Below are 72089 nucleotides of genomic sequence, written 5' to 3' on the forward strand. Positions count from 1 at the left end.
CGGCTTTGCAGAAAAGGGCCTGTGTTTCATGGTAGGTTGGTGGTTGCCGTGGTGCCCTCTAACGTGACCCGCGCGCATTAGCTAGGGACGAATTATCCGATGCGGAGTCTTTCCGATTTCGAACTATTCAACCTTTCCCCCCATAGAAATGTATGGGCGCTCGCCGGGACTTTTGAACACGATGTGCGCCGCCAAACCAACTGAAGCCCGAAGGTTTCGCAATGCTGTTGCGACCGAGGATATCCCCCGCTGACGACCAACGCCAGTGGCCACGAACCAGGCAGAGTCTAAGTTCACGTGCAGTGAACCTCTGCATCTGTGCCCTTCCCATGGGCATACGCGCAAAAATACACAAACGTCCCGATGATATCACTGACGCGCCGACACCAACTCTGCCACCGCGCATTCAAAAAGAGTCTAGCTGAACTGTCGCAATAATCCACCTTGATGCCGCCCAGAGTTGTGGATTCTCCAAATATTCTTCAAGGGGAGGCGTTGACGAGCCGTCATATTTAGGTCGTTGTTACGTTTTTAGACGTAAGGAAAGAAGCGCATGGAACTGTTAGGCTGAAGTCCGCTCGTGTTTCATTTATAAGAACTGTAGAGAATAGAGGCAGGACGCCTCAAGCCCAAGGGTACGGGGCGCTTATGTTACGGCGGAGCCAGTGGGGGTGTGTACGTTTGCCCCGCGGCAAACGTGAGCTCAAATATCTTACTAGCTCCTGACAGCGACAGAGATCGCGAATCACGTACACACGAACTCATCTTTGTTACGTCACAGCGCGGTGGTGGCGCGTCGGACGCGCTTTCGGTCCGGGGCTGTGGGCGGAAGTGCCCATGTGAGACGTGTATTCCTGCGTTGTTTTGAAAGGAACCAGACAAAAACCTGCCTTCTTGTCAAAATGCTGCGACTGGGGCTGTACCAAAAGGGTCGAGAAAGGTTTGAAGGTCAGTTTGCATGCGCTCGGTTCGTCCGAGAACGTGAATATCTGCCGTGAAAAGGGAAAAACAGACGCCGTCGGACCACGATTGCTTGGGCGGGAAGCATTTTGGGTTGAATTCACGGATACTTCTGGCCATCAGATTTATTTATTTTGTTCCAAAACGAACTCCGGAAAACCGTCAAGTTGTACGGACCACCTGCGGACTACGTTCAGTGCGTCTTCAAGTTCAAACGGTCGCCTGATCGTTCGAACTGTCTTCTGCTCTTTCAAACGTTTCTGCTTGTCGTCTGCTCTTTCAGAAAACACCGGCCCGTAGACCAAATGTGGGCCAGGTACTTGTGATAAAAAGTAGCTGCAGGTTTCAAAAGACTTAAGTTTGAAGGTTGGTAAGCAGGCTGGACGTAAACAGTAGATATAAGGTGATGTTGATCATTGTTACCAGTTACCATCACCAACTTGTTATGCCCGATTCACTTGGTCCGATTTTTCTTGCGATTTTCAGTATCGACGTCGACCATCTCAGCCACGGTTCACGCTTCTGCAGTCCGAGCGACGTCGCTACTGAAAATTGCGAGCCAAATCTTATCATGTGAATCAGGCTTTAGCGTACATTCTGCGGCGTCCACGCGGAATAAATCACGGCATGTCAGATTGTTCGCGCGAAGCTTTGCGGTGTAACGAGCCTCGTTAATTTCGCTGAGGCCGCTCAAGTAGTCAGACATCGTTAGGAGAACGTAGAATCAACAATTCGAACGCGAAAAAGAGCGCGGGGACTCACACCGACGCCGACAACATCGCATTTCAATGGTTTGTTTATGGGAGACTGCGAGCTTCTTGCCCACACCCCCATCGCGCATGCGCGGCGCCGGTGGCGTCCGCTAGGGGCGCTCCGGGCGCTCCGGTTTGTTTGTAAACATGAGTTGGTGTATACCGCGTGGCAAACGTAAATGAACCTCCTCCTTGGCTTCGCCGTAACATAAGCGCCCCGTAGCTTTGTACCCGAGGCGTCGTTTTTTATTCCCTACAGTTTTACTAAACGAGACATGCGAAGTCCAAGCGCGATTAAGGAGCGCGAATTTTCATAAACAACCACAAGAAAAAAAATCTGGAAATATGTTTTTATTACAGCAAGCTACAACACATAAATTTCTTATTTGTAACGAAAAAAAAATACTTCTTTAAAAAAAAAGAAAAAAGTCAAGGCGCCTCGCAACCGCCAGTTTGAACGCTCAGAACATTTGTACCAAGCAAATAATGCAACATGTTCTTAAACATTCTTTTTGCCCGGCTTAAGGAGAGTTGTACCCCAGAGTTTTAATAAAATCGAGGCCGGGTTTTTTTTTATTTTGTTTTTTCAATATAGGTATTTTTGTGAAAATTTTTTTTAAATATTTTTCCTGTGTTTCTCTTTTTATGGGAAGTTTATATTTTGCAGGTATAATTCAGATGCCCTGGCCTATAATATGTCGCTGATGCCATACATATTGAGGTAGAAGGCCTGAAAGTGTATTTGTTGCGCCTGGTCTAAAGATATGAATTTTTTATACATATTTTTTTATCCAAAAAGAACATAATAATTGCATGCAGTTGACTTAAACTTTGGTGTACTACATGAAACAGGAAACCGTTTTGGCCTACCACCCTTTGCCTGCCTTCCACAGGACCGCAAAGGTGGCAACTAATGCAGTCCGCGGTGCGAGCAGGGCCGTCGCGCAATCTTGAAACATTTTTTTTTTCTCGCAGTGAAAACTCGTTCTCGAAAATGAAAGCTCAGTTTCGCACGATTCATTTGTGTGTACATCACTTCTAAAAAAAAAGAGAAAAAATAAAAATGTTGAGTGGACCTGCAGGTTCGATTTCCCGTGGAATCACCCTATTTTCGTTACATATTTTTTTATTTAACGTTGATATACTATTATTGAGAGCGACAATCAGCGTAAAAATTAAAATAAAAGCTATCAAAAGACGTACTGAAAAAACGCCCAAATAATTCAAACGGATATTTTTACACGCACAATTTTTATATATATAATAAAGTATTGCGAGAGATAATCAGCGAAATATTCTAAGCTGCCAAACGAATATGAAAGATGGCCAGCACTGTTGGGAACAGTTTTGTATTTTTTCTTACATTTTTGTATTTGTTTCGAAACGTATGAGTGTGAACGGTGCAGCGAAACAGTATAAAACGTCCCCAGCTTCCTTGTCCATGATCGCTTTGCACCCTCCTTCGCCTCCTCTCCGTAAAACGCTGTAAATGATTAATTGAGATCGAAAAACTGCGTATATCGTAATATTCTACGGGATACAAATAGACAGCGCCTAAAATCTCCTGTAAATTCTGAGGAGTCTTGCATACTGTGGAACGAATGCGCGGGAAGAAGGGGGGGGGGGGCATATCAGAGGCACACGAAACTGACTTAATTAAAACATGTGCGTAACCCGGCATATTTTTCGCGTAACAAAGCCGACCAACAATATAGATTTCGAATAATATTCTCGTCAACAATTAATAATGTTTCTGAAACATTCGCTATTTTGTTCCACACGAAATAGACCATGGCTACTCACAATATAGTTTTAAAATCTCTGGAGTTGACAACTGAATAAATCTTCAATTAGGGAAATCCCAAAGTTTCTGATTACAAGATAGATCACTTATGAATGTGTTTTCACAAACATCAGAGCCTTTTAGAGGAGACTCAGACCACCCTTCAATATTGGCAGGGGTCGGAGACCCCCCAAAGTTCTCCTCACTGCCACAAGACATATAATCAAATATAATCAATATAAACATTACCATTAACATTAATACTTTCTTTCCTCAGGATCTTCTCCTGTATAAGCCCTTGGAAGGTTACCTTTTCCAGTCATACATGGTGGTCACATCGTTGATACCCATGTGGTGAAATTCAGAATATGACGATAGTTAAAGGCTCACACAAATTGGACGCGAAAACTGCGCGAGCACTTGATTTGGATTTGTGACAATCAAAGCCTCGGCGGACATTCGGATAATGATTGGCGTTATGACGCTTCAATAACGCAAACTGCCGAATCCAAACAATGTGCGATATCAGCACGTGCACTCTGCTTTGTGAACCCCAGCGCGAAGGACAGTGGGGGGGGGGGGGGGGGGGGGTATGATTGACGCCGGTGGCTTATAATCAGCATCAGGATATGGCCATGTTCCAAAATTTATTTATCTTAATCCGTGGTAAGGGTTTTTTACCCTTGCGTTCGAAACTCTACCCGTGTCAAGCGTTGCTCTATTTGTGTTTTCACGTGACACGATCCGCAAGATTCACACGGCTACATACTGGTAAGATTTAGAACACAGCCTGTGTGGTCGCTTGTTCTGGCTCTTAGTTAAGGGTGTGAAGCCTGTTGCTTTTTCTGTAATTCCTTCCGCGACTGCCATCTCGTAAAAAAAAAAAAAAAAATTGAATGCGCGCATACGATTTAGGCCAAAATTTGGCTTTTCTGTGGGAGTTTATGGCCTTGAACAGCCCGAAGAAGCCAAAGTAGAGCCAAACCTGATCTTCCGTGGAAAAGGGTCTCAGTCTTTTGCCCCGAATTCGCCAAACAACTGCCCAACTTAGGCTTCATTGCCTGGTAGTTCGGCTGTCATCTGGCATATTTGGGACTAAATAGCCCGACAAATACCAGAGCTAGGCTTACTGCCCTGTATTTCGGCTGATATTTGGCATTTTTAGGCCATAATCGCCAAATAAATTCCAAAGTTAGGCTTCACCTTTTGATAGTTCGTCTGTCATCTGGCACCTTCAGTCCAAAATCAGCACAGATGTGCCAGAGTTAGGCTTACTGCTTTCCAGTTCGCCTGACATCTCGCATCATCTGGCATCATCTAGCATCATCTGGCATCATCTGGCATCTGACATCCCAAGTCGCCAAACAAGTAACAAAATTAGGCTTCGCTTCCTGATAGCTCGGCTGTCATCTGGCCGCTCCGGGCCAAAGCCGCGAAACAAGTGCCAAAACTAGGCTTACTGTATTGCAGTTCACCTGATGAAGTATTGGATGTACGCGGGTGGTCTGCAACTTAATTAAAGAGAAATCAAATTTTATTCTGCTCCCAATTTGTGATTACATTTTCGGTGTTTCTTATTTCGTCAGGCAAAAGTTGGGCTGAATGTTTTGCCGCGGCTGGACCAGGCAATGCAAACGCGGATTTCGCCGGATTGTTGTGTTCGCGCGTACTTACGCACGCCAATATCGGGACGCGCAGTGAGATTGGTTTGACATCCCTATTGAAAATCGCTCTGAGGGGACTTCAGGAATTCTTTAAAGGGTGTGAAGGGAACTTCAGGAATTCCTGTGATGTTTAAAGGGTGTACCGATATTTCCTGGTGGGTTCGTTGGCCCCGTCAGAGGCTCTCCTGAAATGTCTGAAGTCCCCTTTACAATGCCTTGAAATGTCTGAAAGCCTGTCAAGAGCTTTTCTAATGGGGTCGGTAAAACCCTCAGGCTTCTTGAGATGTCGGTGGGCCACGGCCTAGGTGGAGAAAACACTATTCGCAACATTAGAACTTAGCTACGTATTTTTCGCAAAGGGAAAACAAATATTTTTTTGGAGAATTTCGATCGTATGTGTGTACGGTCAGTTTTTTATTACTGCTCTTCTATCAAACACAACTGGGCTCCTGGACCCGTCTGTCACTGGCCGGGTGTTCGGTCGCCAAGGAGGCTACGTGTTCGATCGCCCCGTCATGTAGAGAATTGACAAGGCGCGGGCCGAGTCTTGTTGGCTGAGCGGCGTTTTGAGGCGAACAAGCTTTACTTGTTCCACTAATAATAATAAAAAACGGCAAGCCGAGAGCAGCGCGTTTCCCAAATTCAGGGACGCTGGAAGGTTCCAAGGGCGAAGCGGCAGCGGCTCGTCCCGAGAACAGGTTCCCCGCGGGGGACAATCCCCAAAAAGGAAAAAAACAACAACAACAACAAACCATTTGGCTTTTCACCAGAGTCGGAAGTCCTCCCTTTTTCGTAGTCGTCAAAAACACGAACAGGCAACTAAGTACCCTCCCCCACCCCCTTTTACAACGCCTACACACACACACTGCGCTTCTCTCCGCCCGGCAATGGGGAGAGGGCGCAATACCGCCAGTTCCGGACAGCACGCTTCTCCAATAGTCGGCAGGAGCGAGTGGTGTGAGGAAGCCGAGGAAGTCAGGAGGCCGCTGTAGCCATTTTCTTTCCGCTCGTGGGCGGTTTGTTTCTCGCCGCCGTGGAGATCTGGAACGGGCCGGTTTCCTCCATCCAGAAAAATAAGCACAGCTTTGAGGGCTCGCCCCTTGGTCTGTTTTAATCCGTACCGTTTCTTCCTTGGTTCCGCAGGTGAACCCCAGTTAGGCGTTGGCCGCCTTCAGCACCGCTCGAGCGCCATCGTGCTTAGCGCATTCAAGGAGATGATGGCCGTTGTCGGCCTACTCGCAGCAAGCCTGGCAGTCGGGATCAGCGTCCCACCGCATGTAGTGCCTGCGCACCGCGATCATAGCACTGTGGGTCCTGGTACGGTGGATGGCGGCCGCTCTCCCGCCTTGTTCCTTGCGCCTCTTCGTCCGACCGGCTTCAGAAGCATCCAGCGAGCGAAAAATACGCCGAAGACGCCGCCCCGACGACATCATGGACGAAACCGTGACTATGCTCGGAATTTCTCAACGGTGACGGGATCTGCTTGCGAGTTCGTGGTTTTCGCTAAACGTGCTTACTGAGACTGTGTATCTGTACGTAAGGTGCACCTGCTTCGTTTTATAAGCTGAACTACCGCGTACATCAGGAATTTACCCCACGGCATTGTGAGTACTTTGAAAGATATTTTTCGTTGTGATAAAGAAGTCAGTTGTTCCTATTTGATATGATCTCTTTCGACGACAGCTGCTTGCGCCCGGGTTTGAACAAGCGTTGGTTTTTATTGTCTTTTTTCAGTTTTAATACGCATGTAAAACTCAATGTCCGTAATAAATTTTCAATACCTTTTTGAACTGAATTTTTGTGGATGGTTCACAGTCATTTGGGCGTCTAAAGGGTTGATGGGCTAAGGGGTTTGGGTTGAAGGGCTGGGGGGCTGGAGGGTTTTTCTGAGGGGTATACCTGAAGGGTATATTTGAAGGGTTTTGAAGGTCTGTGAGGTCCCATAATCCTTCAAGGCTGATGGGCCCTTTAGAAATATTTTCAATAGGGATTGCAGAAACTGCTGCCGTCGAGCAAGCGCTGCCCGAGATTGATGTGCGCACGTCTCCTCAACAGATATCATTATGAGGCGGGGCATTGCAAAAACGAGCGTCGCTCTCTGCGTGTCTTGCATTGTGAATGAACAGTGTCAAATCCTAGCGATATCAAAAAGCGAGAGCGACAGCGGCTCTGTGGTATTGCGCCCGCTTCACACTCCGGGGAACTAAGACAAAATCCTAAAGGTGGTGTTTTTTTTTTAGTTAATTTGAGGCATTTGACAGCTTCAACACAGTTACTCGTTTCCCTCGCAGTCTTTCACTCCTCTACGAGCGGTTAAAAACATTCGAAACGTAAAGAACATAGTATTTGGTGTTTGGAAAGTTTGTCTTTTTATTATTTTCTGTGTTGGGCAGTTTTTGTCTGGCCCCTTCCCCAGGCAGCACACCGCGTCGGTCAACATCGGGACTGCGCCGGCCGGTCCTTGTAACAGAATGGGGGCGCTCGGCCATTGGTACCGGTGAGCTACCGGCCCCGGCCGGCGTCGGGGTTTCGTCTTGCTCACGGGCCAGTTCAGCCGTAGAAGTTACAGTTACTGGCCAGCATAGGGTTTTTGCTGTCTTTGCTGGCCAGTCTTTCCATCGAGGTTCCAGTAACTGGCCGGCATCGGTATTTTGCTGTCTTTGATGGCCAGTATTTACAAGGAAGTTCAGCAACTGGCCAGCATCGGTACTTTGCTGTTTTTGATGGCCAGTATTTACATGGAAGTTCAGTGACTGGCCGGCATCGGCGCTTTTTTGTTCTGACTGGCGAGCCTCTCCTAGGGTTTACTGACCGACATCATTTTATTTATTTAGTTTTTGCCGTTTTTGCTATGCAGTCAAGTCATTGAGATTCTGACGAACTGCGGCAATTCACGAATAGCGAATGGAAATGTTTGCGTTGATCAATCCTTCGCCAATAACTGCCGAACCTGGTGTATTTGATCCCAGCATGGCAAGGCTGACGTGTTTTATCGCGAAAACGCGAGAAAAAATAATGCGGCGACGAACATTTGCAGTTCAGGATTCGAGAATCTGACCACCTACGCCGTGAAAAATAAATTACACAGCGCCGAACGATACTTTCTCAGGACGCTAGTTTAATAGTCCGATCTCACCGGCCAGTTTGACTACGCCACCACTGCCGCAATGTATCAAGGGAACTTTAGTCTTTCTGCACGTGCGACAACCTCGCAGAAGCTCTGCATGTGAAGAGCACGAGACAGCACGAGCCCTCTCGTGCTTTGCCGTTTGCCTCTTGCGGACTAAAGTTATGGTGGCGTCACGGTTGGGCCGAACGCTCGGTGAGATCGGTCTATTTGATGTACTATACTTAAGGCCCGGCGGTAATGGCGACGTGCGCGATCGAAAGCATCGCTGTGGTCAGCCTTCTACCATTGGCCGAATGCTGACTATGATGTCAGTAAAGAATTTCTCTTCGACGGAAATAAGAGGAATGGAACAACTTCAATTTCGACGGTGTTGGTAGTGTCTCTTTAAGAGCGCGATGGTTTTAAGCTTCCACCATGCTCCTTACAGACACCATCCAACTTGTCGTTCGCAAGGTAATGACGTCACGAAAGATAACCATGGGAGGGCGCCACTGAAACATCTCGCCGCTACTACGCACGTGTTTGGCTCTGATCAAAAAATAAAATAAAAACGGCATGGCGGAGCCTCCGAATGAAGAACAACAACAACAAACACGTGGCATGATTGAGCACGTGCTTTGAGGTACAAAAAAATAATACGCATTACTTTTCAGAATCTGGACAAGAAAGAGATGTGTGTATTCCTTATGACGCTACTAGAGGTACACAACTCTCCTGAGATCGTGTTATTGGTGATTTTGATTGAGTATGAAGATATGCTATTTCAGTCAAGAATCGACTGTTTTCTGTGGTAGTTACGATCATCTAACAGAAATATTTCAAATTTTGACATAGCCAGACGATCTGTCCCCCGATAGCTTATGTTATACGACATACCGCACCAAAAAAAACGCAAAAATAAAAACTTTTTTTTTTTAACACAATGAAGGCGTTGTGGATGTTTACACTGCCGGGTCCGTGAATGCCTTGACGCTACGAAACATATATGTTCTAATACCGAACGATGCCCTTTCTGAAAGCTAGTTTAATTGCGGAGCGCAACCTCGATAATTAAAAGCAGGCGGCAGGCGAGGGAAATATCACTGATGTACCAGAAGAAAATTAAGGCCACGGTCCCACTGAATGTGGCAGTTTAGGTACTTTTTGGCAGGTCATTACTCATCTCCTTTTACATACTGTTTTGTGGGATTGATGTCATTCGAAAGGCAATGCAATCCTCTTTTATTTGATATTACGTATGTGTTGGTTTTTACTGTTCATGCGCATTTGTAGCGTTGCGAATATGATGGCGCGGACCCTCACTTGCTCCGCTAGTTCATGTTTTATGAACGATCCATTAAAGATAGCACGGTTTCAATATAGCAGTTTTGTTAAGATGATGTCGGAGCAGAATGTAACGATACACTTTTTTGGTATTTGCACTACTTTGTTTTTTTCATCCCTCCGAATATGGCCCTAAAATTGACATTTTTCAGGACAAATATGTTTTTAATGACAAGCGCTAGGGCAATGAAATTAGCTACAGATGTAGTGCTTATAATCGATAATATGCAATGAAAAATTTAATGTTGTGTAATTTTTTTTTTGTTTAGATAATTTATATCAAGCGTATCACTTTTTTGTGCTTTCAGTCATGGTACTTCAAATGCCGCTGAGGAAATAATTAAACTATAATAAAATCTTTTATAACATTTAGAGCTACGATGGTTGCCCAAGAGGTGGACGATGGCTTTTTTTCATTTTCAAAGTCATAACGCTCAAGGGGCTCTTCAAACTTACCTGTTTTGGCGCATATCTTTTTTGGACATCAAACAGATTTATTTTTCTCTAATAACATTTATTGTTTGGAATAGATATACATTGCGATGTATTAAATTTTCACAACAATCTTGCTTTGGTTTCTTAATAGGTGTAGAGCTTAGCTAATTTTAAGAACAATTAAAAACTGTTTGGGTGTTTTGTTGCGCTACCTGGCGGATGGCAGACATACTGCTGATTTCTAGTGTTCAAAAAATTTCCGAGGGCGGCGTTGGCGTCTGTATCATCATCAATCTCGGTGTTTTTTTACCTTCACATTTAAAAAAATATATTGGAAGATTTGCTATCGATAAATGAATGGTTTAAGTACTGGGTCAGGTTAATGAATCTAACACAAATAATTACACACGCGTAGCGTGATATAATGTGCTAAGGGCCGGTTGCACCAACGCCGCTTACCTTAACCCAAAGCGGCACTTTCCTAAGCCGGCTTAGCGCCCTAAACCGAGCTTAGGTAAGCACGGGTTTAAATTCCGGTTGCACCAAGGTTAAGCCGACTTTACAGGCGCGCCCCTAGCTAAACGCTGGATTTGCGTAGGGAATCTAGGTACAAACAGAGCAAACTAGGGAACGCTCAGAGCGACGAATACGATTGGCGGAGAGGAATCACGTGATGTAAACAAAACAAAACAAAAAGAAGAAAAACTGCCGTAGTAGTCGTCGTCGGCGTCTGCTTTTCGCTGTATTTCTTCGGTGAGTAACAAATTAAAGGTCTCCAAATTCAATCATTTTGTCGTTTAACTTTCAATAACAGAAGTCAAGGCTTCAAATAAACACGAATGCTCTTTACATCTGTGATTGTGTGTTTAATATCGGTTGATAACAGGATATTTTGACAGTGGTAGTAGCTTTCGTGCTCACATTTTGAGGCGAAGGAGCCATCGGGGGCCCCAAATCTCACCGAACGCGAGAAGGACACTCTACTCGCTACATCACTGAAGACAAAACATCATGGATATAAGTAGGCAGGTAAGATGACTACTAAAACCAAGTCAAGCCTGAGACCGATGAAGTTCAAAACAGTGACGAACTCGCCACGGCAGCTGCGAAAATGCCCGGAAATTGTCGAATAGAAGTCGTCGAGAGGTCAGGTCACGAGACCTTGCATCGACGGTACTCGTTGCTATCAGCAAGGTGACAGAACTGCACTGTACCGTCGTTGAACATCCACTGCAGCCTCAAACGGACTTCAGTTTCACACTGTCGAGTTCAGAAAAAAAAAAAAAAACTCCCACTAGTACATCACATCGCGCCGATAAGAACGGTCGTCTCTTCGCATCACCTGCCCCAGCCTGCCCCGATACAGCAATGAACGAATCTAACATAGTAGTCGTTACGATTTGTCGTCGCCACGAATGAAAGGTATAAAGCAAAATATTCCTAAAAAAGCGCGATCACCAAAAAAGTTACGGAGGACACAACAAGGCGCAACTTTCAACTGAATTTTATTGAAAACGTGTTCCGGTATATAGTCTCAACCATCGTCACAATGACAACAAACGACTAAAGTAAAGGGAAAACACCATCACAGAGCACAACTCGGAAACAACAGTATCTCGTTCTCGGGAAACGAATGAAAGATATAAAGCAAAGTATATAAAAAAAAATGCGATCACCAAAAAAGTTACAGTTATGGAACGATACAGTTTTCTGAAGCCAAGATTCTACTCGCGAGATAAGGAAAATTCACTGAAGATTGTCTCAAAACTCTGAAAACGAAAGAAATTGAATTTTCGCTGTTTTATTACTTAAAAGCGCCGCAATCCAATGCAAACGGCAGAGGTGTCGACAATCAGCTGATCGCCGAGATCATGTACTGCCACTATTTAACGCGCTGATCAGATTGAAGGATACGCGCTGCAAGTGTAAATAAACAAGGTGGTAAATAACAATACGTTACAGCTATGCGAAAATTAGTAAGTACATACGAATAAGCTCGTTGACAGAAGAACCAACGGGAATACAGACATGAGCCCCACAGCTCCGTACGTTTCTCGGTTAGGGCTAACACGCCCTGAAAGTGGAGAGCCAACTTGAAAACAGGGGTCGATAAACACTTCACGCGACAATATCTTGCATCCTTGTCACAATCGAAAGTCATTTTGTCGAGACTTTCACGCTGATGTAGCCTAAAACACTTTGCACAACCAATTTCGTCCACCGCGTCGACCGTGACAAACCAGCCGCCATGTTTTTAATCCAGGATTAAGAAACAACCAAAAACTAAGCGCCCAATGTTGGGCGCTTAAGTTAAGCGTAGTTTAGTGCTAGGTTTAGCGATAAGCGAGTTTGGTGCAACCGAACGAAACCGAAACTAAGCTTAAGTTCCCGGCTAAGCTCCGCTTTGCGTTAAGCGACGTTGGTGCAACCGGCCCTAAGTATTCGATATGATTGAAAGGAATAAACAAAAAAGACGAAGAGGAAAATAATACAACCAAGTTCACTTCATGCCTAGAGTCACTAAATAAGTTTTAAAGTATCGGCACTTCGTTCCCAAAAATTGTTTTGGGCGCCGCCATTTTGGGTCTTGTACAGAGCAAACGCAACTACCGATCGTCATGATCCAAAAGTACGACTTCTTCAGCATTAGATGCGGTGCTAGGAAGCTGATGCAATATTGCAATGCTCTGTCGCGGGTTGTTTGAACATTTGTGGGGGACGGAAGAGCGTTTCCTGTGATCTTAGATAAAGCTTCAGGTAACTGGCAACCATGATTTTAAACCACAATATGGCCAAGTGTCGTTACTCTGAACCGTAGCTAATTTACTGGCACAAGCGGGAACAATGAGAAAGAGGCAGGTGTCAAAAGGCAGGGGCTCGTGGAATCCACGGGGCTTATGTCGTGTTCCCTCCAGGTATTACAAGCCTCTTGAACAAGAGCATGAATAGTGGCATTAAATAAGCTGCGCGTCAGAGTAGCGACAGTTGGCCATATTGTGGCTTAAAATCATGGTTGCCAGTTAATTGAAATCACAAGAAACGCTTTTCCGTCCTCCACTTTAAACAGTGTGCGACAAAGCAAAGCAACATTACGTGAGCTTCCTAATACCGAATCTAATGCTGAGGATGTCGCACTTTTGAATCATGACGATGGGCAGTTGCGCCTGCTCTGCACAAGCACCAGAATGGCGGCGTTCACAACACTGTCGGGGAAGAGAGTGCCGATACTCTAAGCGCAGCTAATTATTTGCTCTAGTTCCCGCGAAACTCCTTTTCCCTGACTGAAACTGAAAGTAAATATGAATAATACACCATTATTATAGCTTACTTAGTTATAACCAACTACACATAATGAGAGGAGGAACGGCCGGGTAGGAGAAACGCGGGTTTTATGTGCAACCGTTCTAACCGACTCAAAAGAGAGAACGCACGGGCTTGGGCTGGTTTGAAAAAAAAGGCATTCAAAGAAAAGAGGCGGCACGCTGTGCTCTTCGTTATTATGTGTCTAATTGCAAATTGTTGTGTGTATGTTTATACAGCCGGAAGTTAGTCCGCCTTAGTGGGCGTCTGACTCTCAGCTGTAGAGGAGCAATTTAGCCAATGTGGTACAACCGCAAACCTGGGGTCTTTAACGTGCACCACGCAGTAGTGATACACGACCGCACGCCGGTACGATGCTCATCCAGATCGAAACGGGCAGGGGCGGGGTGGCTTCTGCAGCGCGAGCTTTCGCTCCAAGTGCTCCGAGCTGGTGTGCGCTAGAACATGCACTCGGCCACCGACCCCTCCCCCCCCCCCCCCCTTCTTGTGCGTCTAATTTATATACAGGTATAAGTAGTTGAAGATCGACGGTGGACGTCGATAGTCTCGAGGTAATGTAACGTATAAATAATAGACTTGTTGAAGGACTGAACGACTCAGTTTTTCAATTCTCGGATTGTAATATGGCGGTAGCCTTTTGTACTTACTGTTGATGAAGAGCAATATGACGTGACGAGGTAATGATTAAATGATGAGGCTCTATAAGGACGACGACATTAGTGGGTGTCAAACCACAACATACAGTGCCAGACTTGTTTCAAGCATCGTGTACCCAAAGACTTTCTTCACCCGCAACAGAATATGGTAGAATCAATTAGGATGCTGCTTTACAACTGTACGTGGAACAGGAAAACTGCACTGTACAGAAGTGTGGCTTCTTCGTTAAGAGGAGGGACGGTATTCTAGCAGCATTCCCTGATTGACTACTTGGAACAAATGGCCTCGTTGACGTAAAGTGTCCCCGCTCCAAAAGATTCTTGAAGCATACTTAAATCGCAAAGGAGTATGAGGCGAAAAATAAGAAAAAGGTGCCTGGTGTGAAGGGTCCAAAACACCACCATAGCTTCTTCTATCAAATACAAGGGCAGTTACACAATACACAAAAAGAGTTTTGTGATTTAGTTATATTTACACTCAAGGGCATTGATATCCAACATATTCAGAGAGATGACACCTTCTAATCAACCAACATAGAGTCTTTTCTACTTTTTGTTTCGTTCACCATCTGTTCTGCATGCCCGTTAGTTGCAGGATGGTACGGTGCACTAATGTGATGCCTGATGCCGTTTTTTTTTGTTTTTTCTTCAAAAACTTGTTTATTTTGTTTGAAGCAAGATCTGGCGCGTGATCAGAGAAAAGTATTCTCGGTAGGGCAAAAGTTGGCAAAAGAGACCGTAGAACGTCAATGACGTGTTTGGACGTCGTGGCAGGCATCGTGTAAACTTCCAACCACTTAGAGTACGCGTCGCCCATGACTCCGCAGATGCGATACGTTTCGCCACTCACCGATTGAATAGTGGATCGTTTTAAGTTACTGTTCATGATGGCGTTGGACTCAAGGAAGACTTCGAGTCTTTCCAAAAAGTTAGCCCAGGTGCCAGGACTTTTGTCGAAAGCGGTAAGTGCTCGAAACGTCGACAACGTCGGTAGCCACGTGTTTTGCTTGACACTGGACACTTACCATCCGCTGAGAAGAAACTTGCTTTTTCGCATCCCACGAGTCGTCCGATAACAGGTCATCACCGCAACACCATTTCCCGACAAAAACGCATGTCCATAGTTAGCAATCACGTGAACTTATAAATTCCCGAACGCTCATAACTTGCCGTCGCTAAACGCCGTTCATTCATAGCATCATCATTGCAAATAAACGTCTTCCTATTTCTTCTGATGATTTTCATCATATTCTTCCTAAGCTGTACTTACAACACTATGTGTGTCGGTACTTCAGAAAATATTGCAACGGCGTTTGTTTTCTGGGAACTATAATGTAACAACCTTCACAACATCTTCCGGACCCCGTGAAACACAATATTTCGTGACGTTATTTTTGTCGTCATTAAAATTGTGAGGTAAGTACCGTAAATCGCGAAGCAGTTTACTTGACGTCCGCTTCCACTGGTGTCTTGGAAGATTGAGTCTACTGAGCGTGCATTCCTGCAGAAGAAATTTTCATTGATAGAATATTAACACGTCAATTAACATTTGATTCCTTCTTGGTAAGATTTATTGCGAAAGCCCGTTAGAACCGCCAAACCGCATCTCCTTATATCAAAGAACAATTTATACCCGGCCTGACATTCTCGCATACATCCGTTTGATGGGCCACGCTACTTGAGCTAGCTGGGGGGCTATATTGCGCTTTTTGGACTCCCAGGAGACAAGGGAGAGGGAAGTGACGTCAACGGCACAGCAAACGCAGATTGGGTGTTGATTTCGTTTTCTTCTGTCAACATCCAATCTGCGTTTGCTCTAGTCGTTGACGTCACTTCCCCCTTCCAAGTCTCCTGGGAGTCCAAAAAGCGCAACATAGCCCCACTGAGCACAGCTGGCAGCGGCGCGAGCAAGGCCACGAGGGTAACGTGATGGTGCTCGAGCCATCCCACTTGAACCAATGTTTCGGCCACCCTACGGGTGCGTGTCGCCATCTATTGGTTGAACTAACGCCTTGCTCAAGATGGCTGCTGTGAGACCGCAGCCTTAACGCACGAGAGCTTGTGCCGCCGAGATGTGCCCTAGAGCAAGGAGCTGGCGCTTGTAGCCTTTTCAGGGGTACATCATAAAGTGAAACAGAGTATAGTTGTGGGATATTTCTCGTGTGGGGACGTGGTGCACCGAACCAGAGTATATACCAAAAGAGCTTACGTGAGGAGGCTGCTGAGGAAGCTTTTGGAGGGAAAAGCAGTAGGTAAAAAGTGCGAATTAGGCTATCCTGTGGTCTTGTTGCCGGGAGCTATTCTCGGAAGGTTAAGAAATTGGAAGAAATTGCGTGAGCAGGTGAAATTCACACGTGCCACGTGATTGGGTATGCCTGAATGGTATCAATACACCGGGAGAGCTTTTTGATATTTATAATAATTATTAATGCGAAAGCATCAACTATCCCATGGAGTGGATCTGGCGGTGTTTGTAACCGTGAAAAAACGCGAAAGATATGCCCCTTCTCCCAATGGCTGAGCAAAACGACTCCTAGACAGCCATTGGCAGCCGCTTCACGAGAGCGCGCGCTCGGCAACCTAAGCAGTAGCGAATCGTGGCCGCCCACGCCAGTACACCGCAGATGAACTAAAGGCCCGTTCACACGATGCAATTTTCTCGCGCATATACACGTTTGCAAGAAAGGCTCCCGTGCGCTGCCATTTTCAGCAATGCTGGCGCCCCGTACCGTTTCCGCCATGCTGGGGTGCGCCAGGGGCACGTCACTGGGGTGCGCGATGACAAGATGGTGCTGTTTGCTGCATCGCCGATGGCTTACGTTAGCGGCACACTTACTGTCTCGGAACGCAGGAGGAGGTATCCCTACAGAATCGTAGCGTCCCATATTGTAGGACGGGGCATCTTTCAGGGTTGGAGCTGACTTTATAACGATCGCAGCCTCTGTTCCTGCATGTTGTGGAAGCCAGAGCTGTCGCGAGCGCAGCCGTCGTTGATGCAAAGGCCATGCGACTTTTGGCGCATTATGAAGAGAGCGCCTTGAGACTTTAGATCTTTTTGAAATTTTTCGATTTGTTACCGCTTTAGGAATTTTATTTAACATTCCTTGCTATTTCGCTGTCGAAGACGACACGTGTACGTTTTATAATTATTTTTTTTTTAAGTTTCTTTCTGCGCTCAGTGGTGTACGCTTCGGCGAGAGACGCTTGGCAACATTGTACGACAACCAGCGAACGTCCTGGCTGGAGAGTAGGTCCGCCTCACCTTGGCGCGCGGTTCGAGGTTAAGTCGGGATCCCACTTGCAAAGGTGTATAGTGTCGCGAAACGAGCTTCGCGAAATGGTTGCGCCGTCTGAACGAGTTCGAAAAGGACGCGCGCATTTAAAAAAAGTTGCGCGCACACCTCGCTTCTGGACCGAGCTTTCGCTGAAACTTTGCCGAGTCCTGTCAATCACTCTGAGGGCGCCGCCAATGGCCGCTCAGAAACCCTCTCACGTGGCCTTTGAGGGCGGAGCGAGCTGTTTGACAAGACCACTTCACTTCCGGTGTTGTAGCCGAGCCAAATCCGAAAGAAACCGAAACCACGAACGATGGATACTGCCGGCGCTTCCGCAAGCACGTCAAGCACTACTGAAGGAAAAGTGAGTAGCATATGGGAAAAAAATCCAGCGATGGACGAAGACAATTAGGCCTCATTCACAAAGCCGACGTCTCGCCCCGTCCCGGCGAAAGCGCCGTGGGCGTCGTGCCCAAAGCGGGACGGTGCGGGGACGGAGGAGTGCTCGAACCAGCGGCGGCGGAGCTGCCGGCTATGCTGGCGATGTGGCGAAAGATGGAGAACACGACGCTGAATGGCCTATGGTGATGATGATGATGTTGGCTTTCAACTGAAGCGCCACTTTATGGTCGACACCCAAACTATTTTCGCGAGTCTAAACGTCTTCGTTGTTGCACGTGAAGCGGTACGCGTGAACGTGCACATTTCGCGAAACTTGAGTGTCGCGAAACTCGCGCTCCTAAAAGATGCATCGTGTGAACAGACCTTAAGGGAACGGAAGAACGACATTCATGCTTTCGAATTCACAACTCATAGGGAAGCCACAGAAATCGCATGAGAAGATTCCATTTCCGTCTATCGCACAGCTCGGTATGTATAGCATCACATTCCAGGAGAAAATTTTGATGCTTATAATAATTATTTTTCTGTGATTTTTTTCAATCTCGTCCCTCGTACCACAAGTCACCTCTCTTCTCTGTGGCGACTAATCCGAACTTCTTTTTTTTTAGCGGGTACCCCTGGCTTAAAAAGCCACACAAATCACCTGAGGAGATTAAATTTTCTTCTATGACGTAGCTGGTTATGTCTAGTATCATATTTCAAGAGAGCAATTTTATGTTTATAATAATTACTTTCCTGTGGTTTTCTCAATCTCCTCTCTCATACCGCAAGTCGCCCGGGGCTGTTGCCCCTGTATCAGTAAGCCTCAAACATTGCCTAAGAGGGTTTAATATTCACCTCCAAACTTTTCTGTCCCTTTTTTATTGAACCAGTCAACAAATTTGAGGGTAATCGTCATCTTGCGGCTTGTTTAATAAACAAAATTATTAAGCCGCTGTGGAACACTTCTTTAACCATTTCGGCTAAAAAAAAAAAATAAGACGCTAGATATTTAAACAGTGTTTCCCTAGTACGTGGACAAATGTAGCCAGTGAAGTGTACGCCTGCTAACCTTGATTCGTTACGGGGTACACGACCGCACGCCAGTATGGGGACCTGATTCAGGACTAAACGGAAGAGGATTGAACACAGCATTCCTGGCTTCTACAGCAAAAGTTGTTCACGAGCTTTTTATTTATAACCATAAAAACGACGAAGAGCGGTCGCGTTGGGAAGCAAGAGGACCGGGCGAAAGCGCGGGACTGAACGTGCCTGGAACGATATTGTACAGCTGCCGTGGGGCAAGCAGCCCAACATCGCCTTTCACCAACATTGGCTTACAACATCGGCAACACCATTACTCGGGCCCTCCATTTGGACAAGAAGTGAGCCAAATTCCACAACCTTCGCATCCTGGCGTGGTTTCCGAACTCAAAACGCCCGCACAAACGTCGCCAGACATGCCGCCGCCTCAAAAGCGTAAACGTTCGTCGAGTCCACAAGATTCGCAAAGACCCACAAGCGTTCCCGACTTGCACTCATACTTCAGGAAACAGCTCCTGGACGTAAATGCTCCCTGCACAAATACTTACAGTTTTACGTCTGCATCGATCATGGAATTTCGGCAAGAGCGCTGCTGTATCGCCAAGAAACTTGGCATATGGAACAGACTCCTGCACCCTGTCGGCATTGAACTTCTAGAAACTGTTTCGGGGGGGCTGATGCTTCGAACGTTCGTCAACTGCAACCCAAGCGCGTTGGAGTATCGTGTCGTCTCCGTTTTCCTGATGAAGTGGTTGTTGAACAATCACCACTGTGTTCAGGAAGTTGAGCTCAGCTACTTGGGCGAACTGTTCGACGACGAGAGCCAACCGCTGAGTCAGATCCACCCCACCGCTGGCATCCGGCAAATCACACTCAATGGACATCGAATGAACAAGCCCCAACTTAGTCAGCTTGTTCGCGTCATGCTCCGAGGAGATCCCGCCCAAATGAAGCTCCAACAGGTTTGTTTCGGTGTCACCGAAATGTTCGCGTTGGTTCAGAGCATCGATCGATCGAACACGCGACTCACAGACCTCGATCTTTCCGACAATAGGCTGAGGGGCCGGGACTGCCTAGCTTTGCTCAAGGCCATCGAGACTTCCAATACCATCAGATGCCTGAAGCTCGATTCCAATATGGTCGGCGTACGAGGGGCGCAGCGCTTCGCCCAGTTGCTGAGAACCAACAAGACTTTGCTGAGTGTTAGCCTCTTCAAGACGAAGATAAACGACAAAGGCGCGGTTGAAATTGGCCAAGCCCTTGCGGCGAACAGCACACTCGAGTTCCTCGTGATAGGCGGGAACTCCGTCGGTCCCACAGGTGCTCAAGCCGTCGCCTCATCCCTTGACCTGAACACCTCCTTGACCTACCTCGATCTTCAGCGCAATGACCTGGATAACAGCGGTGCCGTTTTCCTCGCTCGGATGCTCCAATCCAACAACACGCTTCGGACACTTGACAAATGCAGCAGTTTCATCCGCAGTGACGATGTAGTTGCAATCGCTGATTCACTCATGAACAACAGGACGCTCCTGGACCTCTCCATTGACGGGAACATGTTCACTGAAAAAGCGGTTCTGGCGTTTGCGCGCCTCGTCGCCTCCAACAGGACGCTGAAGAACTTTCATGCCTCGCCGGGATTCTGTCTTAGGTCAGCAGCGCCATTCAACGAATTTGTCGAAGCCTTGGAGCTCAACCGATTGCTTGAAGGCATCAAATTGTCTGTGGTGCACCCCTGCTCGATGCAGACACTCTCACAAAGGCTGCGATGCGACGAAACGCCTCAAGACCTTTCCATTCAGACCGACGCACTGGACACAAGTCTTCTGCTCGGCGCCCTGGCCTCCAACCGATCGGTGCGAAAATTTGAAATATACAGCGTCCTGAGCTTGAGGAGTCACATGGCCTTGGCGAATCTTCTTCGCGTCACAAAAACCATCTGCTCGATAACTCTCTTGGACAAGGTTCGCAACACGTCCCTGATGTGGCTCGTGCGCGGACTGGCGTTCAACTCGAGCATCTGGACGTTCCGCGTTGGTTCTAACAAACTAGGTGTCAGCCTCTGCAGAACGATTGCCACAATGTTTGTGGAGAACACCACGCTCAGCGCTTTAATCCTGAACGATGCTCCCGTTGCCGAACTTGGCCTTGTAACCCTGGCGGGCGGCCTGTCCTCCAATCAAGTTCTTCAGAAGCTGTCCGTTGCCTATCCCTCGTCTAGCGTCGCTGGATTCAGTGTCAGCCAATGTCTGCGAAAGAACTGCGCCCTCCTCAACCGCGCGCTCCAGTTCGTGCTCAAGATTGCGACGGACAAGAGCTCTGCGGCAGCCTTCCAGGTATATCGGCGGAGCGAGTACTTCACTTGCGAACTTTTTCTGCTTCGGACGAGTGAACCAGCGTTGTCCGCTGATTCACTTGTCCGAGAAGCGAACAAGTACATCCAGGAGAACTACTTCGTGATCACCGGTGTGGTCGAGGTCGAGCTGGTTTGCCTGAGGCCGCATAGGAGGACAGCGCTCACCACGCAGCTTGACCAACTGAACATGTACTGCCTCTACGTGATCACCTCCTTTCTGAAGGTGTCCGACATTAAATACTGATGCGCCAGGCTGCGCTGGAGCACGCCTTACGCGCCAGGCTGCGCTGGAGCACGCCTTACGCGCGCGGAAGAAATGAAGCGGGATATTCCGTTTTCGCCAGCTATATTGTGTATTTGGTTCTTTTTAATTCTTGAACAATGAAAAAAAAAAATTCGGATGTAAATGTAATACTATAGTATATTTTTTAAATACTTTCTATTTAAAAATGCCACGAGTGTTTTTTTTGTTTTTTTTTTTTATTTGCTTTTTAGCTTACGTTATCAGCGAATATCCTTCTGTGTATCCTTTGGGTGTCTGCAATGGTAATTGGGCCAAAAATCTTTCCACTTTTGAAAGGCATATACTGGCACTATTAGGGGCGAGATGCTCTGGTGGCGCCCTCCTCTGGTTCCATCTGGTGACGTCATTACCTTGCGAAAAACAAGTAAAATTTTTGCGCCCTCAAAGCTACTCTGCCAACATCGTCAAAATTGAAGTCCTTACTTTTATTTAATCACAAAAACATATTCGGTTCGAATTTTTTTTTTATTCATCTGGTCTTTCTATTTATCTTTTACACGCTCTTTCTCCCTTTTTTCACTGCCAGTGCTTCATTGAATCCGTGAGCAGATAACGACTGTGCCTCTATTCATTTCCCTTTTATGAATCCTCGCTCATACGCGTTCATCGGACCGCACGCACTCCGCGTCTCGCAGCTAGAGGGCGGAGAAAGACAATACAGGGCGTGGAAGCCGTGGAGGGCGTCGAGCCCCGTCGGCAAGTCCTCCGCTCAAGTCAAGACGGACAGATGGGATAAAATTGAGAGGGTGAACAACGAAACGTTCGAGGAAAACCAGGCAACTGTTCGTTTAGAAAGCTCGTCTTTTTTCTATCCCTCCTAAATTAAACAGATGATGTAGTTATTTGGCACTGTGCCAAATACCTACAGACACTGTGCCAAATACCTACAAAGAAAAGTTGAAACTCTCCAAAAACAGATATTCAGAAGAATCGGTTGCCAAATGAAAAAGAGAAGCGATTTAATAGATGACATACATAGAGAAATAGGCGTATTTTATTTTAGTGATCAATCGATATATGACATAATCACAAAACTCTTTTTAATCAACAACCACAACATTGAAATTGTTAAAGAAAGAACCTTACGACCAAATAGGAAATATTTTGAGCCATTAATAAAGACGAAGTATGGAGAGTCTACAAGAAAATATTATGTGCCTAAACTTTTTAACGAACTACCTGAAAAGCTGATTGAGTGCAAAAATCCACATGCAATGAAAAAAATGGCAAGAATATGGATCAATGAACAGAAAAATTAAACAAAGTGCAAATTAATAAAAAGTGCCAACATACGACTGTAACCACTGTATGAATTATATGGATTATTGAAACAATGCTTTGAGATATATTACTAAATAGCAGTATGTGACTAATAGAGGCCTGTTCCGCCGGTTATAATGCACGTGTATATATGAGCTGCTTTTTTTCTTTTGATTTGTTTGGTTTGTTTAAACTCATAGAAAGAGTTAAAACTGTAAAAATCGTGGTTGTTAGTCACCTGCCGCGTCCCACACACAAGCCTTCTTGGCTTACGTGGGAACAGAGCGAAATGTATTCAAAAAAGAAAAATAAATTGTATTGTATTGTATGAGAACAAACAAGCGGTTTCATTTATGCACACGTTCATAGATTTACGGTAAGATGACCAATACCTCCGAGAAGACAAGGCCTGCCTCTTCGTGTCTACCGCTTGAGCGTGTTGGGGACCCACCAACAATTAATTCAGTCATGCTCAAGGACCCAATGATTACGAAAAATACGTTTGCTGCTTCATGATGTTAATTCGTTTTTGTTGCTCAAAGTAAAACTCTCGGTCAAGGACTAGAACCACTAAATATTCCAAGCTTAGAGTAGCGGCACTCCGTTCCCTGATTGTCTTGTGAACACCGCCGCTTTGGTAATTAGGGCAGAGCGAGCGCAATGGGAAATAGCTGAAGATTGGAAAAAGCGACTTCCTGACTTTTAGGTACAGCGACGGGAACCCCAGGCGACATAGTTTTGCTCTGTTTCTGTCTCTATTGAGCGTTTCGTAAGGACAAAAAACACCGCTTCTGCGATCTCAAAAGAAGCTTCAGATGAATGGTAACAATCATTTTAAGCTACAAGATGGGTCAAGTGTCGTGACCCTCAAGTAAAACTTGTGTAGTGATCTCTGTCAAGGACTGGCCGTCCAGTGTCTACCGATTTCTCAGGGATTTCCATCTTTCATTTTGTCTCCGGTCACCTTTGACGACGGCACAAGACTCGGAATATTGTCACGAATAAAAACACATGCGGCGAACGTGTGCCGAGAAACAGAAAGTAACGAAGCCGGTAAATAAAAAGTGTCTCTCCCCCCCCTCCCCCCCCTCCCCCCCCCCCCCCAAAAAAAGAAAAAAATATACAGTTTTTTTTTTTTGTTTTTTTTTTATTGCACAAAGAAACCACGCATCGCCGAACGCTCATTCTGCGCCCAAGGGTAGCGCTAGAAGTCCGAATCAGACGTTAAAGTTTCAGCGCGAACCGATATTTCATTAAAAAGTTTTAAATGATTTTATAAAAATTTCAACGGGAAAATGGGGCCAATTTTCGTCCATTTTAGGTTTCTGGGGCCATAGAACTTCATGTAATCAGAGCTCCGTCAATCACCATTTTGCCATTGAAATTAAAAAAAAAAATCACAAAACTTTTGAATAATATATCGGTTCGTGATAAATCTTTGGCATCTGGTTGGGACCTCTAGCGCTACTTTTGGGCGGAAAATGAGCGTTCGGCGATGCGTAGTTCGTTTTTGCGGTTAAAAAAAGATCAAGGTACACCTAAGCACTTTTTATGAGTTGTGAATGCGAAAGCATGTACATGATTCTTGCTCTACGCGTGTTGGTGCGCTGACTGGCGCTGATCTGGGGCTGACTAGAGTTCCTGTATAGGCTCCCCACTGGAAGCAGAGTTGCGCGTCTGTTTTCCACGTGCCGCCGCGCCGCTATTATGAACTCGAAGGCAGTTGGTAACCATGTGTGGCACCCCGAGGGTCTGCCTGCATTCTCCGCCGCTTGTGGCAGCCAGAATGCATAGGAAAATGGCGGACCTTTTCCTTTAGAGTTAGTATGTATGATCTCAATGGCGGCCACGGTCGGCCATCTTTTTGATGGAGTTATATTATCACTAGCCATCAAACTAATACGGCGGACAGCACTGTGGCGGCAGACTGACATAAAAATAGCCGTGGGTCTAGTACACTATACCGTGGGTGGTATTCCGTGCTTGATTAAAGTTGTTCGACGAAGTCTTAAAGTCCGGCGTGAACGGTAGCCCCATCTTTGAGGACCCGGCGAAAGTTTAACGAAATCGCCGCACCGGGGCAAAACGGCGCAGCTCGCATCGAAAGCAGACGCCGTACCCGGAATGGGCCTCTCCGCGGTTCGCCGTTGTTGACAGGTGGAGGTGTGATTTCGTTGGTGTTGCGCAAATGCGAAATTGCAAAAAAAAAAGATAAATAAATAAATAAAATAAAAAATAAAGATAAAAAAATGTCCGCGTCAGAGGAGGAGGGTAATCATGTCGCTATCTCCCTTTTTCAGGGGCCTTAGCTGCCGCTTACAACTTACGCCATCTCTCGGCAGTCACGTCTGCGCACCAGCATAACGCAACGGGCAAAAAAAGGTTTTACTTTTGTGATTCAATAAAAGACCCACATATCTTTTTGCACTGAAATTAATAAATATTGACCTAATAGCCCGCCTATTTCAAGAATTTTAATGCCACACGACCATAGATTTTTTCCAAAATCAATGAACCGGTTCCCATTGGCCCCCATTAAAAACGAGACCATGACACTCACCTCCCAGGAAGAAAATCTTAGCGCCACAGACACTTGAAATACGATTATTTTATTTATCTTAGCTTTAATTAATTCCAGGAAAGCATTTTGAAATTCACGTTTAATGTTCAGTTATCGAGGTCTGAAGTTCCGTAATAATCGAAAGTTTGCAATAGCGTGAAAACATGATTGGGCCAGCAGAGATTTCCCGCCCAAAACAATTCGTGAATATTTACAATTTAACGGATGAAATATGTATTAATGCGAAACAATTAACTGTCCAGTGAAGTGAAGCCGGCAAAAAACGCCACCTAAATTCCCATTGGGTGCGACGCATCATATGGCTCCATATCAACTGCGTCATCGTTGCTAAGGAGCCAGCCGAACTGCTGGCGGCGCAGCGGTAAAAAGAGGGGGAGGGGGGGGGGGGCGGGTATGCGCTGGCCTGACGTTAGGCCTAACGTCAGGCCTAACGTTACGTTTTGAGGTCTAACGTCGTCAACCGGTACTTTGAGGTCGTTCTAGATGTCGTCCTCTAGCGTCGTCCTTGAGCTCGTCCTAGACGTCGTCCTTTATGCGTCGTTCTCGACGTCGTCGTTGAGGTCGTCTTCCAAGCAGCACATAAACGTGAAGAAAACGTCGAAAGGACGTCGAAGACGTCTGTAACGTGACGTCGTAAAACGTCGAAGGTCCGGACGTTACCTTCTTTCGACGTCGATGAAACCTTTAAATGTCCGCGAGAAAAGGTGCACAGAAGGTCGAGGGGACGTTCCAAATGACGTTTGTTGCACGTCACATGCACGTCTCAGCAGTGGGCCGTTGCGTCCTCCCTCGACGTTTATGATACGTGTGTTTACGACATCCGGACTACCAACGACGTTCACAGAACGTCGAGAAACCTTTCCAAATTACGTTCCCTAGCCGTCGTGGGAAAACGTTGTGGTCCCCCCCCTTCCCCCCCCCCCCCCCCCCAAAAAAAAAAGAAGTAAATTTTCAGTATTATTGCGAAGGCAAGTTGCTATCAAGCAAGTACAAAGGAAGTAACTAAAACACAGGTTTGGCACGAACTGTTTATTTGAGCACGTTCAGACACGATATGCAATACGGAGCGCCTCCAAGAGACGTCCCTGGATGTGCCAGCCTCAAAGATATAAAAGAACAAACAAATTCACGTAATTAAATGAACAAGCGACGATGTCACGGGGCGCGGAATGTTCCACCGCTTACCTCGTTCGGCTTCTGATTAATGCGCTGACGCGCGTGGTTTAGCCGCCCCATTGCGCGTAGCGAAAAAGGACGACGAAGTGGCATGAGGAGCAGCAGCGTTCGCTTCAGCTCCGCTAACACCACTAAATTCCTGCCATCAACTGGGTCCCCCGACCCAAATCTTTTACCGAAGGACGGCGACCCATCGAAAGACTTCCAGCAGAACCAAATGTAGGCGAGTCTTTCTTTTAATTCTCACCTCGAGAGGCCGCCGTAGGCCCGGACCCGGGGTAGGCAGAACTAGGCCTGCCCATCACCCCGCATTCTGAACATGGCGAGTACTGAAACAACGCCGATCGAAAGGTGCACCGAGAACGACGAAAACAATAGCATGGAGCTAGAAACCAACAAGAACAACGCAAGAAAGGTGATAATTCCGGCGAAAAGATTCCGTAGTCAGGACCGGGACGATAATTTCGAGATCAGCGACGACGAGATTAACAGGATAGCTTACATCAACGATAGTTCTCCTCCTGAAACGACAAACAGTTGGACGCGAGTCGCATACAAAAAACAAAAACCACAATGGGGAACCCACCTTGAGCGCTTTGACGAACCAAAGATTGTGATTGTGGTGAAACCCACGACGCAAACCAGAATATCGAACATCTCATCGCGGATCCTCATGGACCAACTGAAACAGCTTTTTACAATTCCTTGCAACAGAGACCGACGTAGCTACGATCCCAATCACAGGAACAACACCATAGCCATTACTGTTTACAGTGAGGCGCACGCAGGAGACATCCTCCAGATGAGCACTCTTACGCTGGGTGACGGCACGGAGGTAGGGGTCCAAACATACAGATCCACCACGGGCCTCATGCCCAGAGGAGTAATACACGACGTGGATGCAGAGTTCACAGCACAAGACATTGTCGACTACTCAGACTCTGACTACTGCAATGTCCTACATGCAAGACCCATTGGGAGGGGAGGCACATTTCTTCTTACGTTCGATGGAAATAGAGTTCCTAGGAAGATCACGCATCGCGGAAGACTGTTCAGAGTATACACGTACAAACCAACAGCCGTCCTGTGCCTCAAATGCCACGGCATCGGGCATAAGGCAGCTGTCTGCACGAGAGAGCAGAGATGTAGGCGTTGTGGTGAACCTCACCCAGAAGGAGAACAATGTGAAGATACGTATTGCCCTAACTGCCATGTGTCGGGACATACAGCCTTCGACCCCAACTGCGAGACCAAAAAAAGCACGGACGCAAAGCTACAAAGAAGAGCACAGGCAATGACACAGGCAAAAAGCAAAGCAACAAATGTGGCAAGTGCGTCTCCATGAAAGAGGATGGCTACTGCCCTGCACAACATAGGCACAGTTAAAGGAAGAACATCCCTTTACCAAAACCGCTTCTCCACCCTACAAGACCTCGAAGAGTTTCCGCCGCTGGAAAACACCGGCAGTACCAAGAAGGGCCCCACCGGCACCAACTGCACGACATACAAACAGGATCTACCAAACGCCAATGCCAACATGGCCAAGAGAACGTCTTCAACGAACAAGACATCGATCGAAGCCAAAGAAAATCAATTAAAGGAACTTGAAAGACGTGTGGCCCAGCTCAAAGTGGAAATTGAAAACGACAAACAAGAAGAAGAACGTGCCAAGCAACGCAGACAAACAGAACTGGAAAAAAAGAAGCAAGATGCGATCAAGAAGAGTGTTGAACAAACGATGGTGCTAATTCCCTCCTTCACAAAGAACCCAACACCGTCAGAAAACCCGCCGATCTGTGCGGTTACCCAAGCTACCCAAAGCGGGAATTGGGAAGAGAAAGTGCTGCGCTTCGTAGAAACACAAGCTCAGCAAACGCAACAAACACAGCAAATGCTACACCAACAAATTCAGCAACAAATACAGCAGCAGCAACAGATGCAGCAGATGATGCAGCAATTTCAAATCATGTTTATGCAGTTCCAGAAATCGCAAGTACAACAATGCAGCGTAGAGGGTACCTCCCCTTAGCGAAAACTAGGTTACTTTAAGTATACTTTACGGTCTTTTAAGATACTCATTTTCAAGAAGTATACTAAAATTGTCATTAAAGGATGCTAGCCAGAAGTAGGCTTGTACTATTAGTGTCCTTTCTTAGTATGCTTGAAGTAAGTACTGTAATAGTATACTTTTAGTAAACTAGCTAAGACCTAAGTAGCTTCTAAGTTCATGCGAAGCGTCTTACTAGTAGCCTGTCCTGGGTATCTTTTAGTGCACTAGAAGAACGTTATGGAAGTAAGCTGGAAGGATCTTGTAAGTATTCGTGCAGTGACTTATCAGTTGCCTCTCTAAGGTTTCTTTTAGTGAACGAAAAGTTTACTATGGAAGTGCGCTGAAAGGATAATCAGAGCATGCACCGAGTATGCTTAGCTGCGCTCACCATGAAATGAGGACAACATTGTGCTTCGTCGCTGTGTCTGTGTCATGAAATGGCGTCAGCAGCTCGCGTTGTTTCGAGCGCTGTGGCGTTTCAGTGCTGTACGTGAGCCCCCTGATCAAGTTCTCAGCGTTCCGGTGGCAGGCGTGACCGACTACGTCTGCGATTGCACCGTCCCAGAATGAGTGTAGTGACCATTATAAGTTGCGCACACGCTGTGGACGCGTAGCTTCCCGGCGTGGCGATCAAGAAATGAGCCGCCTGGAAACGACAACAATAGTTGCGTTGACGCAGTGGTTACCCCTCACAAGAGCGCAAGAAAAACTGTGAAAGGTACGTTTAGTTGATATCTTCAGGAATATGAAAGGTAGCCGCTGCAGTCTCAGCGTAGTTGTTGTCGTTTCCAGTTCGTTCTGGTTACACGGACGCGGTGAGCAGCCTGCAACAGCGAGTGAGATACGCTATTACCGTTTGATCCACCAGCTTCGGGAGGCTGATATCACATCGCAACCCGCAAAAGTCAGGCGCTTGGCGGATGAATCCGAACACCGCGTACAAAGAAAGTGATTGCTTGGTGACAATCAACAAATATGCGAGCATGACCGACTACGTCTGTGATTCCATCGTTTAATCATCAGTGCTAAGTGTTATTTGCCCCACCAACATCGACGAGCAATCTTCTGTCGTCGATAGTTCTCAGTCGGATTATAAAGCAGTGCAGTTTGTGTAGTGGTGCACCGGGTCGCGAAATCGATGCTCCTGAGTTTCGTCGACGCAGAAAAAACAAGCTTCATCGTGTCTGCGTCTGAGAGCTCCGCGTGGTTTCATTGCAGTGTTAAAATTCGAATGATTTGGGGTCTGTTGCTGTCGTGACGCGTTTGAGTTCTTGGTATTTCTATCAGTCGCGAGCGTGACCGACCACGTTTGCAAATACGTCGCTTTTTAGACTTAAGCTAGGTGGCGCAAGCTACCGCCCGTTACAAAGTGCGTTGCAAGGTGCCGCAGTAGTATCCATACCCATACAATCATCCAGATGGTGCCGGATTGATCAGCCGTCAGTTTTGTTGTCTTTAAATAAACCAGTTTTTTTTATGAACGTTCGATGATGTTACTTCGAAAACTTTAGCATTCCGAAGTGGGATTACCGCTGAGCCTCCCCGGAACAGTGGTGGCTGCGACAGCCACGTTCACGCCGACGAACGTGAGTCTTCTTCGCGGGCGGTGGTGCGCGTCCATTGTTTCCGCCACCGACGAGAGGCCGTTCAGTGTTCCCGTTGACTCGACGAGAAAGCACAGCCATGGCCGCGGACCGTGAGCTCGTACGGACCCTGGCGTCGCAACCGGGCTTCGCATCGGTGACCGCGATGCCAGACTTGACGGCGTCCATTCCCGCCTTCTCTGACTCGTCGTCGGCAGCGAGCGCCATGAAGTGCGCGGGACTGGGAGGCGCATATCAACACGGTGGCGGCGCAACGCAGTCCGGGTGGAGCGATGAAATAACGCTCGCTGTTGCTTCATCGAAGGTGAGCGGGACGGCTTGAGTGGCATCCAACGACCGGGAAGCGACTGGAAACTTGGTCGAAATGGGCTGAAGAACTACAGATGGTGTTCCCCGATGATGACGATTCGCACTCTACGAGATGATGCTCCGGCGGACACAGACCGGGTGAGTCCGTCGCTGATTATTTTTTCGACAAGAGCTTCTTCTGCTCGAAGTGTGACGTCAAGGAAATGAGTTTACAATGGCGCAGCTTATAATCGCGGAACTTCGGAACATGAACCACGCTGTGATCCTGCGGCTTCAACAGCGACGTTCGCAACGTCTTTCGAAATTTTGCAAAAACTTGCTGATTTTTTTTTCTTGAAATCACTCGTTGCAGAACAAGCAGCCCACAAGAAAAAAAAAAAAGACACTGTGGAGGACAAGCTTCTCAAAAAGCTTCGCCAGGAGCTGAAAGGTCACAGGGTATGTATAACAACATTTTTGTTAGAAAGTGTTAGCTTTATGGAGAGCGCATCAGATTTATATAATGTTGCCATTTTGGTGCTTGGTTAGATATATTTTAATCAATGTCATTATTGCTTTTTCAAGTGTACTTATCAATTATTCATTCATGCAAACTGCAAGCTGTTCAGAATGCTGAAGTAATTGGAGACTAGATATACTGTTTCAGTAACCTTTGCACTGTGAGGGCAGATGACATATGATGTTATTTTCCTCAGCATTAGAAAAAGTTGGTGGCAACGGGAATGCAGCTTTGCGGGTCAGTCAGAGGTCACTTCTGGGAAGCAGTTGCTTAGGACTTCCAATGTTATACATACTTTGTTGTACAACTCTGATAATCTATCATTACTGCTTATATTTTCTGTTTATAGCTCCGTGCATCTTCTGGGGATCCTGAGGACGTTGCATCACAAGCTCGAGGACCTGTCTTCGCTGTACCTGCCCTGGCCTCTGCTGAAGAGGCCTCTGCTAGGTCCAAGGAGTCCCGGATAAAGGAGGGCGAGACCTGGGCCAACAATGTCGAGACCAGGGCCAGTGAGCCTCAGACCGGGGCCGAAGCCAGGGCTAATAAGGTCAAAGCCTGGGCCAACGAGGCCGAAACCAGGGCAGGGCCACCGAGGCTGAAGCCAGCATGGAGCAGGTTGAGACCAGGACCGACCTGACTGGGGGACGCTGAGGCTAGGGCGGCCGAGGCCAGAGCACAGGAGGTCGAGGTTGTAACGTAGCGTCCTCTGCATCCGGATGTAAGGTGAAACAGTATAACCTATTTGTCCAGGCCTAACTGCTCGATGTCGCAAATTTGCAACCTAAAAGATTTTTTGCTTAGAAGTTCATTTGCACCAAAAATAACTTTAGTGATCGATTACATATACACATTTGCAGGTACGTCCCCTGGGCGCCGCCATCTTCCTAGCTGGAGAGCGCGTGAGCTGCGCCATAACCTAATTACGATGCCTTGAGAAGAAGACGTAGTCAGATTATGGCGCGGCCCACAGTGTACCTAAAACCCCCCAGTAAGCAAGATGGCGGCGCCCATAGGCCATACTTACAAAGATGTATACAAAGCAAAAAAATAAAGTTTAAAACATTTTTCTTATCTACACTTTGCTTTAATTCCCTGCGTTAAATGGTCAACAAGCTTCTTCATATCCCAAAATGAGTACTACTGCTGCTACCATTCTTTGTGATTCTGTAAGTTTTTTTCGTTAAACTGAATGCTGATACAGGAGAGACTTTTTCAAAATCAGGGTAGGCGATATCTGTGATGGTAAAGCACTGAATCGTGATGCAAGAGCTGACCCTGCTTGGGTTTGGAGTTTGACTGTCTCTATGTTTACACACAGTGTCAATTTTCATGCCTCAATTTGCTGTTCTCCTTACAGGAATAGCTTGTGCATTTCTCTTTAAAGTTGCAACTGTACATAGGTGAAATGGGGCCACTCATAGTATGATATAGAGTGGCAGCAGCATTCTTACTCGATTTGGGAGCGGTTTGTGAAGCGGCGTGTTGACAGTGAGTGCCCGTGTCGAAAGCAGTGAAATATGCACAAAAATACTGAATGTGCACTAGGAGAGAAATTTTGAAAATAAAAGTGACAGCCACTGAACTGAGCTGACTAAGATCAGGGAATGAGATTTGAGGGGTATTGGGGTGGCGAAGCAGTCTGAAGGGAGAGCAATATTTCTAGTGCAAGTTAAAGGGCTCGGATAATTTCACAAATGGTTTCTTTATGGTGAGTATACACATGTCCAGCATGGGATTTCAGGCTTGGATTTCACAGCTTCATGCTTTCCCACCATTCATATTAAAAGTTTGAAGTCTAGGAGCAAGTTTGGTGCAGTGTTTGCTTTAATCGTGTGCACTTTTAATTTTCCTTAATGTTAAACCAGGTGTCACATGTGTGTAACTTCAAAGCGCCTGTGATTTCAGTGTTGACTGTTGAACCAATAATTTTCTTATAATTTGATGCTTCCTACCGGCAGGTGTGCCACCCCTTGTTGCGGCTATGGAGACTCGTGGAGTGGCAGGCCCTGTGGTTCAAGAGGATATTGTGTAGAATATGGTATGTAACAATTTTTTTTCTTCACATCGCAGTTAAAGGTGTGAATCTTTTATCTTGTCTTTTTCCTAACCGTAATGGCTCATTCACACGAAATTTTGACGCTGGGCGTCAAAATTTGATCAGATTATTTTGATGCTCGAACCACAATCGCAGACTTTTGACGCTGGGTGTCAGAACTCTGTGGAATATCCTGTGGCAAGCGGATCGATCAAAGACCTTTTTGATCTTTTTTTTTCTTTTTTGCTGGAGAAAACTTTTTAATTAGAACAAAAGGCAGGAATTCTATTGCCATATGTCACACCAGGAAATGTCAGCTTATGTGCAGCAAGAAAATGAATTTCGGCGGCGCGAGGATGTCTCGTGCAAGGCTCTGTCACATGCCTCCTCAGCTTGCAATGGCCTTGCCGCTTGCCTTCCTTGTCTTGCTCGGCCTTTTCTGTCCTCAGCTACAGTTGGTTTGCGACAGCACACTGCCTTTTGGTGCCAGGGTAGGTAGATGCAGCTTTTAAAAAAGGTCTATTGCATCCTTTGTGATATAGCAGACGTTCACAAATCATTTTAAATCTCGTTTAGCAGACGATACATCAATGTCTTTTTTGTTCTGTTTTCGTCGGTGATTGACACTTCATGGCAGGCGAAACCAACACAATTTAGACGAACTTGAGGTTTTAGCACCGATTTTCCATGTTACCTAAAAGGAGTCAGTGTGAAGCGCGGATTGAACACGAGTGTTATGTCAGCCTTGACTGCCCATTCGGTGAGAACACGAGTCGCACCTGATTGATGATGCTTCACTAATTATTAATCTTAAATCTGTGCTCTGCTCGGTCCCCCTTTTGGTCTCAGAAAATCCAGTGCGTTGACTTCCCAAACTCTTCTTTTTCTCGCACTGACAGGCAACATATTTGCAAACAGTCTTTTAGCTCCTTCACTCTCGCCAAGACGAAAATCAGACCCCGTGCTGTGGACAGCTTTCGTTCGGTGCTCGCATATTTCTTGGTTGTCACTGAGCAATGAGCATAGGTAACCTACTCAAAGTAATGCATGGTGTTTGTCAAAAGTTGACCTCCTAACTTCCTCCGCCGACGCACACTGGCACGGCAGGGTTGTACTAAGGAAACTGATTTCCCAGATACATCATATGGGAACGGCAGGGAGTAGTAAGCCTCAACATTATAACTTACAGTGCGACTAGGACAAAGACAGACAGAGGAGAAAACACAGGACAAGCGCTGAACTGGCAACTGATTCTATTGAAAAGAAAATACATATGATGCTGCTGCTGCTCAGGCAGGCATGCCCCTCCGTGGCCCTGGCGCTTCTTCTTTTACTCAACACGATACCAGCCGAGTTATCCGAGATCCGAAAAGCCGATCTCGCTCTTCATCAAAGTCACTGTGGGCTGGCTCACACACAGAGATCCGTTTTGTGTTATGTAGTATGTCTCCATCATTTCTCGGGGTAGTTTTTGGTTGTGTCGGAACATCACTGTCGTGTTGTTAAAAAAGGGTTGGCATCCGCAATCCCGGCAATGCATCGCGAGATGTGTGTGAGTGGTTCCTTTTGTAGAACTGTGGTGTTCTTGTAGTCTTATCTTGAGGCAACGCCCAGTTTGTCCTATGTAGGCACGCCCGCAGGAAAACGGGATCTTATAGACCACACCTTTTATGCAGGCGACAAACTGCATTCCGTGTTTGATGCTGCTGCGGCTGAGATGTCGGATCGTCATTTCTCTCACGTTTGTTGACTGTGGAGCACACAGAGCCGAGATTGTGACAGGCGGAAAAATCAACATTCACATTGTATCTCGAGGCAGCTTTCTTGAGTCCGTGGGAAAGGCGGTGGATGTATAGTATGACTGAAGTTTTCCTTTTCTCTTTCTGCTCGAGGTCACATTGCTCGATCTCTGGATCTGTTTTAAGGTATTTCACGATTTTTTCGCAAGTTGAAGTAATGACCGAATTAAGATACCCCAAATCCTTGAGCCGTTGAATTTTGGAAATGAAGTGGGAACTCAATTTGTGGATGCATGTGCTTGTTAAAGCTGTCCTCAGACAGGGAAATGCGATGCCTTGTTTGACGAGTTTAGAGTGGGCTGACTGAAAGTTTAGAAGAGCCTTTGCTGTTCTGGGACTGTAACACCAGCAAACATGATCATCCCCCTCTTTGATGCGGAGATCCAGGAACTCAATAAGGTTCTTTTTTGGGGCTTCATAGGTGAATCGAAGTCCTTGCCTTTTTTTCGTGAAGATCTTCAGCACATCGTCAAGCTTCTGATGGAAATTAGCCCTCTCAACGAAGACCAAATAATCGTCTACGTACCTAAACACTTTTTTGGTGTTTTTCTCCAAGCAAGGTTCCAGATCCCGATGGATCTTGCCTAGGAAGATGTTACTGAGCACAGAGGCTACCCTCGACCCTATGCATACTCCGGACTTCTGTAGGTACACCTTGTCCTGCCATCCGATGAATGTGGACTTCAGCCCACTCCAAACTCGTCACACAAGGCATCGCATTTTCCTGTCTGAGGACAGATTTAACAAGCACATGCATCCACAAATTGAGTTCCAGCTTCATGTCCCAAATTCAACGGTTCAAGGATTCGGGGTATCTTAATTCGGTCATTACTTCAGCTTGCGAAAAAATCATGAAATACCTTAAAACAGATCCAGAGATCGAGCAATGTGACCTCGAGCAGAAAGAGAAAAGGAAAACTTCAGTCATACCGTACATCCACCGTCTTTCCCACGGACTCAAGAAAGCTGCCACGAGATACAATGTGAATGTTGTTTTTTCCGCCCGCCACAAGCTTAGATCTGTGTGCTCCACAGTCAACAAACGTGCGAGAAATGACGATCCTACATCTCACAGCCGCTGCAGCATCAAACACGGAATGCAGTTTGTCGCCTGCATAAAAGGTGTGGTCTACAAGATCCCGTTTTCCTGCGGGCGTGCCTACATAGGACAAACTGGGAGTTGCCTCAACATAAGACTACGAAAACACCACAGTTCTATGAAAGGAACCGCTCACACACATCTCACAATGCATTGCCGGGATTGCGGATGCCAACCCCTTTTGAACAACACGACAGTGATGTTCCGACACAACCAGAAACTACCCCGAGAAATGATGCAGACGTACTACATAACACAAAACGGATCCTTGTGTGTGAGCCAGCCCACAGTGACTTTGATAAAGAGCGAGATCGGCTTTTTGTATCTCGGATAATTCGGCTGGTATCGTGTTAAGTGAAAGAAAAAGCGCCAGGACCACGGAGGGGCATGCCTGGACGAGCAGCAGCATCATCATATGTATTTCCTTTTCAATCGAATCAGTTGCTCGTTAAGCGCTTGGCCTGTGTTTTCTCCTCTGTCTCTCTTTGTCCTAGTCGCACTGTAAGTTATAATGATCTCTACCGTAAACTCGCCCAATTGTCCATTCTGCTAAGCCTGAACAGTTCGGTCTTTTTTTGGTGACCAAATTCGGTCGGCAGCAAGACTGCTTTTTAAAAGTGTGAACGAACCATATGTTCTAGCAAAAAATGTGCCTATTAGAGAGGTTCAACTATTAGAACCATAGCTATACTTACTGACCTTTTAATGTGAGGCCTAAGTTTCCACATTCCACCAGGATGTGCGAAGAGGTAAGCATTGGAATCTATGGAAGAAGCTTAGCAATGTTGAGGCATAGAAAGGTAATGGTTCTTCAAACAGTGCTAACCGTATTGTTCGTTTCATTTCTGAATTGTTTTGTGTTGTCTCTGTTTCTGTCGTGTCCTTAAATCTCAGTGATTTGCTTTGTTCGTGGTTTGCAAGGTTTCAGCAGACCCGTCCTCTTTTTTAAAAGGTTCTTTTTTTTAATTAGATGCTGTATATGGGGTGTCTGTTCATGCAGGCTTAGGCCATCCCAACAATGTCAGGACTGCTTTCTGCTGATCATTTTCATAACCTAAATATAATTCAGTTAGAACCCAGGGAACAATTTTTGCAACAGATATATCCCTCATTGCCTCTACGCACGCCTTCTAAATTCTGGGAACTGGATGGAAATAGTGTATTAGGTTCACCACTATCTTTCGATGATTTTCCGAGTGATGCTGCCACACTCCACGAATGCGGCCAGCGGAAGTTCTCATTCAGCCACTGTAGGGCGCGCAGCATTCAATCGGTTGAGGCGTTTTCAAAGCTGGAGGATATAGTGGTGCCTCGATTATGTGACTTTCAGGAGACTGCGCGACAACATTGGATAATCCAAAAAACAACAGTTACGGGTCAAAGACATACAGAACTTCCAAACAGCCTTTAAGCTGATAATCTGCTGGAATCTGAAGAAGCTAGAACCCTCATGCAACTATGAATGTAACCTAGAAATTGTGTAATAGAGGTGCCAATCAATCTTTATTATCACATTGGAACTTCAAAAGAAATCAGTGAGTTTCTGCTGACTCGTCCAGTTGTGCATAAACCGGGGACGCATAATTGGGGTTTTACTGTATCCACTGTGGGACACATTTCATTCTCGATCGCATAATGTGTAGAAGTTTCTTAAAAATTTCTGGGCGTTGCCTTTAAGGACTAGCATTTTCAAAATAAAAAAAAACAATCAGAAAACTGCTTTAATAAACGACGCAGATCAAGCCTGGAATGTGCTCGACAGCGCATGTTTTCTTCAGCTTCGATAACACTTCCCCAGTCGACTGCTGCATGCTGCAAGATTGCCAATTCAGAACTTCCGGAGGCTGCAATCACAGAGTGAAGCGTAATTATAGTTGGAGGCACTTACTACAGTCCATGTGCATGTTCTCTTAAAGGGACACTTGCATGGCTGTTAGGAATATAGCTAATAATAATCAATAATATTGATTACTATTAGCCTTGGCACACTCGCAACTGTTGTTTATTTGGAAAGACAATTTACTATGTAGGCCTCTTCGGCCAGCCTAGTCATCATCACTTCGCGCGAAGCATTTTTGTTTAATAGTGCAATTGATGCCCCACTTACACACTCTTTTCCTTTTTCCTAAATATCATATTCCTCATGCAGTTCTCTGCTTGTTTTGGCATTGTATCTGGCAAGAATCTTAACATCGTGCAACACCAAGGAACAGGGGCATTTGCTGCAGTGAATGGCGAGGTGGCCAGACAGGCTAGCTCACGTGGCAGCCACGTGCTCATGGGCACGTTCATTCATGCATCCAGAAATTTATTATTGTGTTTTATGCTGCAAGGCTCAGACGGCTGCTCTATGATGTTGATTCTGTGGCAGAGCCGAGCCATCTTATTGGATGCCAAGGACACCACGGGAATGCGGTGGCGCTGACCGACTTTCCTTAATTGTGTGAAACTGAGGGTATCGTATCGCAGCTGGTCTTACATTGGACCTCTCACGAGTGGGTTTGTTTATCCAGAAGCAAGCTACCTGCGGATGTGTATAATTCAGGTCGCCAAAAGCTTGTTAAATAAAGTTGAGGCATAAACAAGCCTGCTCGTGAGAGGCCCAATGTGAGACCAGATGTGGTACCATACTTACACTCATACCTGCCAACTCTTCCGAATTTTTCGTAAAATGTACAAATTGGGACTAATTTTACGATTTTACGAATCTTGCTTCAAATCTTACAAAAAAAATTTTTTATTTTTTTTGTTGTTGTTTTTGTAACTCCGTTGTTGGTGGTATCTTGTATTGCCACAAGAGGGCGATAGGTACCGTCCACAGCAGCGTCGTGGTTTTTACTATCCGTCTATCCGGTGGCCACGAATCGAAAACCAATCCAAAGCTCAAAGCCTTTGTTCGTGTGTTCGGCGGTGCAGAGGTGCAAGTTGGTTCGGCGTGTTCAGACGTTGCTGGGGCCTCGTTGTTTCGGCCAGTTTCGAGGCAAAAAGTATGGCGTCTGTGTTTGTTGCGCGTGTAACTGTAGCATTCTCCTTGTCACTGTGGCTTCGCGGCGCAATGCCGAACTCGAAACCTCAAAAGAGGTACTTTCAGGTGTTCCTGAAGTCCTACACGTCGAAATTTCCGTGCTTCATGCCGCCCAAAAAGCAAGAGAAGTTTGGATTGTGTAGCACGTACACGTGTGATGTAAGCGTTTCGCACGCTGGCCAGGCTGACATTAAGCTGCACATCGCTTCGCGTAACCCCCCCCCCCCCCGGCCGCAGCCGCGCGACTTTTATGAATTTGAAATTCCACAGGTTGGCAGGTATGTACACTCAGTGTCACACAATTCAAGGAAGTCGGTCAGCGGTACCGCACTACTGTGATGTCTTCGGCACACAATAGGATGGCTTGGCTCTGCCACAGAATCAACAGGCCCAAGCCCCGCCGTCTTAGCCTTGCAGCATAAAACACAAGGATAAAATTGCTGGGTGTGTTTTGGGCGTTGTGTATCAGATACCAATATTGTGAGGGGCAGTGTATATGGGCCAGATGTGGGAATGACCCTGCCCGTGAGCATGTGGCTGCCACGCCAGCCAGCCTGTCTGGCCACCTCGCCATTCACTGCAGCAGATGCCTCTGTTCCCCGGTATTGCATTATGTTAAGATTCTCGCAAATACAATGACAGAACAAGCAGAGAACTGCATGAAGCATATGACATTTGGGAAAAAGGAAAAAAGCGTGTGAGTGAGGCATCAATCGCCCTATTAAACAAAAATGCTTTGCGCCAATGTGATGGTGACTAGTCTGACCAGTGGACTTTATATAGTAAATGTTCAAACTAGCCTTATTACCCTCTTTACTATTAGCTAGCTCTCTTCATCAAACACTTCCTTACCACCAGCATGTCACGGCCATTCGTGCACATGCGCTCATCTAAAAGGCATTCATATGGATGTAATGACCGTATTTGGTTCTATTTTTATGTTTCAGATAACCTTTGGAGACATTGCGCTTCCTGAAGCGCAGTTGAAGCATGTCGACACGAAGCAGCCATCCATTTACGTTCAGGAACTCGCGGTTATGGTATTTGAAACTGAGGCCCTGACAAACTGCTGCCTTACGGGGTCGGCAATGAAGGGAAAGCTTCCTAAAAAGGGAGTTAAGGACTTGATAGGTGAGTAAATTGCCATAAAGAGGAAATGGCAAGGCACTATTGCAATCAAACTTAACAGGAACAAATACTAAGTTTACTCTTGACATATATTGGACTTAAATCTTGGACAAAAGCTCACCAGACAGAAGCTCACCGGTCAAAAGCTCACCTCGTGAAAATTTCATGTTGGTCTTAACATGAGTGCAGACAACTTAGGTGCATGCGTGCGACACTAAAACACAACAATTAATTAAATCTGATAGGCACATGGTTTGTTGATTAGACTGGAAACAAGTTTTTCGATTGGTTAGAAGGAAATGCAGTCCCGTACAGGCTGTTTCCAGCAGTCTTGGTAGATCTCGGTGTACCTGGAGCCCCTTGCAAATATTTTCCAGACGGTTGTGGCATACCTTGAGTCAACCCAGATTGATCTTATCAGCTTCAGCTCCACTCATTTTGGTGACCTAAATTTTTGTCCCAAATCGTTGCTTCTGTGCCTGTTATGGCTTACCTGTCGACACCGTTGCATGAGATGGGGTACCACTTCTTCTAAAAATAGTGCAATGTCCATTGCGTCCGCACTTTGGCCCAGCTCGTGACTCACCGGGTAGCCAAAAAAAAGGGGGTGAGCTATTGTGTGGGTCTAAGAAAAAAACGGGTGAGCTTCTGTCCGGTGAGCTTTTGTCTGGTCACCATTGGACTTGTGTCTCGGTACTCATGGATGGTTGTTTCTTTTTGGCTTATGTTGGGGGAGGTATTTGTCTTTTTGTGTCATTACGTCTTGCGCTACACCTCTGGTTTGCAATAATGTGCCCCAGTTCTAGCATACTTTAATTTTTGCCTAGATTATAATTCACTCTGATGTTCCTTCAGCTTAATTTTGATCGTCGATTTATATCAGCGATTAAACTTAACGAAACTTCAGTATTGTTTACTTTTGTGTACAATTTTCTGAAGATAGCTGACTGTTTACCCCAGCTTTAGGCTGCTGAATCTTTCAAAAACTTTCAGCTTGTTCAGTTGTTTTTAAAGTAATTGTTTGGTACAGTATGGCCTCAGTTGGTTTTATATCAGTAAACCCTGAATTATAATATAAAATAGATGTCAGAATCAAAATTAAAAAAATGTGGTCATCTGTGTGTTTAAAATTATTGTCTAGCTACGCTATCTCCGACTTTCTAGCCAAATATCCTGAGGCACTGGTTCTCGAACAGGGTTCCTAGTACAGTATACTGAGGGTTCTTTCAGCACCTGAACTTCCTCAATCGTTCCTATACCATTGTCATACACTCAATTGCAACAATGCCAAGAGTGGAAGGGGCTCCTCGGCTAACAATAACATTAGTAAATTTTTGTTCGCTGATGTCAGAAAGTTTGAGAGTTCCTGTCACAAAGAATGTTATGTTTGCAGGCTTTTAAAGGGGTTATGAAATAGTCCTCAGACTTCGGCCAAGTAAATGTGGCAGTATCTCACCATCGCATGTGCAGTGAAGATCAGAAAACAATTTTTTCCAAGGTGCACTAGTTTTATTAAAAAAATTAAATAGACTTAAGCTTGGGGGGCCCCTCAACCTTTAGAGTCCTTTCCAGGTCACGTGCGTGTGACATGAATTGGGGGCCAAATGAGTGAATGACAACTTTTATAAAAACCTTAGCTTCAAATTGGGCAGATACCTGCTCAACCCGCAAACTCAACCACTATTGGCGCCAAGCCAGTAGTTCCTGTGGCCACCATAAGCTGCATGATGAAAAATGGACCCTTTTTTCCTTTCTGATTACGCAGTGCACTCGCGACATTTTGAGGGATCACGGTGTGTTTTCTCGTACTTGTGATAAGGTAAAAGAAATAAAAGTAACGAGCTCCAGACTGTTTCCACAGTAAACTTGTTTCATGATCCCTTTAATGCATTGCAAATTGACGAAATGCCTTGTTTTACATTATTTCACAGTAGCAATATTTCACAGTTGCCAATAAACATAGTCATTGGTCCTCGTGCTCAATATATTTAGATGATTAACTTTTTGTTGTTAGTTTCTTTTTGTGAAATTTTCTAAAATTATGTGGACCTGAAGTATAATTTTAAGTAGTATTAAGTAAATATGGAGTCTTAAGGCAAGTTCCTTAATTGTCTATTGTCTTCTCTTTTCAGCTTTTGTTACTGCCAATTCCCTGGAGAAACTCGGAAGTCCGTGAAAGAATACCTGTAAAGGAAGTGCAGCAATGCTTCCTACACTCAAAACAAAGTCTCCAACACACAAAAGAAAACTGCAGAATGAAAAAAAAAAAAAAAAAAAAAATTAGCTTTCATTTTCATTTATTTTGCGCATTGGCTTTTTTTTTCTCTTAAATCTGATTAGCGATTAATTTAGATTTTATTTAACAAGTGCATTAACTTTTTTCATTCATTTTACTTCAGTCATGTAGGTGATGTTACTTCAGTCGTGGTAGATGATAAATATTGTAGGTTTTATATTAACAGGTGCAATACTATTTTTGCTCGTTTTTCTTCATCATGATAGTTTGTAATTATTTTTTTCTTCTAATAAGAGCTTGTTTATAAAGCTTTAAGTGCATCTGTGATATTTGTAAGCCACTAAAAGTATTACGTTTTTTGTTCCATCGTAAGTGTTTGTTTTAGGCAACATGTGTTCATTATATTGAAAAAAATATTTGTTTAATAAAAAGTTCTTACTTTAATTTGTCATCACTTTGAACTCGTCTACATTAAAGCCTGTAACATAATGCATTTCAGTTTCGATAACTGCAAACCACTGCAATTGCTAAATCAATATAATTTTCTACTTTTCTTATCTGGAATTGGTCAGGAATAAATTGGTGAAATGCTTTAAAAGTTCTATTAAGTGTACCCCCGATTATATTTGAAAGCCTGCTTCCAAATTTAATCCGGGGTACAATTTATAGTACTAAAGGCCTGCATAAAAGCATACTAAAATTCTGCTCAGAAGTGTACTAGAAGAAGTATCCTAAAAGGATGGCGAAATGTTACTTCTGAAGTGCGTAAGAAGTGTACTCAAATGCCTCTTACAGGCATGCTTAGAAGTATCCTAAAAGTATAGCGAAATGTTACTTTTGAAGTGCGTAAGAAGTATACTAAAATGCCTCTTACAGGTATGCTTAGAAGTATACTAAAAGTATGGCGAAATGCTACTTTGAAGTGCGTCAGAAGTATACTAAAAACCGGCCAATTTAGAGCAACAAGCATACTTCTGGAAGTGCAAATAAAGTATACTCTAAGAGCCCCGGTTTTTCGGTAAGGGTCCACCCCTACCAGCAATGCAGAACAAACCATCTAGGGATTCCCGGAAGACTAAGACACTCGATTTTCTCCAATGGAACTGCCGGGGCCTCCGAGTTCGCAGGGCGGAACTTAATTTACGACTGCAACAAGAACCTAAAGATGCACTACTATTACAAGAAATAAATGGGGACAACATCGGTCTTAGAGGATACAGAAGCTTCACATCACCCTCAATCATCCACAAAAAAGGCAAGAAAGAAACGGTCCGAGCCCAAGTAGCGGTGTACCTAAGAAAACCACTGCCATATGAGCAATTAGACACTACTCAATGGTGCAACCAAACCCAAGAAATAGTAGCAGTCCGCACAACAGATAACGACATCAAGATCATCCTCATATCGGTATACTACAGACCAGCACTTTTCACGAACGACGAGCACAGCTGGCTAACACACTTTGTTAACACGTATCCCAAGCACCACATCGTAATTGGGGGAGATTTCTACGGCTGGCACGCGGACTGGGGACAAGACCAACCCAATGAGAGAGGCGTCAAAATTCAAGATGAATATGAAAAAGCAGGGCTCAACCTACTGAATGACCCCGAAATTAAAACCAGGCTCGGACAAGGGCCCAAACAGAAAGACACAACACCCGATTTAACCCTTGCATCACAAAAGTTTATAATAACCTGGAAATGCGATAATAATGACCCATGGGGACGCGATCATTTCCCAATACACATAACACTAGAACTCGGAAGCAAACTTAAACTGAAAAGAAACAGCAAGACCATCATCTGGGATGATTTTAGAACAATCTTGAATCAAGAATACCACATAACTAACATAGACGAACTAACCCACGCTATGAAAGAAGCATCTGTAAAAGCGACAATTCAGAAAGCAGTAAACACGGATGGCCCAAATCCTGACACACACCTTCTCTCACTCTGGCGACACAGACAGGAACTCATTGACAAATATAGAACATCCAGAAATCGCAAAGACTTAACTGAGGCAAACAAGCTTGCAAAGGAAGCACAATCTTACGCCAATAAGCTATGTATCGACAATTGGAACGACTTATGCGAATCATTTAACGAGCATACGTCAATAAAACGAATGTGGAGTATTTGTAACTCTATGCTCGGAAAAAAGAAAGAGTGGGGTATCACATCCAATATAGCCCTACGAAGCAACAAAACGCTAGAAGAAGTACTTGAAGAAACGGGCCCACTTTTCTTCCCTCAACCTGCAATCAAGCCGAACGCAATAATCTACACCCCAACAGTAGTAGAAGACCAACACCACTACAACTGCGACTTCACCGTCTGGGAGCTTGAAGCAGCAATTGCAAACGGCAGGACTAGAAGTGCACCAGGCCCTGATCAAATAACCAACAGTATGTTAAAGAACCTACCCGAATGTGCGAGAGCTGCGCTATTGGAGCAGATCAACATCATCTGGAAGTTAGGTGAAATGCCAGAGGACTGGAAGATGTCGTGGGTCACACCCATACCAAAACCCGGAAAAGTCCCAGACAAACCTCAAAACACAAGACCAATATCCCTGACGTCGATACTGTGCAAGCTCGTCGAAAGGATGACACTTGCTAGGATCGATTGGTTTACGGATAAGAATGGTACATACCACCCGGCCCAAACTGGATTCAGAAAGAACTTGGGAACGCACGAGAGTCTAATACTACTTAGAGAAACAGTATTGAAATTCACCCCCGAAGCCCACAGTACGAGAATGTTGGTGGCTGTAGACATCAAGAAAGCGTTTGATTCGCTACCACACGACGTAATAGTCAAGACCATGGAGACACAAGGAATCCTAGGAGGACCCCTTAACTTAATCAAGACATTTCTCAAAAATAGAAGATACGTAATCAAAGTGGGCAAAGATCAAAGTAGCACAAAGAGCAATGACATTGGAGTGCCGCAGGGCTCTGTCCTTTCCCCCACGCTCTTTAATCTAGCGATGGCACCGCTAGCTTGGAAGTTGGACGAGGTAGAGACACTCCATTTTACTATATACGCAGATGACATCACAATCTGGACGACACAAGGCACGAAAGAGGAACAGGTCGAAACACTGCAGGCAGCACTTCACATAATAGAGAGCTTCCTAAACGAAGTAGGCATGAAACCATCAGCAGAGAAGACTAAACTCCTGATATTTGGTAGAGAAAGAGACAACACCAACCCCACTCTAAAATTCGACGAGCAGACAATAGAAAAGAGTGACGAACACACCATCCTCGGAATCCACGTCAACACCAAACTCAATCCCGACATATGGATCAAAAGAATGCGCGACACATGGAGGCACGGCACTTCGATTATCAGAAGAATAGCGAATAAACACGGCGGAGCAGGTGAGGGAATTGCCAGAACGATAGTTCAAGCGGCACTCATACCGAAAGTCATGTATGGCTGTCGCTTTTACAGATTGACACTGCATCATTGGGCCCGTCTCGAAACCCTGATGAACGACGCGAGAAGATGTATTTCGGGCCTTCCGAGACAAACAAGACTGATAGAACTACACAAATGCGTGCCATTTCCATCGCTGAAAGAATTGGCCTCCACGCAAGAACAAGCACAAAGAGTCAAGATGCAACACACCATGCAAGGCAGAGAAATCGCCAAACTACTTGGTTGGAAACTCGAGAACAATACACCCATACCAGACCAACTACCACCATGGGAGAGAATCAACATAGCCCAATCGGCCCCTATACCACGAAAAATGAACGGCGAAAAAAACAAAGAAAGACGGCGACACAAGGCAATGAAGCACGCCGAGGAAGTAAAAGCCATTATCGAATGTAACGACTCACATACCATCGTCTGCTACGCCGACGCAGCCTTCAGTGAACGAGGAAATGCTGCTCTTGCGTGGTACGTTCAAAACACGAAAACTACTTGCACAAAACATGCACCGTACTGCAGAACAGCGCAAGAGGCTGAGATCACGGCCATTGAAGAGGCCCTGAATGCACTAGGACAAGAAGCCCAATGCGGCACGAGCATTATCATGTTCACAGACTCCCAAGACGCCATCCGTTCACTGAAGACGCATCAAGAAACGTGCAAGGCGATTCGAAATATTACGACAACGGCCATCAAGCTAAGGATGCGCGACATCCGAGCCTCGGTACGCTGGATCCCGGGTCACGAAGGGATCGAGGGCAACGAGATAGCCAACGAGGCAGCAGGAGAGTTAACTCGTTCCTTCCTCCGCTGCCTTCAATGCCACTCCGAAGCCCCCGCGCCCTCTCGAACCCATCGAAATCCACCACAAATGTCACAACCAATCGAGTCTCCAAAGAGCGAACCTGACGGCTTTTACGACCCTTTTTGGGAAATTAAAGCAGCCAGGATCGCTCTGAAGAAAACTATCGACAAGCACAAAGACGTGGCACGGGAAAGCCTTCCCAAGGGATTCCGAAGACACGAATCCGTCCTGCTAAGAAGACTCCAAGCAGGAGCTGCAGTCACTCCATCAATAACGAAGAAATGGGCGGACGCTAAAAAGAAGAAGAAGAATCCGGACTTTGTACCAAAACCAGACCAGTGCAAGTACTGCCTAGAGAATCTCAGAGCAGACACTCAACACTTGGTCTGGGAATGTTCAAAGCTCGACCAAGAACGCAGTGACGCCCTGGGAGCGCTCAACCATGAAGACAAACCTTCAACACTCGACGAATGGGTAAACCCGGCAGGAGACTCAGAACGACGCAGCCTCATCCTCCGATCGCTGGTCGACTTTCTGAAGACGGCCAACCTCGGCAGAGACTTGTAGCTGCCACAATTACAACCCTACGCGCTTCCATCATCCTTATAACCCCCTCCCCTCTGGCCCTACCGTAGTGTAAACCGCCAGCTGAATTTCATTTTTAATAAACGTTGTCTGACCTGACCTGACCTTGCGCGTAGCTGGTACTCTCGCTGGGTGCACGGGAATGGTTTCAGAAGGGAGATCCCGTCCGCTGGGCGTTCTTGATTGGAATTGTCGGAGGCGTCTGAAGGGTCTTCATCGGAGACTGCACTCTAAGAAAAAAGGGAGGAGAAAGGTAGCAAAAGCGACTGTTCCTCCTTGTTGCGGACAAGTTGCCCAGAGAAGGGAGGAACGGCAGTTCAGATGAAAGGAGGAGGGCGAGTTCCTCCTTGTTCAGTTGGCGCAGGGGTAGAACATCGCGCTACTGATCAAGTGGTCAACGGTTCGATCCCCAGAAAAGTAAGTTTTTTTTTGTTTTTTGTTTTTTTTTGTAAAGTTTTTTTTGTTTTGTTTACCAAAACACATATAAACAAACCCAGACCGATGAAAGAAAAATTAAAGTCCTTATTATTCTCCGAGACGTTTTCCTCCTCCAGGCAGACCGGAGAAAGCTTTCGCCCTCCCGACCCATCTTCTTTCGGTTTCGTTTTTCGAGCACATCGCGCACGTTGTTTAATAAATTAATGTTGAGTTGATTGAGCTTCAGCGGCAGCGAAGGCCGCCTGTAATTCCGTCTTCTAGTCCAAACGTGCAGAACATTTCGGTTGCATTGACGTTTTTACCACTAATTTTATCAAACGAGCTAACGAAGCCGCTAGAAACAGCGAAGTTCCGGAGCAGTGCCAGCAGCGCTACATACACTGGGTAAGACGGCCGTCTCCAATTTGCGGGACACACGCGGAACTACAGCAGCGAAACCACGAGGAACTGTGTCGACGTTTTCGACGTTATGGAAATCGCGGGAACTGCGTCCAAGGAAGGCAGGTTTTCCTGCCGGCTGCCTGGGTGCCTTCCGCGCTGAGTTCGGTTCCGTCGTCCCGTGCCGAGTGCCAACCGGCGTTCAACGTGATTCTTCTGCGTGTCAGCAACATCGTCAACGTGGTTCTGTATTTCTTCGTGTCAGCGACATTGTGATGGCAGTGTTGTGGGTTGTGAACAGAAGACTGGAATTATCGCCGATGTGACCGTGTGTTCGCGTATCAGTGCTGTAACAACAAGATGAGATGACGTAAACTGTCGGGCATTGATGCCGCTGGTCGGGCCGTTATCGGAGGGGCCGGGGTGTCGCAGGATGACATTCCGCTTTACATTAAAGAGTTTAAAACCACTTGAGGGATTAGGTGCAGTCGATCGACGTGTGGATAGTCATGTTGGAACGCTGGTTTGAACGGTAAGCTCCTATCGTACAGTGGCCAATGTGACTCGGTCCCCGAGAGCGATTGTGCTCTGGGGAAAAGACAACACTATACGAAAGTATGACGGAAAGTACGTATATTTATAATGGAAGTTTAGCATAAAAAAAAGACAGGCAAAATCGAAAAAAAAAAACGCTATCCTTTAATTTACTGTTTAAATATATTACGGTTCCTGTAGAAACTGCCCTCTAAGTGGCGCGCTGGGATGAGCGCTAGAAGTTTTCGAGCTCGCAACGGCGCAGCTCCGTACACTTAACAGTTGTCGCAAGTCGCGGCTTTGACTGCACTCAAGTTGATCGAAAAGCGATTTCTGTGCGCGTGAAGCATCACTTCCAGCTGAGTGGATATCCGCTCTAGAGAGGTCAATTCAAGACGGCAGTTGCAGCTTTGCGCGAACAGCACAAATAGAAAAACGAACACCACAATATAAATACTGGCTACGAAGGGCCGTGCGGGAAAACGAACTCATGGCTTGGAACCACATTGGAGCGGCTCAATTTATTGGCTTTCAAATAATTATGGCATGATCGAGCGTCTTCTTTTTAATAAGAGATTCATCCCTTGAGCCATTAAAAATAGCCCCAGATGTATGACATTGCTGGAAAAAAATGAACATGTCCGGAATATTTTTTTTTGCTTAGGGAGTCACCGAAAAATTCTGTACGTTCAAAACGACCACTATAAAAGACGGAAACGCAGGGCTCGGTAGTAGTGATCGGGGTAGTGTGCTGTTGTATTGATGTTTGTATGTGCGATGCCTGTGTATGCGTTCAATATATGTTGACCTGATGTTTGTAGTGTGCGCAACGTGTCTACATGTGTCAGAGATTCCGTAGGAAAGGAAACGCAATTGTGGCGTAAGGAAATGGAAATATTTTTTTGTAAAACATGAATTGGGCGGTACCTAGCGCCACCTAGTCTAGCTACGTGCGATTACTCTGCTTGACCCTGCCATCTGGTGGCAAGCGATTTAACATCCTTTTACGCTACGCGGCTACGCGCTACGCCATAATTTCGTGTTACCGTGCTGAGATAAGCCAAGAGGTTGCTACGGATTTGCTTTTTTTTGAGAGCGGCTTTTGGTTTTGCGGGCGAATGGTTTTCACTCCTCCGTGATGTGCGGTTGACGCAACGGTTGACGAAGGAATTGTGGCTCGAGGAATAGCAAAGGTAGGACATAAAGTGCGCGAACTGAGTGCCGGTTGTCTCCGTTGAACATCGCAGTGCTGACGATGAGAAGACTGAGTGACTGCATGCTTTCGAAACGTAAGTTTCTTTACCTGCAGGGGTAAAGAAACTTCGGAAATAAATACAGTTCGCGGAAAGCTCGTGTTACGTTTTTATTTCCTGCTCCTCTCGCTTCGTGCAATAGACTTAGTGTTCTCGTTAAGCCTTACCGAGCTCGATTTGCTCGATTCGTGGCCGCCATAATGAGATGCAGTCGACGGAGGAACTTTTCCTCCCCTGCTTAAGGGACGAAAGTTTCTCCCTTTCTGAAGGAACATATGTGTCAAGAGCGTTCCTCCCTTTAGGGAGGACTATACTGACCCTTTTTTCTAAGAGTGTGGACTTGCCGCGCCGTTATGTGCACTGCCACTTGTTTTCTGGGGGGCGTCATTCATATCCTCACAGGCACCTTGTTCCGAGCAGTAGTACGATTCAACATGGGAAGCGTTATGGCCTTGAAAAAGATCCTCGAGCTGTGACTGAATACGACGGCGTTTTTGGCGATCACCGACTTCTTCATGGGGGCGACATGAATGATGAACGACACATCCAATCGCAGCACTTATACTGTATGCAGACTCAAAAAAAAAAAAATTCATGGCGACATAGCAGCCTGCCTCGTAGACCCGTAGACGTGACGGCCGGTGCTAGTGACTGGCTTTCGAAAAAAGCTGGACCGGGTTCGAAGAACAGAACATTCAGTGAAATATTTTGGGAACGACTGAGAAACTACGCGCGCCCGGAACTTAGGCCTGTCAATTGTTCGTCGTCGCTATCTTCCCCCACTTTTCTCTCTCGCCCTCTTCTTGCCGAGTTTCCCTACGCATCGCATGGGGCTCTATGGAGATGCACACTGGCCCCTCCTCTGCCTACCTTTCCCCCTCTCTCTCGCGCCGCGTTGACGCCGGGCCTGTTTTCTTTTTTTTTTTTTTTTTTGTTTCGTTTTTGTTTTTGTTGACACTTAGGTGCGGGCTGGACTTGAACGCTTCTTGGACCGTCATCTGGGCCATTCAACGGATGGCATTATGAGTGCCAATCTACACAAACTGTTGACAGTATCTACCGGATTTGGGGGGGATCGGTGGCCGAGTGGTCCAGCGCACACCAGCTCGGAGCACGTGGAGCGAAAGCTCGCGCTGCAGAACCCAGGGATCCTGGGTTTGAGCCCCACCCCTGCCCGTTTCGATCTGGATGAGCATCGTACCGGCGTGCGGTCGTGTATCACTACTGCGTGACGCACGTTAAAGACCCCAGGCCAGCGGTTTGTACCGTACCGCACTGGCTAAATTTCTCATCTACAGCTGGGAGACTCGTCGCCCCTGTGAGGCAGACCAAGTTCTAGGCTGTATAAACACACACACAACCCAATTTTTTATCTACCGGATTTCGTCATTGCCGGGCATTTTATTTTTTGAAGTAGTGTTCAAAAATGCACAAGTGTGCAGTAAAATTGTGCTCCGATTTAGTGTGTGCCGGCGTGCAATTTTCGTTTGGGTAGTCATCAGTGCCAAAGAAAGCAAGATCTGTTTTGTCAGCCACGTAACAAGACTGCGCACCGATCTACTGAAAGCGCTAATGTGCTGGAAGTTGGTGTTGGGGATGAACTGTGATGTTGATGCGAATTGTGTGGTTGCACGCAAGTGATCATGGGTAACAAAGCACGAAGAGAAATTTCCGAACCTTAAAACAATCCCAGGTGGTCGCGGAGCAATATGAATGCTCCTAGGAAATGATGCATGCCTGAAATCACCTGGAGAGGGGATAGTGTGGCGACGCTCCCGTGGCGCGTCCCAGGACCAAAGCAAGACGACAACGCGAGTGCAAAAGACAAGAATGGCACAATTCGTTCCGGACGCCATGGGGTTCACTTCCATAAGCTTGACTTCGCAAATTAAGACCGTAATAGTATTTTAAACAAACCAAAAATATAACAAGCACATGTAAAAGCAATGATATTCCCAGCATGCCTTCATATTATTTTTTTTTCATTCAGTGTACATTGAGTTTTGTATATGCTCTGCCTAGTGTAATCCCATGCGCAATTAATATTATCTTGAAATGAATCAATTAATGCTTAAATAATTTTCTCAAGCTCTCAAAAATTAAGTTTTGCTTACGGCTCTTGAGCAGTGTCACTTTGAACACAGCTGTAATTGACAGGAAGACGAAGACAAAGCTACGCATCGAATGTGTGTTCTAGTCTCCTCTATTTTCATTGAATATTTTGCTTACGTCGACTTTATATCAGCAAGTAGCTTCACAACGTCATCGGGAGGTCCCTATAGTCCCCTCCAGGGCCTTCTGACCCTTCGATCCGGTTTTTAAACCGGCGAGGTATGGACACCACGAACGCCCCTGCAACTGCCATGGATGAAACACCCGACCCGACCGCGCAGGATGACGCCGCAAGCCTGTCCGACTCGCTGATTGAAGACACTGAAGGTCCCTTCCAGGAAGTGACATGCAGGAAGAAGAGACGCTGCAGCACTCTCAACTCTGGCTCTAGCGACGCGACCATCGTCACCCTCCCAGAGCCGACAGTTGGTCTGGTGGTTCTGTTCACGCCACTGGATCCAGACGTGAGCATCGACTCCATTGATTCGGTCCGCGTCTCTAATACCCTAGAGACGCTGGTGCCCTCATGTGTCATTGAGGCTCGATTCAACAGGCGAAAAATTTTCTCGCGGTTGACACCCGGAATGGCCAGACAACGCGGGTGCTTCTAGGCTTGACCACGCTTTGCGGCATGAAAGTTCGAGCCTTTGAGCCCCGTGGAAAAGTTTCCAGTGTAGGCATCGTGCGCAACGTTGACATCGCTCTCTCAGACACCGAGATCGTCGGAGCGCTACGGTCAAGTGTAAGCATCCGTTGTGTTCGTCGGCTTGGAAAATCAAGCACAGTTCGCATTGAGTTTGCATCTGCCACACTTCCCCAACACATCTACGTTGGCTTGGTCCGGCATGAAGTCGACCTGTACGTTAACAACCCTCTGCAATGCCACCGATGCGGGCTCTTCGGTCACGTTGCGGCTGGCTGCAAGAGGAAGTTGGCTTGCCTCCGCTGTGCGCAGCCCCACGCAACTGCGCAGTGTGACGCCTCTGACCTCCGCTGCGTAAACTGCAACAAGTCGCATGAAGCAACGTCTCATATATGCCCGTTCTGGCAGGCCGAGCGCACCGTGTGCCGCTATCGCTGCGAGAACAACGTGCCGTTTGCGCAAGCACGAGCAGCATTTGACAAGCCTACTGATGCACAGACTGTGCCGGAAGCACAAGCTGCACCAGAAGTCGTCGGCTCTTCCCCGGAACATCCACAAAGGCGAAGACATTCGCGACGACGCCAGGTGCAACAAAATTGCGCTGATAAATCGACCTCTTCACCTCTCCCCGAGACATCAAGTGCAGTAAACATCGATCCAGGTACCACGTCGGTCCCCGTGTCCACCGTCAACGAAAACGAGAAACGAAGCTTCAAAGACGTACTGTGCAGCAGCTCTAGAACGTTGGCTCCTCAATTGCAAATGCGGCCTACACCAAAGCCTGCACAGAAACTCCCAGACACCGCACCGAAAATCGCAGATTCACGTCCGCCTCAAATTTTCTCCGGCTCCTCTTCGTTCTCTAGCATCGTTCGCCAGATATTCATTGCCGTACGAGAATTTTTGCCATTCATAAAGTACTCATGGGCAGACAAGTTACTGCATTTCATTGGACTGACAGAACCTTTAATCGAAAGCTTCCTGCGATGAAGGTCCTTATCATGCTTAGCATTATCATAATGGCAGTCTGTCCCTCAATTTTACAATCGAACGCCCGCAGCATCGCCTCTAAACTACCTGAGTTGCAATATTATCTTGCCTCTACGCCAGTGCCTATACTTGCAATCTCAGAAGGCCGGCTCCCACCTGCATCTCGAATTCAGCCAAATGTTCATTATGGAAGTGCCGTATCTGACCCAAACAGCCTGTCGCGAGCTTCGGTTTTTGTTCACTCCACCATTCAACAAGCTGCAGAAGATGTGTCACATCTGTGTACCGAAACAGCAGAGTTCGCGGCTTGCACTGTCATATTTGGTTCTTTTAGGATGACTATTGTATCCGTGCATATATCTCCTGCGGGTCGCTTCGATGCGAAGAGCATTCAAATTTTACGTCGACAGTTCCCCGGTTCTCTGCTTCTATGTGGAGAATTTAACGCGCATCACCCTTTGTGGGGTAGTGAACGCACGACGCCGCGGGGCACATCCCTTGCAGACGCCATTGAATCTACAGACTTGGTGCTCTTAAATGATGGCTCTCCAACATTTTTCGGCCATCGCGAAAAGCCTAGCGTCCTCGACCTTAGTTTCGCCTCGCCCGATCTTGACGTATATTGGTCGCTGGACATGAACACGCGCGGAAGCGATCATCTCCCAGTCTTGATGAGTATACCCAGGGTAGGCCGCTTGCCGCGTCGTCTGTACCATGTAACCAATTGGAACCTGTTTCGGAAAAGTCTTCTGTCTCTCGATCCGTCAGAGGATATCCTAAAAGCCATTCCAAGCTGCCTCGTCCAATCTACAACAAAAATCACACTCAGAGTATCGCAACCTAGCCCGGACTTGAAATTTCTTCGTCTTCGGGCAGCTCGCCGTCGCGCCCAGCGCCGTGCGCTCCGCTCTGGCAAGATCGCCGATTGGGTGGAGTGTCGCCGTATAACTTCAGCCTTACGCCGGCACACCCGAGTACTTCGTCGCAGACAATTTCGCCAGTTCTGCTCGTCGCTGACCCCATGTACACCGAAGCCGAAGATCTATAAAGCGCTCAGAGGTATGAGTGGATCTCCGACACCTCGAGACGTGTTCGTTGCTCTTAGTTTAAAAACTGGCTTGGCATTGTGACAACTTGCCGACGAATTTGCGATACGCTTTGTCGTTGCTCCACGCTCTGTAAGGTCATCGCGGCCCCTATCGCTGACTGGCCCATCGCGAAGTCCGCAGAATCTAGACCACCCCCTCACCATGTCAGAACTGGAAGCTGCTCTTCGAAGATGCAAGCGTCACAGCGCTCCCGGGCCTGATCACATAACATATCAAGCATTACAAAATCTCAGCTATCAGTCACGCAGCTCCTTACTCGAACATCTAAATTCAGTTTGGTCGTCGGGTGTGATCCCTCAAGAATGTAAACACGCATTAGTTACACCCCTTTTAAAGCGCGGTAAGCCCTCCTCGGAGTTGTCATCCTATCGCCCGATATCTTTGAGATCATGCGTTGGCAAGCTTTTAGAGCGCCTGGTCCTTACACGCCTTCAGTGGTTCCTCGACGATACTGAAGCTCTTCCCCCTGAACTCGCAGGATTCAGAAGCGAACGTTGCACCGCTGACTGCATTGCGACTCTCACGTCAGCATTGGAAGAGGCCCGTTCCCAGGGACATACAGGCTTGGCAGTATTTTTAGACGTGGACCGCGCATTCGACTCTGTTCCCCATGATGTTGTTCTTGCGTGCTTGAGACATCTTGGCGTAACGGGAAGGATGTTAAGATATTTCGAAGACTTCCTGAACGGCAGGACTATCAGTGTCCGCCTGGGAACGTTTGAAGGTGCTGTTCGCCCACTGCTGCGGGGACTACCTCAAGGTAGCTGTCTAAGCCCGACACCCTTCAACGTCGTAATGGCAACGCTACCACTAGGCATGGACTCATCACCTCATCCTAGTGGTATGATAATTTATGCTGACGACATTTGTTTGTGGGCTTCCCATTCCGATCGCCGTATACTTCGCCCTTTTATGCAAACCTGCCTTAAGCGAGTTGCAAACATGCTGGAAGACCTCGGCCTCTCCATCTCGGCAGAAAAGACGGCTGTGCTCGCATGTTCCCGCCGTCCTCTTCGCCACGGGTTTCCACGTTTAACTTTATCTGGGATCCGATTGCCACGTGTGCGAAACTACCGTTATCTGGGCGTTGATCTCGACTCGCGGCTCTGCTTTCGTCGCCACGTAACTACTCTTGTACGGCAGAGCACGATAACAACCTCTCTTATTCGTAGGCTTCGTGGCCTTGATTGGGGACCAACTCCTCGAGCCCTAACTAACGTGCATCGAGCGCTGAACCTGTCTCGGATTCTTTATGTCGCGCCGTACTTGTCCCCTACACGCTCTCTGTGGGATCAGCTTCAACGACGTCATCGCGCTGGACTAAGGATGGCCCTAGGACTCCCCTCTTACTCTCGAATAGAGGCAACGTGGATTGAGGCCCAGGAAATGCCAGTATTTTTGCACGCTAAGGAACGGGCTCTTCGCCATCTGGTTCGACTCGCCCAGTCGAGCAGCGGTGGTTCTTTTTACGAGGATATCCAACGGCGGCATTGCTCTCATTATGGAAGACACTGCAACACTTTGATAGAGGCGCTCGGATCCACACCAGCTGTTCAGCGTTCTCCAGCTGATTCACCGTGGAGTGAGCATCCATTCACCGTATATGATGACATCCCTGGCTTTCATGGAAAATCACAGCATTCCTCGCTGGTCAGCCGCGCCTTGACGGAAGACGTCCTGGCGTCCCGCCACGCTTCATTTAAGATCATATTCACTGATGGCTCTGTTAATCTCATTAACGATTCCGCGGCTGCGGCATACCATATCCCATCAGAACACCATTCTTGGTCAGGACGGCTTGATCACGCTGTTTCATCGACTACGGCCGAGCTTTGTGGAATTCACGCAGCTCTTCTTTATATCTTGAAAAGGCCACCAGAAAACTGGCTGCTCGCAACGGACTCCCAGTGTGCAGTGCGAAGCATTCGAAGTGGCAGAGGCGTTAATGCCAACATGACTCGTGAGCAGGGATGGGCAAAATACATGCAAATATGTATCGAAATACAAATACAAAATACTTTGTCAAAAATGTATTTAATTACAAATCTAATTACCTTTCCAAAAAGCATTTAAATACAAGATACAAATACAACCAAATGCCTTTGGTCTCCTCCAAATACTTTTCCAAATACATTCCTCAAAATTTGCGTCAGCGACTTTAGGGCACCTGCAACGGGTTTCTGGGTATCTCATTTTAATTTTGCATCGCACACTCGGCAGTTAGTGTGCGAGGCTCTAGTAACGTAATAGAAATATAATTAAAAAATGTAATCAGCTTAGACGTAATAGGTGAAAAAAGTACAGAGCTTCAAGCAGCTTTTTTTGTCGATTACATTTTGGTATAAACCAACAAAGAACCGATACGACCGAGACCCGCAGCACTAGCTAGAGATTTTTTTTATTGTTGCAACTCGCACCGGTTACGAAAATATGGACGACCCGCGCATTTAGAATGTTCCAGGCGAAAATATGGATGGAAATGAGGCTGGAAAGCATCACAAGTTTTCACAGGCACGTATTTAGCCAGTCTGCCTATGAACGTCAATTTCGTCAGTATTCTTGCCCTGGACTAGCGCCGCAATCACAAAGTCACTAAACGCTTGTGCTTGATTGAGAGACACTGCATTCGGTGCAACACGTAGCTTTCTTCCAGCTCTGGACAGTGACAATAAATTTGAGGGATGTATTTTCGCCCACAAAATTATATTTAATTACAATTATATTTGAAATACCCACGTTTTAGTATTTAAATACACACGTCAAATACATTACCCAATTTGTAATTAAATACAAATGCGAAATACACAAAGTATTTGAAATACGTATTTCAAATACTTGTATTTCAAATACTGCCCATCCCTGCTCGTGAGATATTTAACTTGGGACGTCTACTTGTTTTCCGAGGCTGTAACATTCGAGTGCAATGGATACCTTCACATGTTGGCATTCTTGGCAATGAAAAGGCAGATCAACTGGCTTCCAACGCTCTGCTCCTACCTACTGCTACTTTACAGCTTCCGACCCAGACTGACTCAAAAATAGCAATCCAAACCTGGATACAGCAGAGACATCCGGTTTCAAGAATTGCAGCGCATGACCCGCCTCCCCCGGCATGTACGCGGGGCTTAACACGCAAGTTTGCTTCCCCTCTTCACCGTCTTAGATCAGATTCCGCTTATACAAACGTTAACTTGTACCGGATTGGAAAAGCGGCCAGCCCTAATTGCCAACACTGTGACCAACAAGAGACAATTGAACACATATTTTTTAAGTGCGAACACTACTCATCCGAACGAATTGAATTCTTGAACTGCCTGAGAGAACTGGACATTCCTTTCACGCTCGAAGCTACATTATTTCCGAAGGGACCAACTTCCACATGCATACGGCTGAGAAAATTTGTGTTTTGTTTTTTGGGCGCGTGCGAACTACTCTCAAGACTGTGACTGTGACGTGTAAGAAACTTTAGAACGGTAGCCTATGCATCGTTTCGCCTTATCTGCGGGCGGGGCCGGGGCTGAGAGCGCGGGACCAGCGCTTTTAGCGCTTCTCCCCAGCTCGCGTGCTCGAGCAGAGCCTGAGCGCGCGGAGCTTTTGTGCTCGCGCTTCCAGCTTTGCCTTGGCTCGCACGTGGGGTGAAACGAAGTATAGTTAGGTCGATATAAGTACTCTCATTACTTATTTTGTGCTTGCTGGTGCGCGCTACGGGGTTCTGTCGTGTACAGCATTGTTTGAACATATGTCACAGTTCGTCTTAACGGCCCTAATCATTTTTTTTTTCGCCCGCGAAACATGTTTAGTCATTATTTTGCTAACGCTTCCCTCGTCATCCCCGGACCCCTTCATCACCATATTTTCCCTTCCCTTTCCCCGCATTCACCCTCATCAACCTACAATAACCCAAGCCCGTGAAACGTGCCCACCGTGAGTGAGGCAAATGTCACGTCTGGCAAACAATACAACCAACCAACCAACCAACAGCTGTAATTAAGCTTTTAACAGTGAACGCGTACTATACGTGATTCTGCGGCTGGAGATGGAACTGTAAAAGCTAAAAAACACCAAACAAAGGTTGTGGCATGACATCGCCAAGGCGTAAATGACAAGGCAAAAGTGAGACGTAATTTAAATATGTCGTCAACGTTGAACAAAACGTGAGTGGTCGACGTTGCCAGTACGTCCCGTATGACGTTTACGACAGTTAGGTCTGAAGGCGACGTCGCTGGAACGTCACTGACGAGACATTAATGTAACGTCACTGTTGACTTTATTTTAACGTAGAAGAAACGTGAGTGTTCGACGCTGCTAAAACGTCTTGTCGTGGCGAGAATGACGACGTAGAAGTTGAAACATGACGTCGCCAGCACGTCACGGACAGGACGATAATGGAACGTCATTTATGAACTTCACTTCAACGTCAAAGAAACGTGAGCGTTGGACGTTGCCTGAACGTAGTGCATCGACGTCGTGGGAAAGTTGGCGACGTTTGAGTTGGAATACAACGTCGTCACAACGTCACTGATTGGACTCTAATGGAACTTTATATAAGGACGTCACCTCAACATCGAAAAAACGTGATTGAAGTCACGCGGGATGTCACAGACGTCAATAACCTTTTCTCGACGTTTCCACGACGTTTTGTGCTGCCTGGGCCGATAGGTCGTCCTTGGCGTCGTCCTAGACACTGTCCATGACATCGTCCTCGATCGACGTCGTCCTAGAGGTCGTCCTAGACGCCTTACTTGGCGTCCATCTCTGGGACGTCGTTCTCGACGCCGTCCTATACGTCGTCCTAAACTTTAACACTTAGAGAAACATATCACTCGAAAACATTTCACCCGCGGGACTATAATGCCTTCGCATTCCTACACGTAAACTGTCTTAAAGGGGTCATGAAATGAATTTTGGGCGGGAGTAAATAATTTTAGATTGGGCCTTCCTGATTCGCGTATCGTTTAGTGGGTCAAAACAAAGAGGGTAGAAAGTAAAAAAACAGCTTTTCGGCAAAAACATATGAAAATATAGCGGACTATTAATTGTACCTCCTTTCTTTCGAAAGCTCTCCGTCTTTTTACTATGCTACATCTGCGGTGCCACACACACGTCAGGGGTACCCAAAGCACGTGAGCCGACCTCTACTCATGCATTGGACACAAGAGCTGCGTCACTCGGACGTATGCGCTTGTTAACAATCAATTCTTCAAAGAATATTTGAATTCGCGTTTATTTATTTATTTAGGAATACTGCTGGCTCCACTCAAGGAGCCATGGTAGGAGTGGGTACAAAACATATATACAGGGTACAGATTTATAAATGAAAACTCAATGAAGTATGAATTCAAGAGCAGATACAAAATTAGCAACAGTTGTGTTAACGACGACATCATTTGGTAGCTCGTTCCATTCTTGAATTGCCCGAGGGAAGAAAGAATATCTAAAACAGTCGTTTTTGAACCTGTATTGTTTTAACGCTCTTGTGTGGTTTAGACGTGAGGACCCGGTCGATAATGGTTGTATATAGTTAGAGCTTTGAAGATGAAGAGTGCCATTAAGAATATTGAACAACAATTTTAATCTATCAATTTTCGCTCTCATTTGTAACGGTTGAAGCTTCGCTCTAATAACTAATTCGGTGGACGATGTTTCTCTACGATAATCATTAAAAATAAACCGAGCAGCTAACTTTTGGATACTTTGAAGCTTGTTAATACCGTTTAGTGTGAAAGGGCACCATACTGAACTAGCATATTCGAGCACAGGCCTAATAAAACTTTTATAAGCAATAAGTTTAGAGTCAAAATCAGCATATTTTAATTTCCTACGACACGCAAACAAAGTACCCCTCGCTTTGTTAACCGTTAATTCTAAATGCTGGTTCCAGTTCAGTTTATTGTTAAAAAGAAGTCCTAAATACTTGTACTCCTCGACCCGCTTTACTGGTTGTCCGTCCAGTAGGTAACTAAATTGAATTGGCTTTTTTTTACAGGACACTGTCATGTCGGCTGTTCTAAAAAAAATTTAACTTCATTTGCCATTTTTTAGTCCAACACAGTATCTCATCCAAAGCCTGCTGCAGTTTAAGATTGTCGGTATGGCCTTTTATTGTTTTATATATAATACAGTCATCCGCGAACAATCTAATCGGGATATCAATATTGGTTGGAATGTCATCAATGTAAATCAAAAACAAAAGTGGCCCAAGTACGGAACCCTGGGGCACTCCTGAAGTAACGAGCACTTTGTCCGAATCAACTTTGTTATAGTGGACATATTGGCTTCGGTTTGATAAATACGCGGTTACCCAATTTATAATTTGTGGGTTTTTGAGTATACTGGAAAGTTTTGCCAGCAGCTTTGATAAAACACCGTGTCAAACGCCTTAGAAAAATCTAAGTAAATTACGTCAGTCTGGCCCCTCTCGTTAATGGCTTCAGCCAAGTCATACGTAAACTCTATGAGCTGAGTTGTAGTCTTAAGTGATTTCCTAAACCCATGCTGATTTCTATATATTAGGTTATGCTTATCTAAGGGACATGAAATATGTGAAAAAATAATATGCTCTAGCAATTTACACGTGGTGCTAGTCAAAAATATTGGCCTAAAGCTTGATGCTGCACTAAAGTCACCCTCTTTATGTATCGGAATTATTTTCGCTGTCTTCCAGTCATTTGGTAATACTGCATGCTCAAGAGAAAAACAAAACAAAACATGTAAATACTTGGACATCCATTCTGCATACTTTTAAAAAAAATGTTTGGTATCATATCCGGCCTAGTACTTTCCTTAGCGTCTAATTTATTTAAAATTAAGATAAAAATTCCCTCCTGAGTTATAAAAGTGTCACTAATTACGTCCGCATCATTAACTTCGAGGCTTGGGGTAACTCCGTCGTCAGTAGTAAATACCGACTTAAAAAAAGAATTGAACTCAGTCATGGTAATATTACTTTGGACAGTTGACTTATCCTTAGGTGAGATATAACGCCAGAGCTTTTGTGGCGCACTTTTAATGAAAGAGCGGAGCGAAGTATCAAAATATTTTTTCTTTGCCTCTGAGATTTCAAGTTTACGTCGTGCATTTAGTTCAGAAAGAAGCTGGCGACATGTTTCTGTTCTATTAGATTTAGAATTCTTTCTCCCTCGGGCAATTCTACGTTTCAAATGCAAGATATCTCTGTTAATCCATGGATTATGAACGTTAGTCTTTTTCTTTCGATGAGGCACATATTTCAATATACACTTGTTTACAATATTCTTAAAGTAGTATCACGTGCGTTTGTGGCCAATGAGCACCCTGACGGAACTTATCATCACTTGCGAATGCCAAGTTCTATGGTTATCGAGTTTCCTAGGTTGGGGTGCCCACAACAGCTGTGAAATGAGCGACCATCCAGTCCAGACTCCCAGGCAGAAAAAACGTCTTTATCTCGTGCATTCCTTTTGAGCCGTCCGCACGTGTCTCGTGCCAGTCACGTCGCACGTGGGTCTCTCAACAATCACCACAATGGTGTGCTTAAAAAGCACGGTGGAAGCTTGGGGTCATCGCACCGGTGCCCTAGCATGTCACGACCACGTGATTTCTCAGTTCGCTTTTCAGTTTAGGATTACAGTTAAGGAAGAAGTTAGAAAATCGCACCAACCTTTGCAACCAACCTCTGCTGCGCTGTCATCGCGCGACGCAGCAGTGTCTGGTTGCACTATCTCTCCACGGGGCGCGATGCTGCCGATACCGAGATGCGCTCCGATAACAAACCGAAACTTAAAAACCCGTCGAATTTGTGCTGTTTTTCAAAAAGCCGTAAAATGCTTCGCGTGCCTTCTATCGTTCTGCAATTTGTTGATTAAGTGGTTTTCAAAGATGCTGATCAATTTTCTAATTGAAACCATGCCCTTAAACACAATATTAAAAAGTTAATTAGGCAAAATAATTAACAAGTTAATTATCCCGGACTTTAATAATTTTCTTAAATGGGCCCCTGGCCCAGAACCACAACGCCACAAGCCTTTTTTCGTTGCCATGAGTAGTTTACGCAGGAGCGAATTGGCCTGCGTTTTCGGAAACACCCTGTATATATATAACATTCATTAACATACAATGTCAGCGGTACTGTAAAATTCTCCTATAAAGATACATGTAAGACGTTAGTATATTTGTTTCAATATCAAAGTATAAATAGACATAATTAATCATGCAAAAAATATCAAAAGCACCATAAAAAGCACTTTGAAATCAGCTACCCACTCGTTTAACAAATGTTAAGCCACTGGCCCTATAAAATACACTTTTACTCTTTTCTTGAACATGTAGATCTCTTCCTTCTCGGCGCACTATTTCAACAATATTAGGGTGGTTATTTATAAGGTCAGATAATTGGTAATCAAGTTTAATCAAACTCATCAAAATAATGAGTTATATAGAGCGCCCTTCTGAACACCCGTCTTGAAATAAAAAAGGTCTGCTATTGCTTGTTTTATTAAACATCAAAACGCAGTGCAAGACTATAAGATACACAAACACAAACACGCATACTAAAGACGCAAGGCCATGGTTCATGGTTTGCGCTTGATTGCTTTGACCGGGAACAAAAAAACGCACTATAGGACGTTGAGCTCCTTGACATAGTGTTTTCTGGCTCTGCTTGATTGGCCTCATTGACCTGTTATGTCGGCTGCGCTCTGACTTACATCGAAAATGAATTTAGACGTTTATGCCATGCAAAAGCTCTTTCATTCCCGAAATCCTGACAAGGCATGTCTTATATACGTTTTTTTAACGTTTGATAACATTATTCACTGATTGATTGACTATGTTTTTAATTCTTAAATAGTTAAAACTATAGCTACTGGCTTGCGAGCCTCTAACAAAATCGCTTTGACAACCATGCACTTCGGATCAAAACCAGTATCAAGGAACAAATTTTGCCCAGCTAGGCACACTCGACCAGGTCGATGAGCTAGCTGGGCTCCGCTTCTGTGCGAACTGGGCACTGCTAGCACCACCGGCACTTTTGCTGGCATTTGTGTCAGCGGGAGCACGCGCTGAGCGCTGAACGTGCACGGGCGAGCAGCAGAAAGGAGGAAATTAAGAGCAGAGGAGGAACATCGCTCCCACGAGCTTGTTTTCTGGTCACACGGATGAGTGCCGCCATCTAGAGGTTGAACTATAGGCTTGCTCAAGATGGCCGCCGTGTGATCGCCGTCTTAAATGTCCTCCTGTAATTTTATTGCTCCATTTATCGCATATTAAGCGAAGTAAAAAGAAATATAATTTTGAATTTAAAAGAAATATTATGAAGGAAAATCAACGAGACCGATTAATCGAATAAATAATCGATTAAAGGGTAATGATTAATCGGGTTAAAATTTTTAAGCAACGCCAAGCCCTACGTACCTTCCGAAAACGGAATGTTTTTTTACGCGGCATCATTTCGAAATTAATAGCCGGCTGAGAAAGACTGCGTTCCCACGGTCAAAAAGAAGTCGCAAGGACTGCAGGGAAGCTGCAATATTGCTCGAACGTCTCAGGAAAAGGAGCTCACCCTCGACTAAGATTACTGCAGCCCTGTCAAAGAAGCAGAGGTCTCGCGTTAAGCGACATCCATCTAGAACATGACAGTCCATCGAAACTTGCATGTTTTAACAGATAGTCCCAGCTAAATTCACACAAAGGCTCGCCATGAAACATCATTTGTAGGTTCACAAGTCAGCACGTTTTCTGCTGACCATGCTGTTTCTGATAATTGCACCATGATAGCAAGGTCCTTCTATTCGTGAAAGGAGGCATAAATTGTATTTTGGGGTGATAGATATTGATAACAATTATGATCTATAATAGAATATTTTATTTTAGATATCTTTCCTATTGTTTAGACGTATCGCGTCTAAACAATAGGAAAGATATCTACGAATTTGCAATATTTCTGTGCCACAAATTTCTGAGAGCTTTAGGTGCTTCCTTTGTATACATCTTTTTTTTTGGAAAGGGGTGGGGGTAGAACAATATTGACTGTCAGTTTGTTCATGGCCACGTGACCTTGTGGACCCCATTGGTCTGCAACTATTAGTGTGGTCACGTGGTGCACGTGACACCACAAACAATGACCACGTGTCCCCGCGTATTGTCGTCACGTGACCATGTAGTAACTATACTCCGTTTCACCTTATGTTGTACCGCAGACAAGGCTAAAAGCGCGAGCTCACAGCGTTGGGAGCTGCTCTTAAGGCTGCGGTCCCATGGCAGCCATCTTGAACAAGGCGTTAGTTCAACCAATAGATGGCGACACGCATCCATCGGGTGGCTGAAACATTGGTTCACAGTGGGGTGGCTCGAGCACCATCACGTTCCCCTCGTGGCCTTGCTCTCGCCACTGCCAGCTGTGCTCAGCTAGCTCAAGTAGCGTGGCCCAGCAAACGGATGTATGCGAGAATGTCAGGCTGAGTATAAATTGTTCTCTGGTATAGGGAGATGCGGTTCGGCGGTTGTAACGAGCTTTCGCAATAAATCTTACCAAGAAGGAATCAAATGTTGATTGACATGTCAATATTCTGTAAATGAAAATTTCTTCTGCAGGAATGCACGCTCAGTAGACCTAATCTTCCAAGACACCAATGGAAGCGGACGTCAAGTAAACTGCTTCGCGATTTACGGTACTTACCTCACCATTTTGATGACGTCTAAAATAAGGTCACGAAATATTGTGTTTCACGGGGTCCGGAAGAAACCTTCTGGAAAGACTCGAAGTCTTCCTTGAGTCCAACGCCATCATGAACAGTAACTTAAAACGATCCACTATTCAATCGGTAGGTGGCGGAACGTATCCGCATCTGCGGAGTCATGGGCGATGCGTACTCTAAGTGGCTGGTAGTTTACACGATGCCTGCACGACGTCCAAACACGTAATTGATGTTCTACGGTCTCTTTTACCTACTTTTGCCCTACCAAAACTACTACTCTTTGATAACGCGCCAAATCTTGCTTCAAAAAAAAAATAAACAAGTTTTTGAAGAAACAAAAACCGGCATCAGGCATCACATTAGTGCATCATACCCTGCAACTAACGGGCAAGCAAAACAGATGGTGTGCGAAACGAAAACAAAAACCTTTTGAAGTTTACGGAAGAAGCAGTTCAGTGAAGAATCACCAGGTTCTTGTTCCAGCTGCACGCAACGGTCTCATATTACACGGTAAAAACACCCGCCGAAGCAATATTCGGCGGACGAAGAGCCGCACCCCTCGATCTCATGATACTATGCCTATGAACGAAGATCGAGACATTCCCAGATCGGGAGTAATGGCAGTTAATTCGGTCGGACAACTCGTCTACGTGAGGAATTTCAGCGAAAGTTGGGCCTTCCATTTAAAACTTCAGTAGAAAAGGCTCTTTGTTGGTTGACCAGAAGGTGTCATCCCTCTGAACACGTTGGATATCAATGCCCTTGAGTGTAAATATAACTAAATCACAAAACTCTCTTTGTGTATTGTGTAACTTCCCTTCTATTTGATAGTAGAAGCCATGGTGGTGATTGGGAACTTTCACACCAGGCTCCTTTTTCTTATTTTTCGCCTCATACTCCTTTGCGGTTTAAGTATCCTTCAAGAAACTTTTGGAACGGTGACACTTTACGTCAACGAGGCCATTTGTTCGAAGTAGTCAATCAGGGAATGCTGCTAGAAATCCGTCCCTCATATTTAACGAATAAGCCGCACTTCTGCACAGTGCAGTTTTCCTGTTCCACGTACAGTTGTAGAGCAGCATCCTGATTGATTCTACCATATTCTGTTGGGGGTGAAGAAAGTCTTTCGGTACACGATACTTGAAACAAGTCTGGCACTGTACGTTGTGGTTCGACACCCACTAATGTCGTCGTCCTTATAGAGCCTCATCATTTAATCATTACCTCGTCACCAATAGTGCTCTTCATCAACAGTAAGCACAATAGGCTACCGCCGTATTACAGTCCAATAATTGAAAAATTGAGTCGTTCAGTCCTTCAACAACTTTATTATTTATATAATGTTATTACGTTACATTACCTCGAGACGATCAAAGACTATCGTCGATCTTCAAATACTTATACCTCTATATAAATTAGACGCACAAAGGGGGGGGGGGGGGGGGGGGGAGTTCGGTGGCCGAGTGCATGGTCTAGCCCACACCAGCTCGGAGCACTTGGAGCGAAAGCTCGCGCTACAGAGCTCACCCCGTCCCTGCCCGTTTCGATCTGGAAGAGCATCGTACGGCGTGCGGTCGTGCATCCCTACTGCGCGGTGGACGTTAAAAACCATAGGTTTGCGGTTGTACAGCACTGGCTAAATTGCTCATCTACAGCTGAGGCACCAGACGCCCACTAAGGCAGACTAACTTCCGGCTGTATAAACATACACACAACAATTTACAATTAGACGCATAATAACAAAGAACCTAGCGTGCCGCCTCTTTTCGTTGGGTGCCTTTTTTAAACCAGCGAAAGCTCGCGCGTTCTCTCTTTTGAGACGGTTAGAACGATCGCACATAAAACCCGCGTTTCTCCTACCTTGCCGCTTCCTCCTCTTATTATGTGTAGTTGGTTATAACCAGATAAGCTATAATAAGGGTGTATTATTCTTATTTACTTTCAGTTTCAGTCAGGGAAAAGGAGTTTCGCGGGAACTAGAGCCAAAAAATGAGCTGCGCTTAGAGTATCGGCACTCTCTTCCCCGACAGCGTTGTGAACGCCGCCATTTTGGTGCTTGTGAAGAGCAGGCGCAACTGCCGATCGTCAGGATACAAAAGTGCGACATCCCCAGCATTAGATTCGCTGTTAGGAAGCTCATATAATGTTGCTTTCCTTTGTCGCAAACTGTTTAAAGTGCAGGACGTAAAGGCGTTTCTTGTGATTTCAGATAAAGCTTCAAATAACTGGCAACCATGATTTTAAGCCACAATATGGTCAAGTGTCGCTACTCTAAAGCGTAGCTTATTTAATGACACTATTCATGCTCTTGTTCGAAAGGTTTGTAATACATGGAGGGGCCATGACGTAAGCCCTGTGGATTCCACAAGCCACTATACTATTCCACGACACTTGGCCATATTATGGCTCAAAATCATAGTTGCCAGTTATCTGAAGCTTTAACTAAAATCACAGGAAACGCTTTTCCGTCCCCCACAAATGTTTAAACAACCCGCGACAGAGCAGTGCAATATTGCATAAGCTTCCTTGCACCGCATCTAATGCCGAGGAAGTCGTACTTTTGGTTCATGACGATCGGCAGTTGCGTTTGCTCTGTACAAGACCCAAAATGGCGGCGCCCAAAGCAATTGTGGGGAGCGGAGTGCCGATAATTTAAAGCTCATTTAGTGACTCTAGGCATTAAGTGAACACGGGTGTATTCTTTTCCTCTTCGTCTTTATTGTTTATTGATTTCAATCATATCGAATAAAGAACACATCATATCACTCTACGCTTGTGTAATTGTTTGTCTTAAATTTATTAACCTGACAAAGTACTTAAAACATTAATTTAACGATAGTAAATCTTCCAATATGTTTTTTAAATGTGGAGGTAAAAAGACACGGAGATTGATGATGATACAGACGCCAACGCCGCCCTCGGAAATTTTTTTAACATTAGAAATCAGCAGTTTGTCTGCCATCCGCCAGGGAGCGCAACAAAACACCCAAACAGTTTTTAATTGTTTCTAAAATTAGCTAAGCTGTATACCTATTAAAAAACCAAAGCAAGACCATTGTGAAAATTTAATACATCGCAATGTGTATCTATTCCAAGCAATAAATGTTATTAGATGCCAATAAATCTGTTTGATGTCCAAAAAAGATGTGCGTCAAAAACAGGTAAGTTTGAAGGGCTCCTGGAGCGTTATGACTTTGAAAATGAAAAAAATCCGTCGTCCACCTCTTGGGCAACCATTGTAGCTCAAAATGTTATAAAATATTTTATCATAGTTTAGTTACTTCCTCAGTGGCATTTGAAGTACCATGACTCGAAGCACAAAAAAGTGCTACGTTTGATATAAAATATCTAAACAGAAAAATTTTACACAACATTAAATTTTTTTCTGCATATTACCAAATATAAGCACTACATCTGTAGCTAATTTCATTGTCCTAGCGCTTGTTATTAAAACATATTTGTGCTGAAAAATGTCAATTATAGGGCAATATTTGGAGGGATGAAAAAAACAAAGTAGTGCAAATACCACAAAAGTGTATCGTTACATTCTGCTCCGACATCATCGTAACAAAACTCCTATATTGGAACCGTGTTATCCTTAATGGATCGTTCATAAAACATGAACTAGCGGAGCAAGTGACGGTCCGCGCCATCATATTCGCAACGCTACAAGTGTGCATGAACAGTAAAAACCAACACACATATAATATCAAATGAAAGTGGATTGCATTGCCTTTTAATTGACATCAATCCCACAAAACAGTATTTAAAAGGAGATGAGTAATGACCTGCCCAAAAGTACCTGAATTGCCACATTCAGTGGGACCGTGGCCTTAAGGCCACGGTCCCACTGAATGTGGCAACACAAGGGAACTTTTGACATCTGCGTCTTCCTCATTGTTCCCACAAGCGGGAACAATGAGGAAGAGGCAGGTGTCAAAAGGCAGGGGCTCGTGGAATCCACGGGGCTTATGTCGTGGTCCCTCCAGGTATTACGAGCCTCTTGAACAAGAGCATGAATAGTGTCATTAAATAAGCTGCGCGAAAGAGTAGCGACACTTGGCCATATTGTGGCTTAAAATTATGGTTGCCAGTTATTTATTTGAAGCTTTATCTGAAATCACAAAAAACGCTTTTCCGTCATCCACTTTAAATAGTGTGCAACAAAGCAAAGCAACATTACATGAGCTTCCTAACACCGAATCTAATGCTGAGGATGTCGCACTTTTGAATCATGACGATCGGCAGTCGCACCTGCTCTCCACAAGCACCAGAATGGCGGCGTTCACAACACTGTCGGGGAAGAGAGTGCCGATTCTCTAAGCGCAGCTAATTATTTGCTCAAGTTCCCGCGAAACTCCTTTTCCCTGACTGAAACTGAAAGTAAATACGAATAATACACCATTATTATAGCTTATTTAGTTATCACCAACTACACATAATGAGAGGAGGAACGGCAGGGTAGGAGAAACGCAGGTTATATGTGCGACCGTTCTAACCGTCTCAAAAGGGAGAACGCACGAGCTTGGGCAGGTTTAAAAAAAGGCATCGAAATAAAAGGGGCGGCACGCTGTGCTCTTTCTTATTATGCGTCTTATTGCAAATTGTTTTGTGTATGTTTATACAGCCGGAAGTTAGTCCGCCTTAGTGGGCGTCTGACTCTCAGCTGTAGATGAGCAATTTAGCCAGTGCGGTACAACCGGAAACCTGGGGTCTTTAACGTGCACCACGCAGTAGTGATACACGACCGCACGCCGGTACGATGCTCATCCAGATCGAAACGGGCAGGGGCGGGGTGGCTTCTGCAGCGCAAACTTTCGTTTCAAGTGCTCCGAGCTGGTGTGCGCTAGACCATGCACTCGGCCACCGACACCCCCCCCCGCCCCTTGTGCGTTGCGGGCTTCTACTAACTCAGATTCTCACAAACCCTGTCTCCGGATGCACATGACAATGCCATACTTCGCTCTCGGCAAGAGGGTTTATTCAATCACTCATTGCCTTGGGGGTTTTCGGGATCGAGGGATCGAGGGACGGTCATCAGCGAGGCCGGGGGAGAGTCCGCTGCGACAGCAGCTTCTCCGAGTCCCAGCGGTGGTCGTCCACACCGCGTCATGGGGACGTCGTCGTCCAGGGTCGCTGTCCGGTCCGTTTTTCGAGTCCGCCACTCGACGTAGTGCCCGCACTTTCCCCGCGCCTGCGTCCGTCTTCCGCCAAATCCCGCGCCAGCGAGTTCGTCTCCTTGTCACCGCTGCACCATCCTTCGTGTCCCGCCGTTCGAGAGCGCTGCCGTCGAATGGCGCATTCACACTGAAAGTGGATCCGCGTTCGCGAAGCGGTCGCGGATACGGTTTGCGAGCGACCCCGTTCAGACACACCGAGAGGCGGTTGGCGGTTTCTCGGCGATCACGCGTGATCTTTTGAGACTTGCGTTTGGCAACCCTGTTTTACAATCCAAAATCCAGTTTACTTCAAGATTCAGAGCCAAATGTTTGCTATTTTGGCACTCGGAATAGTTTTCTCCGGGATGTTCGCACGCATCTCGAGTTCAGGCAGCGAAAAAAGAGGCATGGACCCGCCAAACTCGCCTGTTATTTCCTCGACTTCGCCCACAAGCAAAGACCAGCTAGGCGCGCCTTGCTGACTCAGAACAGGATGCTTCCGACCTTTTCTTCGGAGTGGACCCTTCCTGCATGAATAGCTGACCTTGTTTTCGGGCTAGAGGGCCAGTTTTCCCTCTTCGTTCTTGTTCGCTCTTATCATTTTCGAAGTTGTGAGCGGCGGGGTGGACCGTGGTGCGGGGGAATGTGTTCGGTGCTAGCCGGTCGTGGCATCGTTGGTGGCGGACTCCTCTCGTCACTCGCTCGTCGATCCAGTCTCCTGTTTGTTTGACATTAAGCTCAAATAAACGCCGTATGGATTACCTCTGCATTGTCTGGTACGTACACATTCCTTGAGTAGGTTCCCTTTATTTATTTTAGTAGTAGTAAACGTTACAGGCTGAGCTAGCGCAGGTTCACTGCCCCCCCCCCCCCCCTTCCCCCCGCGGTAGTGTGTTGGCTACGCAATCAAGCTCACGACGTCTCTATCGGCCTTCGTGGTGGTCATGCACGGTGTCGGAAGCTTTCAATAGTGCACGCGACTATCTTAGTGGGTAGAAAAGCTGACATTTTGGTCGATCAGGGGCGGGTTCCGACGTTGTACGGACAGAGACTAACAAGGCAGCAAGCTTCGGGTTGTGGCACCCGGAATAATAAGCAAACTCTTACCCGAACCAAATCACCGGTGCGGAGCCCGTTAAAATTACAAGTCAATTCTTTTCGCGGCGAATTCAAGTGACGGACGCGAAGATCAAGTTTCTCCGATGATTGGTCGAAAGCTAAGACTACAGCGCTAGGACTACAGCTCCATGGACGCCTCACAAGCGACAGGTGCCATCTTGTTTCGAAAGTCACTGACGTCACGTCAGCGTCGCGTTGTGATCAGTTGCCGCTTTGCGGTTCGTGAAAGCGGTTGGGATAAATCGGTCCCGAAGCGGTTGGCAAAAACGCGTTCCAACCGCTCGATCCTAGCCGCTTTGCGGCTGAGAACGCGCGGATCCGCTTCGCGTTTGCGGATCCGCTTCCAGTGTGAACGCGCCAGAAGAGAGAAGCTTCCTTTGTCCGGCTTCCCCTTTTCAAGCCTTGGGTCCTTTCTTCTGGGAAGCTAGTCCCGTGACGTCAGACGGCTTAGGGGAGTGGTCCAGCCGGACCTTGTGCTGTGCGAGGCCATGGCCGGTCCCCCGAGGCATGACGCATGTCGGAGGCATCAAGTGCGAGTTGCCGGAAATTGGGGTCCGGAGGTTCGGCGCCGGGCGACGGCAGTCAGATCTCCACACCTCCCTCCCCTGAAGGCTCGGACTGGGGGGGGGCGCAAGGTTGCGTGGTCCCCAGGAC

At 46.0% G+C, this 72089-nt stretch overlaps 2 protein-coding genes across 2 annotated transcripts; both read left to right on the forward strand.

Annotated features, from left to right (window-relative positions):
• Nucleotides 1-26720: 26720 nt before the first annotated feature.
• On the forward strand, nucleotides 26721-27746 carry LOC115332740. Its single transcript, XM_029995180.2, has one exon. The coding sequence runs from the start codon at nucleotides 26721-26723 to the stop codon at nucleotides 27744-27746; it is 1026 nt and encodes a 341-aa protein (XP_029851040.2).
• A 6-nt stretch (nucleotides 27747-27752) lies between these two features.
• On the forward strand, nucleotides 27753-28430 carry LOC120843817 (transcription factor sma-9-like). Its single transcript, XM_040215254.1, has one exon. It carries the CDS (start codon nucleotides 27753-27755, stop codon nucleotides 28428-28430), a length of 678 nt encoding a protein of 225 aa, XP_040071188.1.
• The last annotated feature ends 43659 nt before the right edge of the window (nucleotides 28431-72089 follow it).

This window comes from Ixodes scapularis, unplaced genomic scaffold (genome assembly GCF_016920785.2).
Source record: "Ixodes scapularis isolate PalLabHiFi unplaced genomic scaffold, ASM1692078v2 PGA_scaffold0__279_contigs__length_252992795, whole genome shotgun sequence".
Lineage (NCBI taxonomy): Eukaryota > Metazoa > Arthropoda > Arachnida > Ixodida > Ixodidae > Ixodes > Ixodes scapularis.

Coding starts and splice junctions, on each gene's coding strand:
- LOC120843817 (XM_040215254.1), top strand. CDS start 27,753: ATGGCTACTGCCCTGCACAACATAGGCACAGTTAAAGGAAGAACATCC.
- LOC115332740 (XM_029995180.2), top strand. CDS start 26,721: ATGGCGAGTACTGAAACAACGCCGATCGAAAGGTGCACCGAGAACGAC.